Raw genomic sequence first — 69,796 nt, 5'->3', positions numbered from 1 at the left:
TAAGAGAAGACTTAGACGTTGCACGCTCCGGTGTCGCCCCTGCTCTTGTGGCGGTTCCTTGATGCCGGCTTGATTTTATAGCAGCGGCCACCTGAAGCGCGACCGCACTGTTCCGGAATGTTGGTATGCGCAGGTGCAGAGCCCGCATGTGCAACTAGCTATGATACGGCTTGCAGCTGAGGGTAGCTGGCGATAGTAGAAGGAGTGGTTGACTGCGTAAGAGGGAATCTGCACACAAATAAGAGAAGGCTTAGACGTTGCACGTTTCGCTGTCGCTGCAGCTCTTGGGGCGGTCCCTTGATGCCGGCTTGATTTTATAGCAGCGGCCTCCGGAACGGCGACCGCACTGTCCCGGAAGGTTGGTATGCGCAGGTGCAGAACCCGCTCGTGTAACTGGCGATGATGCGGCTTGCAGGTGAAGGTAGCAGGCGAGGGTGGAATGAGTGGTTGGCTGGGTAAGCGGTAATCTGCACAAATAAGAGAAGACTTAGACGTTGCACGTTTCGGTGTCGCTCCTGCTCTTGTGGCGGGCCCTTGATGCCGGCTTGATTTTATAGCACCGGCCACCCGAAGGGCGACCGCACTGTTCCGGAAGGTTGGTATGCACAGGTGCAGAGCCCGCACGTGTAACTGGCGATGATGCGGCTTGCAGGTGAGGGTGGAATGAGTGGTTGGCTGGGAAAGCGGGAATCTGCACACAAATAAGAGAAGACTTAGACGTTGCACGTTCCGGTGTCGCCCCTGCTCTTGTGGCGGTCCCTTGATGCCGGCTTGATTTTATAGCAGCGGCCACCGGAAGGGTGACCGCACTGTGGTGGAAGGTTGGTATGCGCAAGTGCAGAGCCCGCGCATGAAACTGGCGATGATGCGGCTTGCAGGTGAGGGTAGCTGGCGAAGGTGGAAAGATTGGTTGGCTGGGAAAGCGGGAATCTGCACACAAATAAGAGAAAACTTAGACGTTGCACGTTTCGGTGTCGCTGCTGCTCTTGTGGCGGTCCCTTGATGCCGGCTTGATTTTATAGCAGCGACCACCGGAAGAGCGACCGCACTGTTCCGGAAGGTTGGTATGTGCAGGTGCAGAGCCCGCACGTGTAACTAGCGATGATGCGGCTTGCAAGTGAGGGCAGCAACCGAGGGTGGAAGGAGTGGTTGGCTGGGAAAGCGGGAATCTGCACACAAATAAGAGAAGACTTAGACGTTGCATGTTTCGCTGTCGCTGCAGTTCTTGTGGCGGTCCCTTGATGCCGGCTTGATTTTATAGCAGCCCCACCAGAAGGGCGACTGCACTGTTCCGGAAGGTTGGTATGCGCAGGTGCAGAGCCCGCACGTGCAACTGGCAATGATTGGGCTTGCAGGTGAGGGTAGCAGCCGAGGGTGGAATGAGTGGTTGGCTGGGTAAGCGGGAATCGGCACACAAATAAGAGAAGACTTAGACGTTGCACGTTTCGCTGTCGCTGCAGCCCTTGTGGCGGTCCCTTGATGCCGGCTTCATTTTATAGCAGAGGCCATCGGAAGGGCAGCCGCACTGTTCCGGAAGGTTGGTATGCGCAGGTGCAGAGCCCGCACATGTAACAGGCGATAATGCGGCTTGCAGGTGAGGGTAGCAGTCGAGGGTGGAAGGAGTAGTTGGCTCGATAAGCGGGAATCTGCACACAAATAAGAGAAGACTTAGACGTTGCACGTTTCGCTGTCGCATCAGTTCAAGTGGCGGTTCCTTGATGCCGGCTTGATTTTATAGCAGCGGCCACCGGAAGGGCGACCACACTGTTCCGGAAGGTTGGTATGCGCAGGTGCAGAGCCCGCACGTGCAACTGGCGATGATTCGGCTTGTAGGTGAAGGTAGCTGGCGAGGGTGGAAGGAGTGGTTGGCTGCGTAAGCGGGAATCTGCACACAAATAAGAGAAGACTTAGACGTTGCACGTTCCGGTGTCGCTGCAGCTCTTGTGGCGGTCCCTTGATGCCGGCTTGATTTTATAGCAGCGGCCCCCGGAACGGCGACCGCACTGTTCCGGAAGGTTGGTATGCGCAGGTGCAGAGCCCGCACGTGTAACTTGCGATGACGCGGCTTGCAGGTGAGGGTAGCAGGCGAAGGTGGAATGAGTGGTTGGCTGGGTAAGCGGTAATCTGCATAAATAAGAGAAGACTTAGACGTTGCACGTTTCGGTGTCGCTCCTGCTCTTGTGGCGGTCCCTAGATGCCAGCTTGATTTTATAGCAGCGGCCACCCGAAGGGCGACCGCACTGTTCCGGGAGGTTGGTATGCGCAGGTGCAGAGCCCGCACGTGTAACAGGCGATGATGCGGCTTGCAGGTGAGGGTAACAGGTGAGGGTGGAATGAATGGTTGCCTGGGTAAGCGGGAATCTGCACACAAATAAGAGAAGGCTTAAACGTTGCACGTTTCGCTGTCGCTGCAGCTCTTGTGGCGGTCCCTTGATGCCGGCTTGAATTCATAGCAGCGGCCAAAGGAAGGGCAACCGCACTGTTCAGGAAGGTTGGTATGATCAGGTGCAGAGCCCGCACGTGTAACTGGCGTTGATGCGGCTTGCAGGTTAGGGTAGCAGGCGAGGGTGGAATGAGTGGTTGGCTGGGTAAGCGGGAATCTGCACACAAATAAGAGAAGACTTAGACGCTGCACGTTTGGGTGTCGCTGCTGCTCTTGTGGCGGTCCCTTGATGCCGGCTTGATTTTATAGCAGCGGCCACCGGAAGAGCGACCGCACTGTTCCGGAAGGTTGGTATGCGCAGGTGAAGAGCCCGCACGTGTAACTGGCGATGATGCAGCTTTCAAATGAGGGTAGCAACCGAAGATGGAAGGAGTGGTTGGCTGGGAAAGCGGGAATCTGCACACAAATAAGAGAGGACTTAGACGTTGCACGTTCCGGTCTCGCCCCTGCTCTTGTGGCGGCCCCTTGATGCCGGCTTGAATTTATAGCAGCGGCCAAAGGAAGGGCAACCGCACTGTTCAGGAAGGTTGGTATGATCAGGTGCAGAGCCCGCACGTGTAACTGGCGTTGATGCGGCTTGCAGGTTAGGGTAGCAGGCGAGGGTGGAATGAGTGGTTGGCTGGGTAAGCGGGAATCTGCACACAAATAAGAGAAGACTTAGACGTTGCATGTTTCGCGGTCGCTGCAGCTCTCATGGCGGTCCCTTGATGCCGGCTTGATTTTATAGCAGCGGCCACCGGAAGGGCGACCGCACTGTTCCGGAAGGTTGGTATGCGCAGGTGCAGAGCCCGCACGTGCAACTGGCGATGATTCGGCTTGCAGTGGAGGGTAGCAGGCGAGGGTGGAATGAGTGGTTGGCTGGGTAAGCGGGAATCTGCACACAAATAAGAGAAGACAGACGTTGCACGTTTCGCTGTCGCTGCAGCTCTTGTGGCGATCCCTTGATGCCGGCTTGAATTTATAGCAGCGGCCACCGGAAGGGCCACCGCACTGTTCCGGAAGGTTGGTACGCTCAGGTGCAGAGCCCGCACGTGTAACTGGCGTTGATGCGGCTTGCAGGTTAGGGTAGCAGGCGAGGGTGGAATGAGTGGTTGGCTGGGTAAGCGGAAATCTGCACACAAATAAGAGAAGATTTAGACGTTGTTTGTTTCGCTGTCTCTGCAGTTCTTGTGGCTGTCCCTTGATGCCGGCTTGATTTTATAGCAGCCCCACCGGAAGGGCGACCGCACTGTTCCGGAAGGTTGGTATGCGCAGGTGCAGAGCCCGCACGTGCAACTGGCGATGATTCGGCTTGCAGGTCAGGGTAGCAGCCGAGGGTGGAATGAGTGGTTGGCTGGGTAAGCGGGAATCTGCACACAAATAAGAGAAGACTTAGACGTTGCGTTTCGCTGTCGCAGCAGTTCTAGTGGCGGTCCCTTGATGCCGGCTAGATTTTATAGCAGCGGCCACCGGAAGGGCGACGGCACTGTTCCGGAAGGTTGGTATGCGCAGGTGCAGAGCTCGCACGTGCAACTGGCGATGATTCGGCTTGTAGGTGAAAGTAGCTGGCGAGGGTGGAAGGAGTGGTTGGCTGCGGAAGCGGGAATCTGCACACAAATAAGAGAAGACTTAGACGTTGCACGTTCCGGTGTCGCCCCTGCTCTTGTGGCGGTCCCTTGATGCCGGCTTGATTTTATAGCAGCGACCGCACTGTTCCGGAATGTTGGTATGCGCAGGTGCAGATCCCGCACGTGCAACTGGCGATGATTCGGCTTGCAGGTGAGGGTAGCAGGCGAGGGTGGAATAAGTGGTTGGCTGGGTAAGCGGGAATCTGCACACAAATAAGAGAAGACTTATACGTTGCACATTTCGCTGTCGCAGCAGTTCTAGTGGCGGTCCCTTGATGCCGGCTTGATTTTATAGCAGCGGCCCCCGGAACGGCGACCGCACTGTTCCGGACGGTTGGTATGCGCAGGTGCAGAGCCCGCACGTGTAACTGGCGATGATGCGGCTTGCAGGTGAGGGTAGCAGGCGAGAGTGGAATGAGTGGTTGGCTGGGTAAGCGGTAATCTGCACAAATAAGAGAAGACTTAGACGCTGCACGTTTCGGTGTCGCTCCTGCTCTTGTGGCGGTCCCTTGATGCCGGCTTGAGTTTATAGCAGCGGCCACCCGAAGGGCGACTTCACTGTTCCAGAAGGTTGGTATGCGCACGTGCAGAGCCCGCACGTGTAACTGGCGATGATGCGGCTTGCAGGTGAGGGTAGCAGGTGAGGGTGGAATGAGTGGTTGGCTGGGTAAGCGGGAATCTGCACACAAATAAAAGAAAAATTAGACGTTGCACTATTCGGTGTCGCTGCTGCTCTTGTGGCGGTCCCTTGATGCCGGATTGATTTTATAGCAGCGGCCACCGGAACAGCGACCGCACTGTTCCGGAAGGTTGGTATGCGCAGGTGCAGAGCCCGCACGTGTAACTGGCGATGATGCAGCTTTCAACTGAGGGTAGCAACCGAAGATGGAAGGAGTGGTTGGCTGGGAAAGCCGGAATCTGCACACAAATAAGAGAAGACTTAGACGTTGCACGTTCCGGTGTCGCCCCTGCTCTTGTGGCGGCCCCTTGATGCCGGCTTGAATTTATAGCAGCGGCCACCGGAAGGGCAACCGCACTGTTCAGGAAGGTTGGTATGATCAGGTGCAGAGCCCGCACGTGTAACTGGCGTTGATGCGGCTTGCAGGATAGGGTAGCAGGCGAGAGTGGAATGAGTGGTTGACGGCGTAAGAAGGAATCTGCACACAAATAAGAGAAGACTTAGACGTTGCACGTTTCGCTGTCGCTGCAGCTCTTGTGGCGGTCCCTTGATGCCAGCTTGATTTTATAGCAGCGGCCTCCGGAACGGCGACCGCACAGTTCCGGAAGGTTGGTATGCGCAGGTCCAGAGCCCGCACGTGTAACTGGCGATGATGCGGCTTGCGGGTGAGGGTAGCAGGTGAGGGTGGAATGAGCGGTTGGCTGGGTAAGCGCGAATCTGCACACAAATAAGAGAAGACTTAGACGTTGCACGTTCCGGTGTCGCCCCTGCTCTTGTGGCGGTTCCTTGATGCCGGCTTGATTTTATAGCAGCGGCCACCGGAAGGGCGACCGCACTGTTCCGGAATGTTGGTATGCGCAGGTGCAGAGCCCGCATGTGCAACTAGCTATGATACGGCTTGCAGGTGAGGGTAGCTGGCGATAGTAGAGGGAGTGGTTGACTGTGTAAGAGGGAATCTGCACACAAATAAGAGAAGACTTAGACGTTGCACGTTTCGCTGTCGCTGCAGCCCTTATGGCGGTCCCTTGATGCCGGCTTCATTTTATAGCAGAGGCCATCGGAAGGGCAGCCGCACTGTTCCGGAAGGTGGTATGCGCAGGTGCAGAGCCCGCACATGTAATAGGCGATAATGCGGCTTGCAGGTGAGGGTAGCAGTCGAGGGTGGAAGGAGTGGTTGGCTCGATAAGCGGGAATCTGCACACAAATAAGAGAAGACTTAGACGTTGCACGTTTCGCTGTCGCATCAGTTCAAGTGGCGGTTCCTTGATGCCGGCTTGATTTTATAGCAGCGGCCACCGGAAGGGCAACCACACTGTTCCGGAGGGTTGGTATGCGCAGGTGCAGAGCCCGCACGTGCAACTGGCGATGATTCGGCTTGTAGGTGAAGGTAGCTGGCGAGGGTGGAAGGAGTGGTCGGCTGCGTAAGCGGGAATCTGCACACAAATAAGAGAAGACATAGACATTGCACGTTTCGGTGTCGCTCCTGCTCTTGTGGCGGCCCCTTGATGCCGGCTTGATTTTATAGCAGCGGCCACCGGAAGAGCGACCGCACTGTTCCGGAAGGTTGGTATGCGCAGGTGCAGAGCCCGCACGTGTAACTGGCGATGATGCGGCTTGCAGGTGAGGGTAGCAGTCGAGGGTGGAAGGAGTGGTTGGCTCGATAAGCGGGAATCTGCACACAAATAAGAGAAGACTTATACGTTGCACATTTCGCTGTCGCAGCAGTTCTAGTGGCGGTCCCTTGATGCCGGCTTGATTTTATAGCAGCGGCCCCCGGAACGGCGACCGCACTGTTCCGGACGGTTGGTATGCGCAGGTGCAGAGCCCGCACGTGTAACTGGCGATGATGCGGCTTGCAGGTGAGGGTAGCAGGCGAGAGTGGAATGAGTGGTTGGCTGGGTAAGCGGTAATCTGCACAAATAAGAGAAGACTTAGACGCTGCACGTTTCGGTGTCGCTCCTGCTCTTGTGGCGGTCCCTTGATGCCGGCTTGAGTTTATAGCAGCGGCCACCCGAAGGGCGACTTCACTGTTCCAGAAGGTTGGTATGCGCACGTGCAGAGCCCGCACGTGTAACTGGCGATGATGCGGCTTGCAGGTGAGGGTAGCAGGTGAGGGTGGAATGAGTGGTTGGCTGGGTAAGCGGGAATCTGCACACAAATAAAAGAAAAATTAGACGTTGCACTATTCGGTGTCGCTGCTGCTCTTGTGGCGGTCCCTTGATGCCGGATTGATTTTATAGCAGCGGCCACCGGAACAGCGACCGCACTGTTCCGGAAGGTTGGTATGCGCAGGTGCAGAGCCCGCACGTGTAACTGGCGATGATGCAGCTTTCAACTGAGGGTAGCAACCGAAGATGGAAGGAGTGGTTGGCTGGGAAAGCCGGAATCTGCACACAAATAAGAGAAGACTTAGACGTTGCACGTTCCGGTGTCGCCCCTGCTCTTGTGGCGGCCCCTTGATGCCGGCTTGAATTTATAGCAGCGGCCACCGGAAGGGCAACCGCACTGTTCAGGAAGGTTGGTATGATCAGGTGCAGAGCCCGCACGTGTAACTGGCGTTGATGCGGCTTGCAGGATAGGGTAGCAGGCGAGAGTGGAATGAGTGGTTGACGGCGTAAGAAGGAATCTGCACACAAATAAGAGAAGACTTAGACGTTGCACGTTTCGCTGTCGCTGCAGCTCTTGTGGCGGTCCCTTGATGCCAGCTTGATTTTATAGCAGCGGCCTCCGGAACGGCGACCGCACAGTTCCGGAAGGTTGGTATGCGCAGGTCCAGAGCCCGCACGTGTAACTGGCGATGATGCGGCTTGCGGGTGAGGGTAGCAGGTGAGGGTGGAATGAGCGGTTGGCTGGGTAAGCGCGAATCTGCACACAAATAAGAGAAGACTTAGACGTTGCACGTTCCGGTGTCGCCCCTGCTCTTTGTGGCGGTTCCTTGATGCCGGCTTGATTTTATAGCAGCGGCCACCGGAAGGGCGACCGCACTGTTCCGGAATGTTGGTATGCGCAGGTGCAGAGCCCGCATGTGCAACTAGCTATGATACGGCTTGCAGGTGAGGGTAGCTGGCGATAGTAGAGGGAGTGGTTGACTGTGTAAGAGGGAATCTGCACACAAATAAGAGAAGACTTAGACGTTGCACGTTTCGCTGTCGCTGCAGCCCTTATGGCGGTCCCTTGATGCCGGCTTCATTTTATAGCAGAGGCCATCGGAAGGGCAGCCGCACTGTTCCGGAAGGTTGGTATGCGCAGGTGCAGAGCCCGCACATGTAATAGGCGATAATGCGGCTTGCAGGTGAGGGTAGCAGTCGAGGCTGGAAGGAGTGGTTGGCTCGATAAGCGGGAATCTGCACACAAATAAGAGAAGACTTAGACGTTGCACGTTTCGCTGTCGCATCAGTTCAAGTGGCGGTTCCTTGATGCCGGCTTGATTTTATAGCAGCGGCCACGGAAGGGCAACCACACTGTTCCGGAGGGTTGGTATGCGCAGGTGCAGAGCCCGCACGTGCAACTGGCGATGATTCGGCTTGTAGGTGAAGGTAGCTGGCGAGGGGTGGAAGGAGTGGTCGGCTGCGTAAGCGGGAATCTGCACACAAATAAGAGAAGACATAGACATTGCACGTTTCGGTGTCGCTCCCTGCTCTTGTGGCGGCCCCCTTGATGCCGGCTTGATTTTATAGCAGCGGGCCACCGGAAGAGCGACCGCACTGTTCCGGAAGGTTGGTATGCGCAGGTGCAGAGCCCGCACGTGTAACTGGCGATGATGCGGCTTGCAGGTGAGGGTAGCAGTCGAGGGTGGAAGGAGTGGTTGGCTCGATAAGCGGGAATCTGCACACAAATAAGAGAAGACTTAGACGTTGCACGCTCCGGTGTCGCCCCTGCTCTTGTGGCGGTTCCTTGATGCCGGCTTGATTTTATAGCAGCGGCCACCTGAAGCGCGACCGCACTGTTCCGGAATGTTGGTATGCGCAGGTGCAGAGCCGCATGTGCAACTAGCTATGATACGGCTTGCAGCTGAGGGTAGCTGGCGATAGTAGAAGGAGTGGTTGACTGCGTAAGAGGGAATCTGCACACAAATAAGAGAAGGCTTAGACGTTGCACGTTTCGCTGTCGCTGCAGCTCTTGGGGCGGTCCCTTGATGCCGGCTTGATTTTATAGCAGCGGCCTCCGGAACGGCGACCGCACTGTCCCGGAAGGTTGGTATGCGCAGGTGCAGAACCCGCTCGTGTAACTGGCGATGATGCGGCTTGCAGGTGAAGGTAGCAGGCGAGGGTGGAATGAGTGGTTGGCTGGGTAAGCGGTAATCTGCACAAATAAGAGAAGACTTAGACGTTGCACGTTTCGGTGTCGCTCCTGCTCTTGTGGCGGGCCCTTGATGCCGGCTTGATTTTATAGCACCGGCCACCCGAAGGGCGACCGCACTGTTCCGGAAGGTTGGTATGCACAGGTGCAGAGCCCGCACGTGTAACTGGCGATGATGCGGCTTGCAGGTGAGGGTTGGAATGAGTGGTTGCTGGGAAAGCGGGAATCTGCACACAAATAAGAGAAGACTTAGACGTTGCACGTTCCGGTGTCGCCCCTGCTCTTGTGGCGGTCCCTTGATGCCGGCTTGATTTTATAGCAGCGGCCACCGGAAGGGTGACCGCACTGTGGTGGAAGGTTGGTATGCGCAAGTGCAGAGCCCGCGCATGAAACTGGCGATGATGCGGCTTGCAGGTGAGGGTAGCTGGCGAAGGTGGAAAGATTGGTTGGCTGGGAAAGCGGGAATCTGCACACAAATAAGAGAAAACTTAGACGTTGCACGTTTTCGGTGTCGCTGCTGCTCTTGTGGCGGTCCCTTGATGCCGGCTTGATTTTATAGCAGCGACCACCGGAAGAGCGACCGCACTGTTCCGGAAGGTTGGTATGTGCAGTGCAGAGCCCGCACGTGTAACTAGCGATGATTGCGGCTTGCAAGTGAGGGCAGCAACCGAGGGTGGAAGGAGTGGTTGGCTGGGAAAGCGGGAATCTGCACACAAATAAGAGAAGACTTAGACGTTGCATGTTTCGCTGTCGCTGCAGTTCTTGTGGCGGTCCCTTGATGCCGGCTTGATTTTATAGCAGCCCCCACCAGAAGGGCGACTGCACTGTTCCGGAAGGTTGGTATGCGCAGGTGCAGAGCCCGCACGTGCAACTGGCAATGATTGGGCTTGCAGGTGAGGGTAGCAGCCGAGGGTGGAATGAGTGGTTGGCTGGGTAAGCGGGAATCGGCACACAAATAAGAGAAGACTTAGACGTTGCACGTTTCGCTGTCGCTGCAGCCCTTGTGGCGGTTCCCTTGATGCCGGCTTCATTTTATAGCAGAGGCCATCGGAAGGGCAGCCGCACTGTTCCGGAAGGTTGGTATGCGCAGGTGCAGAGCCCGCACATGTAACAGGCGATAATGCGGCTTGCAGGTGAGGGTAGCAGTCGAGGGTGGAAGGAGTAGTTGGCTCGATAAGCGGGAATCTGCACACAAATAAGAGAAGACTTAGACGTTGCACGTTTCGCTGTCGCATCAGTTCAAGTGGCGGTTCCTTGATGCCGGCTTGATTTTATAGCAGCGGCCACCGGAAGGGCGACCACACTGTTCCGGAAGGTTGGTATGCGCAGGTGCAGAGCCCGCACGTGCAACTGGCGATGATTCGGCTTGTAGGTGAAGGTAGCTGGCGAGGGTGGAAGGAGTGGTTGGCTGCGTAAGCGGGAATCTGCACACAAATAAGAGAAGACATAGACATTGCACGTTTCGGTGTCGCTCCTGCTCTTGTGGCGGCCCCTTGATGCCGGCTTGATTTTATAGCAGCGGCCACCGGAAGAGCGACCGCACTGTTCCGGAAGGTTGGTATGCGCAAGTGCAGAGCCCGCACGTGTAACTGGCGAAGATGCGGCTTGCAGGTGAGGGTAGCAGTCGAGGGTGGAAGGAGTGGTTGGCTCGATAAGCGGGAATCTGCACACAAATAAGAGAAGACTTAGACGTTGCACGCTCCGGTGTCGCCCCTGCTCTTGTGGCGGTTCCTTGATGCCGGCTTGATTTTATAGCAGCGGCCACCTGAAGGGCGACCGCACTGTTCCGGAAGGTTGGTATGCACAGGTGCAGAGCCCGCACGTGTACCTGGCGATGATGCGGCTTGCAGGTGAGGGTGGAATGAGTGGTTGGCTGGGAAAGCGGGAATCTGCACACAAATAAGAGAAGACTTAGACGTTGCACGTTCCGGTGTCGCCCCTGCTCTTGTGGCGGTCCCTTGATGCCGGCTTGATTTTATAGCAGCGGCCACCGGAAGGGTGACCGCACTGTGGTGGAAGGTTGGTATGCGCAAGTGCAGAGCCCGCGCATGAAACTGGCGATGATGCGGCTTGCAGGTGAGGGTAGCTGGCGAAGGTGGAAAGATTGGTTGGCTGGGAAAGCGGGAATCTGCACACAAATAAGAGAAAACTTAGACGTTGCACGTTTCGGTGTCGCTGCTGCTCTTGTGGCGGTCCCTTGATGCCGGCTTGATTTTATAGCAGCGACCACCGGAAGAGCGACCGCACTGTTCCGGAAGGTTGGTATGTGCAGGTGCAGAGCCCGCACGTGTAACTAGCGATGATGCGGCTTGCATGTGAGGGCAGCAACCGAGGGTGGAAGGAGTGGTTGGCTGGGGAAAGCGGGAATCTGCACACAAATAAGAGAAGACTTAGACGTTGCATGTTTCGCTGTCGCTGCAGTTCTTGTGGCGGTCCCTTGATGCCGGCTTGATTTTATAGCAGCCCCACCAGAAGGGCGACCGCACTGTTCCGGAAGGTTGGTATGCGCAGGTGCAGAGCCCGCACGTGCAACTGGCGATGATTGGGCTTGCAGGTGAGGGTAGCAGCCGAGGGTGGAATGAGTGGTTGGCTGGGTAAGCGGGAATCGGCACACAAATAAGAGAAGACTTAGACGTTGCACGTTTCGCTGTCGCTGCAGCCCTTGTGGCGGTCCCTTGATGCCGGCTTCATTTTATAGCAGAGGCCATCGGAAGGGCAGCCGCACTGTTCCGGAAGGTTGGTATGCGCAGGTGCAGAGCCCGCACATGTAACAGGCGATAATGCGGCTTGCAGGTGAGGGTAGCAGTCGAGGGTGGAAGGAGTGGTTGGCTCGATAAGCGGGAATCTGCACACAAATAAGAGAAGACTTAGACGTTGCACGTTTCGCTGTCGCATCAGTTCAAGTGGCGGTTCCTTGATGCCGGCTTGATTTTATAGCAGCGGCCACCGGAAGGGCGACCACACTGTTCCGGAAGGTTGGTATGCGCAGGTGCAGAGCCCGCACGTGCAACTGGCGATGATTCGGCTTGTAGGTGAAGGTAGCTGGCGAGGGTGGAAGGAGTGGTTGGCTGCGTAAGCGGGAATCTGCACACAAATAAGAGAAGACATAGACATTGCACGTTTCGGTGTCGCTCCTGCTCTTGTGGCGGTTCCTTGATGCCGGCTTGATTTTATAGCAGCGGCCACCGGAAGGGCGACCACACTGTTCCGGAAGGTTGGTATGCGCAGGTGCAGAGCCCGCACGTGCAACTGGCGATGATTCGGCTTGTAGGTGAAGGTAGCTGGCGAGGGTGGAAGGAGTGGTTGGCTGCGTAAGCGGGAATCTGCACACAAATAAGAGAAGACATAGACATTGCACGCTCCGGTGTCGCCCCTGCTCTTGTGGCGGTTCCTTGATGCCGGCTTGATTTTATAGCAGCGGCCACCTGAAGGGCGACCGCACTGTTCCGGAATGTTGGTATGCGCAGGTGCAGAGCCCGCATGTGCAACTAGCTATGATACGGCTTGCAGCTGAGGGTAGCTGGCGATAGTAGAAGGAGTGTTTGACTGCGTAAGAGGGAATCTGCACACAAATAAGAGAAGACTTAGACGTTGCACGTTCCGGTGTCGCCCTGCTCTTGTGGCGGTCCCTTGATGCCGGCTTGATTTTATAGCAGCGGCCACCGGAAGGGTGACCGCACTGTGGTGGAAGGTTGGTATGCGCAAGTGCAGAGCCCGCGCATGAAACTGGCGATGATGCGGCTTGCAGGTGAGGGTAGCTGGCGAAGGTGGAAAGATTGGTTGGCTGGGAAAGCGGGAATCTGCACACAAATAAGAGAAGACTTAGACGTTGCACGTTCCGGTGTCGCTCCTGCTCTTGTGGCGGTTCCTTGATGCCGGCTTGAATTTATAGCAGCGGCCACCGGAAGGGCGACCGCACTGTTCCGGAAGGTTGGTATGCGCAGGTGCAGAGCCCGCACGTGCTACTGGCGATGATACGGCTTGCAGGTGAGGGTAGCTGGCGATAGTAGAAGGAGTGGTTGACTGCGTAAGAGGGAATCTGCACACAAATAAGAGAAGACTTAGACGTTGCACGTTTCGCTGTCACATCAGTTCTAGTGGCGGTTCCTTGATGCCGGCTTGATTTTATAGCAGCGGCCACCGGAAGGGCGACCGCACTGTTCCGGAACGTTGGTATGCGCAGGTGCAGAGCCCGCATGTGCAACTAGCTATGATACGGCTTGCAGGTGAGGGTACCTGGCGATAGTAGAAGGAGTGGTTGACGGCGTAAGAGGTAATCTGCACACAAATAAGAGAAGACTTAGGCGTTGCACGTTTCACTGTCGCTGCAGCTCTTGTGGCGGTCCCTTGATGCCGGCTTGATTTTATAGCAGCGGCGTCCGGAACGGCGACCGCACTGTTCCGGAATGTTGGTATGCGCAGGTGCAGAGCCCGCATGTGCAACGAGCTATGATACGGCTTGCAGGTGAGGGTAGTCGGCGATAGTAGAAGGAGTGGTTGACTGCGTAAGAGGGAATCTGCACACAAATAAGAGAAGACTTAGACGTTGCACGTTTCGGTGTCGCTCCTGCTCTTGTGGCGGGCCCTTGATGCCGGCTTGATTTTATAGCAGCGGCCACCCGAAGGGCGACCGCACTGTTCCGGAAGGTTGGTATGCACAGGTGCAGAGCCCGCACGTGTAACTGGCGATGATGCGGCTTGCAGGTGAGGGTGGAATGAGTGGTTGGCTGGCAAAGCGGGAATCTGCACACAAATAAGAGAAGACTTAGACGTTGCACGTTCCGGTGTCGCCCCTGCTCTTGTGGCGGTCCCTTGATGCCGGCTTGATTTTATAGCAGCGGCCACCGGAAGGGTGACCGCACTGTGGTGGAAGGTTGGTATGCGCAAGTGCAGAGCCCGCGCATGAAACTGGCGATGATGCGGCTTGCAGGTGAGGGTAGCTGGCGAAGGTGGAAAGATTGGTTGGCTGGGAAAGCGGGAATCTGCACACAAATAAGAGAAGACTTAGACGTTGCACGTTCCGGTTGTCGCTCCTGCTCTTGTGGCGGTTCCTTGATGCCGGCTTGAATTTATAGCAGCGGCCACCGGAAGGGCTACCGCACTGTTCCGGAAGGTTGGTATGCGCAGGTGCAGAGCCCGCACGTGCTACTGGCGATGATACGGCTTTCAGGTGAGGGTAGCTGGCGATAGTAGAAGGAGTGGTTGACTGCGTAAGAGGGAATCTGCACACAAATAAGAGAAGACTTAGACGTTGCACGTTTCACTGTCACATCAGTTCTAGTGGCGGTTCCTTGAAGCCGGCTTGATTTTATAGCAGCGGCCACCGGAAGGGCGACCGCACTGTTCCGGAACGTTGGTATGCGCAGGTGCAGAGGCCCGCATGTGCAACTAGCTATGATACGGCTTGCAGGTGAGGGTACCTGGCGATAGTAGAAGGAGTGGTTGACGGCGTAAGAGGGAATCTGCACACAAATAAGAGAAGACTTAGGCGTTGCACGTTTCACTGTCGCTGCAGCTCTTGTGGCGGTCCCTTGATGCCGGCTTGATTTTATAGCAGCGGCCTCCGGAACGGCGACCGCACTGTTCCGGAATGTTGGTATGCGCAGGTGCAGAGCCCGCATGTGCAACGAGCTATGATACGGCTTGCAGGTGAGGGTAGTCGGCGATAGTAGAAGGAGTGGTTGACTGCGTAAGAGGGAATCTGCACACAAATAAGAGAAGACTTAGACGTTGCACGTTTCGGTGTCGCTCCTGCTCTTGTGGCGGGCCCTTGATGCTGGCTTGATTTATAGCAGCGGCCACCCGAAGGGCGACCGCACTGTTCGGGAAGGTTGGTATGCACAGGTGCAGAGCCCGCACGTGTAACTGGCGATGATGCTGCTTGTAGGTGAGGGTGGAATGAGTGGTTGGCTGGGAAAGCGGGAATCTGCACACAAATAAGAGAAGACTTAGACGTTGCACGTTCCGGTGTCGCCCCTGCTCTTGTGGCGGTCCCTTGATGCCGGCTTGATTTTATAGCAGCGGCCACCGGAAGGGCGACCGCACTGTTCCGGAAGGTTGGTATGCGCAGGTGCAGAGCCCGCACGTGTAAATGGAGATGATGCGGCTTGCAGGTGAGGGTGGAATGAGTGGTTGGCTGGGTAAGCGGGAATCTGCACACAAATAAGAGAAGACTTAGACGTTGAACGTTCCGGTGTCGCCCCTGGTCTTGTGGCGGTCCCTTGATGCCGGCTTGAATTTATAGCAGCGGCCACCGGAAGGGCGACCGCACTGTTCAGGAAGGTTGGTATGCTCAGGTGCAGAGCCCGCACGTGTAACTGGCGTTCATGCGGCTTGCAGGTTAGGGTAGCAGGCGAGGGTGGAATGAGTGGTTGGCTGGGTAAGCGGGAATCTGCACACAAATAAGAGAAGACTTAGACGTTGCACGTTTCGCTGTCGCTGCAGCTCTTGTGGCGGTCCCTTGATGCCGGCTTGAATTTTATAGCAGCGGCCACCGGAAGGGCCACCGCACTGTTCCGGAAGGTTGGTATGCTCAGGTGCAGAGCCCGCACGTGTAACTGGCGTTGATGCGGCTTGCAGGTTAGGGTAGCAGGCGAGGGTGGAATGAGTGGTTGGCTGGGAAAGCGGGAATCTGCACACAAATAAGAGAAGACTTAGACGTTGCACGTTCCGGTGTCGCTCCTGCTCTTGTGGCGGTTCCTTGATGCCGGCTTGAATTTAAAGCAGCGGCCATCGGAAGGGCGACCGCACTGTTCCGGAAGGTTGGTATGCGCAGGTGCAGAGCCCGCACGTGCTACTGGCGATGATGCGGCTTGCAGGCGAGGGTAGCTGGCGATAGTAGAAGGAGTGGTTGACTGCGTCAGAGGGAATCTGCACACAAATAAGAGAAGACTTAGACGTTGCACGTTTCGCTGTCGCATCAGTTCTAGTGGCGGTTCCTTGATGCCGGCTTGATTTTATAGAAGCGGCCACCGGAAGGGTGACCGCACTGTTCCGGAACGTTGGTATGCGCAGGTGCAGAGCCCGCACGTGCAACTAGCTATGATACGGCTTGCAGGTGAGGGTAGCTGGCGATAGTAGGAGTGGTTGACGGCGTAAGAGGGAATCTGCACACAAATAAGAGAAGACTTAGATGTTGCACGTTTCGCTGTCGCTGCAGCTCTTGTGGCGGTCCCTTGATGCCGGCTTGATTTTATAGCAGCGGCCTCCGGAACGGCGACCGCACTGTTCCGGAAGGTTGGTATGCGCAGGTGCAGAGCCCGCACGTGTAACTGGCGATGATGCGGCTTGCGGGTGAGGGTAGCAGGCGAGGGTGGAATGAGTGGTTGGGTGGGTAAGCGGTAATCTGTACAAATAAGAGAAGACTTAGACGTTGCACGTTTCGGTGTTGCTCCTGCTCTTGTAGTGGGCCCTTGATGCTGGCTTGATTTTATAGCAGCGGCCACCCGAAGGGCGACCGCACTGTTCCGGAAGGTTGGTATGCACAGGTGCAGAGCCCGCACGTGTAACTGGCGATGATGCGGCTTGTAGGTGAGGGTGGAATGAGTGGTTGGCTGGGAAAGCGGGAATCTGCACACAAATAAGAGAAGACTTAGACGTTGCACGTTCCGGTGTCGCCCCTGCTCTTGTGACGGTCCCTTGATGCCGGCTTGATTTTATAGCAGCGGCCACCGGAAGGGCGACCGCACTGTTCCGGAAGGTTGTATGCGCAGGTGCAGGGCCCGCACGTGTAACTGGCGATGATGCGGCTTGCAGGTGAGGGTAGCAGGTGAGGGTGGAATGAGTGGTTGGCTGGGCAAGCGGGAATCTGCACACAAATAAGAGACGACCTAGACGTTGAACGTTCCGGTGTCGCCCCTGCTCTTGTGGCGGTCCCTTGATGCCGGCTTCATTTTATAGCAGAGGCCATCGGAAGGGCAGCCGCACTGTTCCGGAAGATTGGTATGCGCAGGTGCAGAGCCCGCACGTGTAACTCGCGATAATGCGGCTTGCAGGTGAGGGTAGCAGTCGAGGGCGGAAGGAGTGGTTGGCTCGATAAGCGGGAATCTGCAAACAAATAAGAGAAGACTTAGACGTGCACGTTTCGCTGTCGCATCAGTTCTAGTGGTGGTTCCTTGATGCCGGCTTGATTCTACAGCAGCGGCCACCGGAAGGGCGACCACACTGTTCCGAAGGTTGGTATGCGCAGGTGCAGAGCCCGCACGTGTAACTGGCGAAGATGCGGCTTGCAGGTGAGGGTAGCAGTCGAGGGTGGAAGGAGTGGTTGGCTCGATAAGCGGGAATCTGCACACAAATAAGAGAAGACTTAGACGTTGCACGCTCCGGTGTCGCCCCTGCTCTTGTGGCGGTTCCTTGATGCCGGCTTGATTTTATAGCAGCGGCCACCTGAAGGGCGACCGCACTGTTCCGGAAGGTTGGTATGCACAGGTGCAGAGCCCGCACGTGTAACTGGCGATGATGCGGCTTGCAGGTGAGGGTGGAATGAGTGGTTGGCTGGGAAAGCGGGAATCTGCACACAAATAAGAGAAGACTTAGACGTTGCACGTTCCGGTGTCGCCCCTGCTCTTGTGGCGGTCCCTTGATGCCGGCTTGATTTTATAGCAGCGGCCACCGGAAGGGTGACCGCACTGTGGTGGAAGGTTGGTATGCGCAAGTGCAGAGCCCGCGCATGAAACTGGCGATGATGCGGCTTGCAGGTGAGGGTAGCTGGCGAAGGTGGAAAGATTGGTTGGCTGGGAAAGCGGGAATCTGCACACAAATAAGAGAAAACTTAGACGTTGCACGTTTCGGTGTCGCTGCTGCTCTTGTGGCGGTCCCTTGATGCCGGCTTGATTTTATAGCAGCGACCACCGGAAGAGCGACCGCACTGTTCCGGAAGGTTGGTATGTGCAGGTGCAGAGCCCGCACGTGTAACTAGCGATGATGCGGCTTGCATGTGAGGGCAGCAACCGAGGGTGGAAGGAGTGGTTGGCTGGGAAAGCGGGAATCTGCACACAAATAAGAGAAGACTTAGACGTTGCATGTTTCGCTGTCGCTGCAGTTCTTGTGGCGGTCCCTTGATGCCGGCTTGATTTTATAGCAGCCCCACCAGAAGGGCGACCGCACTGTTCCGGAAGGTTGGTATGCGCAGGTGCAGAGCCCGCACGTGCAACTGGCGATGATTGGGCTTGCAGGTGAGGGTAGCAGCCGAGGGTGGAATGAGTGGTTGGCTGGGTAAGCGGGAATCGGCACACAAATAAGAGAAGACTTAGACGTTGCACGTTTCGCTGTCGCTGCAGCCCTTGTGGCGGTCCCTTGATGCCGGCTTCATTTTATAGCAGAGGCCATCGGAAGGGCAGCCGCACTGTTCCGGAAGGTTGGTATGCGCAGGTGCAGAGCCCGCACATGTAACAGGCGATAATGCGGCTTGCAGGTGAGGGTAGCAGTCGAGGGTGGAAGGAGTGGTTGGCTCGATAAGCGGGAATCTGCACACAAATAAGAGAAGACTTAGACGTTGCACGTTTCGCTGTCGCATCAGTTCAAGTGGCGGTTCCTTGATGCCGGCTTGATTTTATAGCAGCGGCCACCGGAAGGGCGACCACACTGTTCCGGAAGGTTGGTATGCGCAGGTGCAGAGCCCGCACGTGCAACTGGCGATGATTCGGCTTGTAGGTGAAGGTAGCTGGCGAGGGTGGAAGGAGTGGTTGGCTGCGTAAGCGGGAATCTGCACACAAATAAGAGAAGACATAGACATTGCACGTTTCGGTGTCGCTCCTGCTCTTGTGGCGGCCCCTTGATGCCGGCTTGATTTTATAGCAGCGGCCACCGGAAGAGCGACCGCACTGTTCCGGAAGGTTGGTATGCGCAGGTGCAGAGCCCGCACGTGTAACTGGCGATGATGCGGCTTGCAGGTGAGGGTAGCAGTCGAGGGTGGAAGGAGTGGTTGGCTCGATAAGCGGGAATCTGCACACAAATAAGAGAAGACTTAGACGTTGCACGCTCCGGTGTCGCCCCTGCTCTTGTGGCGGTTCCTTGATGCCGGCTTGATTTTATAGCAGCGGCCACCTGAAGGGCGACCGCACTGTTCCGGAATGTTGGTATGCGCAGGTGCAGAGCCCGCATGTGCAACTAGCTATGATACGGCTTGCAGCTGAGGGTAGCTGGCGATAGTAGAAGGAGTGTTTGACTGCGTAAGAGGGAATCTGCACACAAATAAGAGAAGACTTAGACGTTGCACGTTTCGCTGTCACATCAGTTCTAGTGGCGGTTCCTTGATGCCGGCTTGATTTTATAGCAGCGGCCACCGGAAGGGCGACCGCACTGTTCCGGAACGTTGGTATGCGCAGGTGCAGAGCCCGCATGTGCAACTAGCTATGATACGGCTTGCAGGTGAGGGTACCTGGCGATAGTAGAAGGAGTGGTTGACGGCGTAAGAGGTAATCTGCACACAAATAAGAGAAGACTTAGGCGTTGCACGTTTCACTGTCGCTGCAGCTCTTGTGGCGGTCCCTTGATGCCGGCTTGATTTTATAGCAGCGGCGTCCGGAACGGCGACCGCACTGTTCCGGAATGTTGGTATGCGGGTGCAGAGCCCGCATGTGCAACGAGCTATGATACGGCTTGCAGGTGAGGGTAGTCGGCGATAGTAGAAGGAGTGGTTGACTGCGTAAGAGGGAATCTGCACACAAATAAGAGAAGACTTAGACGTTGCACGTTTCGGTGTCGCTCCTGCTCTTGTGGCGGGCCCTTGATGCCGGCTTGATTTTATAGCAGCGGCCACCCGAAGGGCGACCGCACTGTTCCGGAAGGTTGGTATGCACAGGTGCAGAGCCCGCACGTGTAACTGGCGATGATGCGGCTTGCAGGTGAGGGTGGAATGAGTGGTTGGCTGGCAAAGCGGGAATCTGCACACAAATAAGAGAAGACTTAGACGTTGCACGTTCCGGTGTCGCCCCTGCTCTTGTGGCGGTCCCTTGATGCCGGCTTGATTTTATAGCAGCGGCCACCGGAAGGGTGACCGCACTGTGGTGGAAGGTTGGTATGCGCAAGTGCAGAGCCCGCGCATGAAACTGGCGATGATGCGGCTTGCAGGTGAGGGTAGCTGGCGAAGGTGGAAAGATTGGTTGGCTGGGAAAGCGGGAATCTGCACACAAATAAGAGAAGACTTAGACGTTGCACGTTCCGGTGTCGCTCCTGCTCTTGTGGCGGTTCCTTGATGCCGGCTTGAATTTATAGCAGCGGCCACCGGAAGGGCTACCGCACTGTTCCGGAAGGTTGGTATGCGCAGGTGCAGAGCCCGCACGTGCTACTGGCGATGATACGGCTTTCAGGTGAGGGTAGCTGGCGATAGTAGAAGGAGTGGTTGACTGCGTAAGAGGGAATCTGCACACAAATAAGAGAAGACTTAGACGTTGCACGTTTCACTGTCACATCAGTTCTAGTGGCGGTTCCTTGAAGCCGGCTTGATTTTATAGCAGCGGCCACCGGAAGGGCGACCGCACTGTTCCGGAACGTTGGTATGCGCAGGTGCAGAGCCCGCATGTGCAACTAGCTATGATACGGCTTGCAGGTGAGGGTACCTGGCGATAGTAGAAGGAGTGGTTGACGGCGTAAGAGGGAACCTGCACACAAATAAGAGAAGACTTAGGCGTTGCACGTTTCACTGTCGCTGCAGCTCTTGTGGCGGTCCCTTGATGCCGGCTTGATTTTATAGCAGCGGCCTCCGGAACGGCGACCGCACTGTTCCGGAATGTTGGTATGCGCAGGTGCAGAGCCCGCATGTGCAACGAGCTATGATACGGCTTGCAGGTGAGGGTAGTCGGCGATAGTAGAAGGAGTGGTTGACTGCGTAAGAGGGAATCTGCACACAAATAAGAGAAGACTTAGACGTTGCACGTTTCGGTGTCGCTCCTGCTCTTGTGGCGGGCCCTTGATGCTGGCTTGATTTTATAGCAGCGGCCACCCGAAGGGCGACCGCACTGTTCGGGAAGGTTGGTATGCACAGGTGCAGAGCCCGCACGTGTAACTGGCGATGATGCTGCTTGTAGGTGAGGGTGGAATGAGTGGTTGGCTGGGAAAGCGGGAATCTGCACACAAATAAGAGAAGACTTAGACGTTGCACGTTCCGGTGTCGCCCCTGCTCTTGTGGCGGTCCCTTGATGCCGGCTTGATTTTATAGCAGCGGCCACCGGAAGGGCGACCGCACTGTTCCGGAAGGTTGGTATGCGCAGGTGCAGAGCCCGCACGTGTAAATGGAGATGATGCGGCTTGCAGGTGAGGGTGGAATGAGTGGTTGGCTGGGTAAGCGGGAATCTGCACACAAATAAGAGAAAACTTAGACGTTGCACGTTTCGGTGTCGCTGCTGCTCTTGTGGCGGTCCCTTGATGCCGGCTTGATTTTATAGCAGCGGCCACCGGAAGAGCGACCGCACTGTTCCGGAAGGTTGGTATGCGCAGGTGCAGAGCCCGCACGTGTAAGTGGCGATGATGCGGCTTGCAAGTGAGGGCAGCAACCGAGGGTGGAAGGAGTGGTTGGCTGGGAAAGCGGGAATCTGCACACAAATAAGAGAAGACTTAGACGTTGAACGTTCCGGTGTCGCCCCTGGTCTTGTGGCGGTACCTTGATGCCGGCTTGAATTTATAGCAGCGGCCACCGGAAGGGCGACCGCACTGTTCAGGAAGGTTGGTATGCTCAGGTGCAGAGCCCGCACGTGTAACTGGCGTTCATGCGGCTTGCAGGTTAGGGTAGCAGGCGAGTGTGGAATGAGTGGTTGGCTGGGTAAGCGGGAATCTGCACACAAATAAGAGAAGACTTAGACGTTGCACGTTTCGCTGTCGCTGCAGCTCTTGTGGCGGTCCCTTGATGCCGGCTTGAATTTATAGCAGCGGCCACCGGAAGGGCCACCGCACTGTTCCGGAAGGTTGGTATGCTCAGGTGCAGAGCCCGCACGTGTAACTGGCGTTGATGCGGCTTGCAGGTTAGGGTAGCAGGCGAGGGTGGAATGAGTGGTTGGCTGGGAAAGCGGGAATCTGCACACAAATAAGAGAAGACTTAGACGTTGCACGTTCCGGTGTCGCTCCTGCTCTTGTGGCGGTTCCTTGATGCCGGCTTGAATTTAAAGCAGCGGCCATCGGAAGGGCGACCGCACTGTTCCGGAAGGTTGGTATGCGCAGGTGCAGAGCCCGCACGTGCTACTGGCGATGATGCGGCTTGCAGGCGAGGGTAGCTGGCGATAGTAGGAGTGGTTGACTGCGTCAGAGGGAATCTGCACACAAATAAGAGAAGACTTAGACGTTGCACGTTTCGCTGTCGCATCAGTTCTAGTGGCGGTTCCTTGATGCCGGCTTGATTTTATAGAAGCGGCCACCGGAAGGGTGACCGCACTGTTCCGGAACGTTGGTATGCGCAGGTGCAGAGCCCGCACGTGCAACTAGCTATGATACGGCTTGCAGGTGAGGGTAGCTGGCGATAGTAGGAGTGGTTGACGGCGTAAGAGGGAATCTGCACACAAATAAGAGAAGACTTAGATGTTGCACGTTTCGCTGTCGCTGCAGCTCTTGTGGCGGTCCCTTGATGCCGGCTTGATTTTATAGCAGCGGCCTCCGGAACGGCGACCGCACTGTTCCGGAAGGTTGGTATGCGCAGGTGCAGAGCCCGCACGTGTAACTGGCGATGATGCGGCTTGCGGGTGAGGGTAGCAGGCGAGGGTGGAATGAGTGGTTGGGTGGGTAAGCGGTAATCTGTACAAATAAGAGAAGACTTAGACGTGGCACGTTTCGGTGTTGCTCCTGCTCTTGTAGTGGGCCCTTGATGCTGGCTTGATTTTATAGCAGCGGCCACCCGAAGGGCGACCGCACTGTTCCGGAAGGTTGGTATGCACAGGTGCAGAGCCCGCACGTGTAACTGGCGATGATGCGGCTTGTAGGTGAGGGTGGAATGAGTGGTTGGCTGGGAAAGCGGGAATCTGCACACAAATAAGAGAAGACTTAGACGTTGCACGTTCCGGTGTCGCCCCTGCTCTTGTGGCGGTCCCTTTTTGCCGGCTTGATTTTATAGCAGCGGCCACCGGAAGGGCGACCGCACTGTTCCGGAAGGTTGTATGCGCAGGTGCAGGGCCCGCACGTGTAACTGGCGATGATGCGGCTTGCAGGTGAGGGTAGCAGGTGAGGGTGGAATGAGTGGTTGGCTGGGCAAGCGGGAATCTGCACACAAATAAGAGACGACCTAGACGTTGAACGTTCCGGTGTCGCCCCTGCTCTTGTGGCGGTCCCTTGATGCCGGCTTCATTTTATAGCAGAGGCCATCGGAAGGGCAGCCGCACTGTTCCGGAAGATTGGTATGCGCAGGTGCAGAGCCCGCACGTGTAACTCGCTATAATGCGGCTTGCAGGTGAGGGTAGCAGTCGAGGGCGGAAGGAGTGGTTGGCTCGATAAGCGGGAATCTGCAAACAAATAAGAGAAGACTTAGACGTGCACGTTTCGCTGTCGCGTCAGTTCTAGTGGTGGTTCCTTGATGCCGGCTTGATTCTACAGCAGCGGCCACCGGAAGGGCGACCACACTGTTCCGAAGGTTGGTATGCGCAGGTGCAGAGCCCGCACGTGCAACTGGCGATGATTCGGCTTGTAGGTGAAGGTAGCTGGCGAGGGTGGAATGAGTGGTTGGCTGGGTAAGCGGTAATCTGCACAAATAAGAGAAGACTTAGACGTTGCACGTTCCGGTGTCGCCCCTGCTCTTGTGGCGGTTCCTTGATGCTGGCTTGTTTTTATAGCAGCGGCCACCAGAAGGGCGACCGCACTGTTCCGGAATGTTGGTATGCGCAGGGGCAGAGCCCGCATGTGCAACTAGCTATGATACGGCTTGCAGGTGAGGGTAGCTGGCGATAGTAGGAGTGGTTGACTGTGTAAGAGGGAATCTGCACACAAATAAGAGAAGACTTAGACGTTGCACGTTTCGCTGTCGCTGCAGCTCTTGTGGCGGTCCCTTGATGCCGGCTTGATTTTATAGCAGCGGCCTCCGGAACGGCGACCGCACTGTTCCGGAAGGTTGGAATGCGCAGGTGCAGAGCCCGCTCGTGTAACTGGCGATGATGCGGCTTGCAGGTGAAGGTAGCAGGCGAGGGTGGAATGAGTGGTTGGCTGGGTAAGCGGTAATCTGCACAAATAAGAGAAGACTTAGACGTTGCACGTTTCGGTGTCGCTCCTGCTCTTGTGGCGGGCCCTTGATGCCGGCTTGATTTTATAGCAGCGGCCACCGGAAGTGCGACCGCACTGTGGTGGAAGGTTGGTATGCGCAAGTGCAGAGCCCGCGCATGCAACTGGCGATGATGCGGCTTGCAGGTGAGGGTAGCTGGCGAGGGTGGAATGAGTGGTTGGCTGGGTAAGCGGTAATCTGCACAAATAAGAGAAGACTTAGACGTTGCACGTTCCGGTGTCGCATCAGTTCTAGTGGTGGTTCCTTGATGCCGGCTTGATTTTATAGCAGCGGCCACCGGAAGTGCGACCGCACTGTGGTGGAAGGTTGGTATGCGCAAGTGCAGAGCCCGCGCATGCAACTGGCGATGATGCGGCTTGCAGATGAGGGTAGCTGGCGAGGGTGGAAGGATTGGTTGGCTGGGAAAGCGGGAATCTGCACACAAATAAGAGCAGCTTAGACGTTGCACGTTCCGGTGTCGCTCCTGCTCTTGTGGCGGTTCCTTGATGCCGGCTTGAATTTATAGCAGCGGCCACCGGAAGGGCGACCGCACTCTTCCGGAAGGTTGGTATGCGCAGGTGCAGAGCCCGCACGTGCTACTGGCGATGATCCGGCTTGCAGGTGAGGGTAGCTGGCGAGGGTGGAAGGAGTGGTTGGCTGGGAAAGCGGGAATCTGCACACAAATAAAAGAAGACTTAGACGTTGCACGTTTCGGTGTCGCTGCAGCTCTTGTGGCGGTCCCTTGATGCCGGCTTGATTTTATAGCAGCGGCCCCCTGAACGGCGACCGCACTGTTCCGGAAGGTTGGTATGCGCAGGTGCAGAGCCCGCACGTGTAACTGGCGATGATGCGGCTTGCAGGTGAGGGTAGCAGGCGAGGGTGGAATGAGTGGTTGGCTGGGTAAGCGGTAATTTGCACTAATAAGAGAAGACTTAGACGTTGCACGTTTCTGTGTCGCTCCTGCTCTCTTGGCGGTCCCTTGATGCCGGCTTGATTTTATAGCAGCGGCCAACCGAAGGGTGACTGCACTGTTCCAGAAGGTTGGTATGCGCAGGTGCAGAGCCCGCATGTGTAACTGGCGATGATGCGGCTTGCAGGTGAGGGTAGCAGGCGAGGTTGGAATGAGTGGTTGGCTGGGTAAGCGGGAATCTGCACACAAATAAGAGAAGACTTAGATGTTGCATGTTTCGCTGTCGCTGCAGCTCTCGTGGCGGTCCCTTGATGCCGGCTTGATTTTATAGCAGCGGCCACCGGAAGGGCGACCGCACTGTTCCGGAATGTTGGTATGCGCAGGTGCAGAGCCCGCACGTGCAACTGGCGATGGTTCGGCTTGCAGTGGAGGGTAGCAGGCGAGGGTGGATTGAGTGGTTGGCTGGGAAAGCGGGAATCTGCACACAAATAAGAGAAGACTAAGACGTTGCACGTTCCGGTGTCGCTCCTGCTCTTGTGGCGGTTCCTTGATGCCGGCTTGAATTTATAGCAGCGGCCACCGGAAGGGCGACCGCACTGTGGTGGAAGGTTGGTATGCGCAAGTGCAGAGCCCGCGCATGCAACTGGCGATGATGCGGCTTGCAGGTGAGGGTAGCTGGCGAGGGTGGAAGGATTGGTTGGCTGGGAAAGCGGGAATCTGCACACAAATAAGAGAAGACTTAGACGTTGCACGTTCCGGTGTCGCTCCTGCTCTTGTGGCGGTTCCTTGATGCCGGCTTGATTTTATAGCAGCGGCCCCCGGAACGGCGACCGCACTGTTCCGGAAGGTTGGTATGCGCAGGTGCAGAGCCCGCACGTGTAACTGGCGATGATGCGGCTTGCAGGTGAGGGTAGCAGGCGAGGGTGGAATGAGTGGTTGGCTGGGTAAGCGGTAATCTGCACAAATAAGAGAAGACTTAGACGTTGCACGTTTCGGTGTCGCTCCTGCTCTTGTGGCGGTCCCTTGATGCCGGCTTGATTTTATAGCAGCGGCCACCGAAGGGCGACTGCACTGTTCCAGAATGTTGGTATTCGCAGGTGCAGAGCCCGCACGTGTAACTGGCGATGATGCGGCTTGCAGGTGAGGGTGGAATGAGTGGTTGGCTGGGAAAGCGGGAATCTGCACACAAATAAGAGAAGACTTAGACGTTGCACGTTCTGGTGTCGCCCCTGTTCTTGTGGCGGTCCCTTGATGCCGGCTTGATTTTATAGCAGCGGCCACCGGAAGGGCGACCGCACTGTGGTGGAAGGTTGGTATGCGCAAGTGCAGAGCCCGCGCATGCAACTGGCGATGATGCGGCTTGCAGGTGAGGGAAGCTGGCGAGGGTGGAAGGATTGGTTGGCTGGGAAAGCGGGAATCTGCACAAAAATAAGAGAAGACTTAGACGTTGCACGTTTCGCTGTCGCATCAGTTTTTTTTTTAAGAAGAAGAATAAGAAGAAAGATTTATTTCAGCAGAGCAGTTACAGCATCTGCTGCAGGGGCAGAGGCTAAAGGCTGTGGCGCCTGACGAGGCCTCTGTCCCTCTGCAGTCGACGGAAGTGCAATACAAATTTGAGCATAACAAGAAGGTAAGTCACATAATTAAAACAAATGTGGATAAATTATGCTATTATAACCACAACATTAACACAATATGATAAGTTATAATATGATAATGCAAGGATATTATACAGAGATTTTGTTCAGTAGACAATACATTGAAGGACACTTATTACAAAAATAAAGTGAAAAACCATAGTACAAAAGAAGGATACATCCTGAGTATGCATGTCATATGTACTCGTCACTCCCCGTACAAAACACCTGATATTATTAGGACATCTTTAATGTGCTTTTTGAATGTGCTAATATTAGATGCGAAATTCAAGTTACCTTCAAGTTTATTAAGAATCGAAGCCATTTGATAAGGAACTGTTTGTTTACAGTAATTGGTTCTAGTTTTTGGTATGCGTCTTTTATTGTGTCGGAAAGGATAAATGGAGTTTTCTTCCCTGTCACAAATGTGCAGCTTCCGGAGTTGTACGAACTGAAGTATTTTATAGTAATATAGCTGGTCAGTCCTCAGCATTTTATATTTTAAGAACAAAGGAGAAGTTTGTAGGAGCTGGTAACGTCCATATTAATTTTCATAACAACGTAATATCTTTTTCTGCAGTATTATGAGCTTATTGTAATTGCCCTTTGTTGTGGTTCCCCACACCATCATCCCATATATTAGTTTTGAATAGAACAGGGAGTTGTACAACAATTGTTTTAGCCATAGAGGAATTATGTGCCCTACTTTGTATAAACATCCTACGGTTCGTGCTAGTTCATTTGTTAGATGATTCACATGTGGCGTCCATGACAATTCTTCCTGGAACCATATGCCAAGGAATTTTTGTTCTTTAACCAAGGAAAGACATTGGTCATCAAACTGAAGTGTTATTCTTTTGTGCAGTGGTTTGTTAACTGGGCGAAATACGATAAATGTTGTCTTTTTTTAATTCAGTTCTAGCATATTTTCCTTCAGCCAGCTGGACAAGTGCACTAGATAGTTATTTACTTTTGTTTCGAGTGCTGTTATCTCATGCGATGTGAAAAAAATATTAGTGTCATCTGCATACATAATGATCTCTGGTGATTCAGGTATTTTCACAATATCATTAATATACACGAGGAAGAGCAACGGTCCCAATATCGCTCCCTGTGGGACACCCTGAGTTAGTTTTAACTGTGATGAACTTGAGCCATTAATGTGTACTATTTGATATTGATCATAAAGATAAGAAGATAGAAGCTGCAGGGCAACACCACGTACACCGTACATAGATAATTTGTGTAGTAAGATGTTGTATTGTATAGAATCGAACGCCTTTTTAATATCGAGAAAAAGTCCTACAGTGTATTTTCGATCCTCAATGTTAGAAATTATTTTATCCTTAATGTATAACAAAGCCTGCTCCGTTGATTTCCTTTTTAGAAAACCATATTGACTTTCTGTAATAACGTTATGTTTATCAAAAAATGACACTAATCGGTTATGAATGACACCTTCAAAAATTTTTGAAAGCGTTGGCAGGACGGATATAGGGCGGTAATTTGCTAAGTTTTCAGGGCCCGCGCCTTTATACATAGGGGTGACTCTTGCTACCTTTAACTTTTGTGGAAAGACTCCTGTGGACAACGTAAGATTTATAATAAAGGCCAAACTAACGGATATCACTGCGGATATATACTTCAACTCAATCGGGCCGATGACATCGATTCCAGCAGCACCATTATTTTTAAGCTTGTTTATTAACATTTCTACTTCGTGAGGAGTTGTTTGGCGCATATAAATTGACTCGCATAGCGGTGCTATGGTCGATACTGACTGATCAGTGCAATTCTTCGTTGTACAGGCATTAGAGCCTACTTTAATAAAATGTATGTTCATAGCATTGGCGAGAGCATCACCGCGCACAATCTTGCCATCAATGGTGATTTCAGTAATATTTAAACACTTTTTAGTTCTTCCAGTGACTGTATTTACTGCATCCCACACCTTTCTAGGATTTTCTCTTATGCTATCGAATTTACTATGGAAGTATTCTGCCTTAGCTTTCTTCAGATCGGATGTTAGTGAGTTCCGGTACTTTTTAAATTTCAAAAATAAACCTGGGTCTCTTTTGTGCAAAAATTCGTGGTACATTTTGTCCTTTGTTTTTATGCGGCTGTAAAGAAGTGAATTCATCCATGGTTTTCGGAATTTTTTGTTTCTACGATAAATGACTTTTTCTTCTGGAAATGCCACATCATACGAGGAACGTAACAAGGTGAAGAATATATCGAAGGCTTTGTTAGCGTCTTTTTGTTTATAGATTTCACTTCAGTCAACTCTTTCTATCAGACGAGCAAAGCGCTGCAGAGTTTCATCAGTGATTTTTCGACGCGTATGAAGCAGCGCATCCGGGTCTTTCCTGGTTTTCTTTTGGGATACCGCAATAAAAAATAATGGCAAGTGGTCGCTCAAGTCAGATGAGAGCACTCCAGAATAGAATTGATGAGGTTCTAAATTTGTTACGCATACATCTAACAGTGTTGCACTCTGTGTGGTTAGTTTTGTTGGCATGCGTATGCTGTTGTCGGAATTGTATGTAGAAAGAAGAGTCTTTAGTTCGCTGGCGTGCAAGTCATTGGAAGAAAGGTCTATGTTTATATCTCCCAGAATAACGCATGAATATTGTTTTGCACCAACGAAGGAAAAAAACGTGTCAAGAAATTGCAAGAGGTTTCTTTTGTGCCCCATTGGAGGACGATACACAACTAAGATCACAAACTTCCCAACTCTTGCTCCTAGGCATTCAATATCTGGTGATATAAATGAGAAATCTTGTAATATTTCATACGTGAGTGTTTCCTTAAAATATACAGAGATTCCTCCGCCTCTCTTGTGTTCGCGATATACATGCCGAGGAATGTAGCCGGAGAAAAGTGGTGCATCATCAGAGTTGTAATCCATGTCTCGGAAAAGGCCAGGATGTCATAATTTATTTTGAACGGTTCGAGAAACGTATTTATATCGTCACTCTTTTTTTTAATACTTCGAATGTTCACATGCATTGCGGAAAAAGTACTATCTCTGTTGCTGTACTGGTTATTGAATTCCTGGGTGCTATAGTAGCTATACATGCTTAACCTGTGGTGTGCTGGTGTGTTTGCTGGTGTTTCGCTTGCTACTCTTATGCAGTAATCAGGGCCAGGTCCGCGTGACTAGCGATTTGAATAGCCGACCCATGTTCTTCTTTACGGGCAAGTATTTTTCCTCCTGCAGCCCAAACGAACTTCCAGCCGTTTTCCTTCTTTTTCTTGATTGCAGCAGAAAGCAGTACCTTGTTTGCCTGAGATAGGTGTTCATTGACAAAAATTGGTTTTCCCGTTTCATCACCCAGCACAGTGGTATCAACTCTTTTTTTTCTGCATTTGTTCAGAATGTCATTTCGCATGCTTCTGCGCACAAACCACACGATGATGTTTTGCACATCTGAATTCTGCGTACGAACCCAGTGGCATGCATCGATATCGGCAGTATCAACTTTTTCACCAACATGGTCACCTATCTTTTGAACCACAGTGAGGGGATCAAATCCGGAGGAAACACCTTTGATTTCTAGGTTGTTCAATCGTTGATATTGCTCAAAGTCTTCACATTTGCGCGCTAAGCGTTCGTTTTCTGCCTTCAGTTCCTGGTTCTGTCTGAACATTTCTTGCATTTCTTGCCTGAGCTGCTTTATTTCATCAGCTGTGTTCTTTACTTCGGTGCAAACATCAGTGCAGAATGAAACGCTGCCTTTTAGCTCGCGCATTTCAGCCCTGAAATCACGCTTAAAATTTTCAAATGCGGTTACCAACTCTTGCAGCTCCTTCATATCTGTGGTTTCTTTTTCACACTCTTTTCCAGCGTTTTTCACGTTCCCCTTCCCCATTCTAACACATCATGCAGCAAGGGCAGTATTCGGCAGCAGTGCACCACAATAACAGACAAAATACATAAGGTAGAAACAGTTGCACACTAGAATTCTCACCTGCAAAAGCAGAGAGCAGAGAACGTTCCTTAGACAGGTGTGGTTAGCGCACTGCCGCCGAACTGCGTGGTGTGCTCGTTGCGGATGCCTTTTTATGCCGTGAATGGCCCCGGAAGCGCTGATAGCCTCTTCCCCTGTAGATTTCTGTGACGTAGGTATGGCGTTGCAAACGATGATCTTGCTTCCAGAATGCTATCTGCCTGGGACACGGCGAACGGGTTTTCGTTGCGAGGTAGCGCAGGATGCGGCGTGCAGAAAATCTGCAAAAGCAGAGAGCAGAGAACGTTCCTTAGACAGGTGTGGTTAGCGCACTGCCGCCGAACTGCGGCAGTTCGGCGTTCTAGTTCGGCAGTTCTAGTGGTGGTACCTTGATGCCGGCTTGATTTTATAGCAGCGGCCACCGGAAGGGCGACCGCACTGTTCCGGAACGTTGGTATGCGCAGGTGCAGAGCCCGCATGTGCAAATAGCTATGATACGGCTTGCAGGTGAGGGTAGCTGGCGATAGTAGAAGGAGTGGTTGACGGCGTAAGAGGGAATCTGCACACAAATAAGAGAAGACTTAGACGTTGCACGTTTCGCTGTCGCTGCAGCTCTTGTGGCGGTCCCTTGATGCCGGCTTCATTTTATAGCAGCGGCCTCCGGAACGGCGGCCGCACTGTTCCGGAAGGTTGGTATGCGCAGGTGCAGAGTCCGCACGTGTAACTGGCGATGACGCGGCTTGCAGGTGAGGGTAGCAGACGAGGGTGGAATGAGTGGTTGGCTGGGTAAAAGGTAATCCGCACAAATAAGAGAAGACTTAGAAGTTGCACGTTTCGGTGTCGCTCCTGCTCTTGTGGCGGGCCCTTGATGCTGGCTTGATTTTATAGCAGCGGCCACCCGAAGGGCGACCGCACTGTTCCGGAAGGTTGGTATGCACAGGTGCAGAGCCCGCACGTGTAACTGGCGATGATGCGGCTTGTAGGTGAGGGTGGAATGAGTGGTTGGCTGGGAAAGCGGGAATCTGCACACAAATAAGAGAAGACTTAGACGTTGCACGTTCCGGTGTCGCCCCTGTTCTTGTGGCGGTCCCTTGATGCCGGCTTGATTTTATAGCAGCGGCCACCGGAAGGGCGACCGCACTGTTCCGGAAGGTTGGTATGCGCAGGTGCAGATCCCGCACGTGCAACTGGCGATGATTCGGCTTGCAGGTGAGGGTAGCAGGCCAGGGTGGAATGAGTGGTTGGCTGGGTAAGCGGGAATCTGCACACAAATAAGAGAAGACTTAGACGTTGCACATTTCGCTGTCGCAGCAGTTCTAGTGGCGGTCCCTTGATGCCGGCTTGAATTTATAGCAGCGGCCACCGGAAGGGCGACCGCACTGTGGTGGAAGGTTGGTATGCGCAAGTGCAGAGCCCGCGCATGCAACTGGCGATGATGCGGCTTGCAGGTGAGGGTAGCTGGCGAGGGTGGAAGGATTGGTTGGCTGGGAAAGCGGGAATCTGCACACAAATAGGAGAAGACTTAGACGTTGCACGTTCCAGTGTAGCTCCTGCTCTTGTGGCGGTTCCTTGATGCCGGCTTGAATTTATAGCAGCGGCCACCGGAAGGGCGACCGCACTGTTCTGGAAGGTTGGTATGCGCAGGTGCAGAGCCCGCACGTGCTACTGGCGATGATCCGGCTTGCAGGTGAGGGTAGCTGGCGAGGGTGGAAGGAGTGGTTGGCTCGGTAAGCGGGAATCTGCACACAAATAAGAGAAGACTTAGACGTTGCACGTTTCGGTGTCGCTCCTGCTCTTGTGGCGGTCCCTTGATGCCGGCTTGATTTTATAGCAGCGGCCACCCGAAGGGCGACTGCACTGTTCCAGAAGGTTGGTATGCGCAGGTGCAGAGCCCGCACGTGTAAATGGAGATGATGCGGCTTGCAGGTGAGGGTGGAATGAGTGGTTGGCTGGGTAAGCGGGAATCTGCACACAAATAAGAGAAAACTTAGACGTTGCACGTTTCGGTGTCGCTGCTGCTCTTGTGGCGGTCGCTTGATGCCGGCTTGATTTTATAGCAGCGGCCACCGGAAGAGCGACCGCACTGTTCCGGAAGGTTGGTATGCGCAGGTGCAGAGCCCGCACGTGTAAGTGGCGATGATGCGGCTTGCAAGTGAGGGCAGCAACCGAGGGTGGAAGGAGTGGTTGGCTGGGAAAGCGGGAATCTGCACACAAATAAGAGAAGACTTAGACGTTGAACGTTCCGGTGTCGCCCTTGGTCTTGTGGCGGTCCCTTGATGCCGGCTTGAATTTATAGCAGCGGCCACCGGAAGGGCGACCGCACTGTTCAGGAAGGTTGGTATGCTCAGGTGCAGAGCCCGCACGTGTAACTGGCGTTCATGCGGCTTGCAGGTTAGGGTAGCAGGCTAGGGTGGAATGAGTGGTTGGCTGGGTAAGCGGGAATCTGCACACAAATAAGAGAAGACTTAGACGTTGCACGTTTCGCTGTCGCTGCAGCTCTTGTGGCGGTCCCTTGATGCCGGCTTGAATTTATAGTAGCGGCCACCGGAAGGGCCACCGCACTGTTCCGGAAGGTTGGTATGCTCAGGTGCAGAGCCCGCACGTGTAACTGGCGTTGATGCGGCTTGCAGGTTAGGGTAGCAGGCGAGGGTGGAATGAGTGGTTGGCTGGGAAAGCGGGAATCTGCACACAAATAAGAGAAGACTTAGACGTAGCACGTTCCGGTGTCGCTCCTGCTCTTGTGGCGGTTCCCTGATGCCGGCTTGAATTTAAAGCAGCGGCCATCGGAAGGGCGACCGCACTGTTCCGGAAGGTTGGTATGCGCAGGTGCAGAGCCCACACGTGCTACTGGCGATGATGCGGCTTGCAGGTGAGGGTAGCTGGCGATAGTAGAAGGAGTGGTTGACTGCGTCAGAGGGAATCTGCACACAAATAAGAGAAGACTTAGACGTTGCACGTTTCGCTGTCGCATCAGTTCTAGTGGCGGTTCCTTGATGCCGGCTTGATTTTATAGCAGCGGCCACCGGAAGGGTGACCGCACTGTTCCGGAACGTTGGTATGCGCAGGTGCAGAGCCCGCACGTGCAACTTGCTATGATACGGCTTGCAGGTGAGGGTAGCTGGCGATAGTAGAAGGAGTGGTTGACGGCGTAAGAGGGAATCTGCACACAAATAAGAGAAGACTTAGATGTTGCACGTTTCGCTGTCGCTGCAGCTCTTGTGGCGGTCCCTTGATGCCGGCTTGATTTTATAGCAGCGGCCTCCGGAACGGCGACCGCACTGTTCCGGAAGGTTGGTATGCGCAGGTGCAGAGGCCGCACGTGCAACTGGCGATGATGCGGCTTGCGGGTGAGGGTAGCAGGCGAGGGTGGAATGAGTGGTTGGCTGGGTAAGCGGTAATCTGTACAAATAAGAGAATACTTAGACGTTGCACGTTTCGGTGTCGCTCCTGCCCTTGTAGTGGGCCCTTGGTGCTGGCTTGATTTTATAGCAGCGGCCACCCGAAGGGCGACCGCACTGTTCCGGAAGGTTGGTATGCACAGGTGCAGAGCCCGCACGTGTAACTGGCGATGATGCGGCTTGTAGGTGAGGGTGGAATGAGTGGTTGGCTGGGAAAGCAGGAATCTGCACACAAATAAGAGAAGACTTAGACGTTGCACGTTCCGGTGTCGCCCCTGCTCTTGTGGCGGTCCCTTGATGCCGGCTTGATTTTATAGCAGCGGCCCCCGGAGCGGCGACCGCACTGTTCCGGAAGGTTGGTATGCGCAGGTGCAGAGCCCGCACGTGTAACTGGCGATGATGCGGCTTGCAGGTGAGGGTAGCAGGCGAGGGTGGAATGAGTGGTTGGCTGGGTAAGCGGTAATCTGCACAAATAAGAGAAGACTTAGACGTTGCATAGAAAAGGAACCAGCGAAAATAGACGCAAGACAAGAACAAAGGAGGCACACACCACAACGCTGGACTTACAACTGGTGTATTGCGATGAAAATCGCTCATTTTAAAGGAATTTCCTGCCTGCGCACCCACCCTACAGACAATACACTTCGCGCACCACATGATGACATGCCTACTATAACGATAAAAACTTGTACTCCTTTTCAGTGATAATCACAGACGGCTCGCTGACGCATTTCTGCTTATTCTTTCTGATCATGAATGCCTCCAATAGCTCACGCTCACGTTTAGATTTCCCCCGCCCGATAATGCTGGCAATGTGAAAACTAGGAGAACATTTGCAGTCCTTTACATGTACGGCTAGATTGCTGCCTGTGCCTGTGCCCAAAGTTGTGCGATGTTGCCTCAGGCGCTCATTTAAGCATGCTCCAGTTTGGCCTATGTAGATTTTCCCGCATGACAATGGGATTGAATACACCACGCCCACTGCGCATGTGGTGAACATAGTCTGGTGTTTCGTGTTGCAAACACCAGTTCTGCGCATGTCTGCAAAGGTTTGGGCGCACAAACCGGACAGTTTGCAAGGAGCAGAAAATGCCATAGTGACACCAAACTTCTGAGCCACTTTTTTCAGACCATGTGAAGTCTTGTGGAAGTAAGGCATGACTTCCAACTTTCTTGTTGGCACTTCTACTGGCCTGGCATCCTTTGAAGATAACTTCAGTTTTTTCCCCAAAGATTCCGCCACCGCCAGCAAAACCGAGGGAGGAAACCCAGAACATTGTAGCCGTTCAACCTGCTCCGCCAGACTTTGCTGCATCACATGAGGGCAACTCTTCTTTAAGGCATTCAAAAAACATAAGTTTGCAATGCTGCGCTTCACTAACTTTGAATGGGCCGAATCATACGGCAACAGTGCCTTCTTAGACCTGGGCGCATATTTCCAGCACACGTGTTGATTGGGTAAAAAAGTCAATTCAAAATCCAGGAACCTAATGGTCTTGTCAGAAGGAATCTCATGCGTAAAAACCAAGTTCTTAGAACAAGTGCTAAAAATATTTAAAATCTGGTCTGCCACAAGGGTGAACTGGTCAGTTTCGGTTAAGTTCAAAATTACTAAAAAATCGTCAACATATCTAAAAACCCTTACAACACGTGTGTCGTTTAGAGATCTTTGTAGCATCGAGTCAAACTTTGCTAAAAATATGTTGCACAGCACCGGCGCAACACAGGAGCCGATACAGATTCCATGCTTTTGCACGACATACTCATCTTCATGCTGTGCTATCGTAGAATTCAAGTACACTTTTAAAAGTTCGAGAAAGGACTCTAAAGTGATGCCACACTTATTCTGGAAGGAAATTGTCCCAGATCTTTCAATGAATTCGCGCACAGCAACAAAAAGTTCGTCATGGGGCACAGAATAAAACAAGTCCACAATGTCCACCGAGAAGGCTGCATTAGCGTCGGGGAAACCGCGATTGAGGCACTCCACCAGGCTCATCGAACCCTGCACAACAAAAGGATCCGCAGGCACCAGGCCCTCGAAGGAACACTTTAGGTAGTTTGAAATCACTTTTTGCCATGAACCTTCTTCCGTGACGATCGCCCTGAAAGGGTTGTCAGGCTTATGTGTCTTTGCTGTGAAGAACACACGCAGGGAGTCTTGCTGGCATTTACGAACTTGCTTCTCAATGCTGCCCAAATTCAACCTATTGAGAAGCCTTAAGGCCAACGCCTTGGCCTTGCGCGGTTTTACTTCTGCCTTTTTGAAGTTCTTTTCTATAGCTTCGGCCGCTTTCGTCTTAAAAAGGGAAGAGGGAAGCACCGCGAACCCACCTTCCTTGTCAGCTTGAAGGAGACTGAGGCCTTCTTGTTGGAAGTGGGCGACCAAAGGGCGCAGATCCCTGCTTGGTTGACGTCGGCCCGTCCAGGTTCTCATGAGACAGTCAACACCCTCTGAGACACAACGAGCTTTCTCCTCAAAAGGGGCCTTGTCAGCCACTCTGTGAACCACTGCCAGAAGCTCGTGCTTGCGGGACCTTGGTTCAAGGGAGAACTTAGGTCCGCGCTTCAGGATGTCGTATTTTATCGCAATACACCAGTTGTAAGTCCAGCGTTGTGGTGTGTGCCTCCTTTGTTCTTGTCTTGCGTCTATTTTCGCTGGTTCCTTTTCTATGCAATATGAACCAACTAGCCCAGCAGTTTGCACTACTGAACTACTATTCTTCTACACCGGGCTCTTTTATGTGTCTTCGTACATCTACTGATGGTTTATCTTCCTGCGTCAACGCTATTGTTCTCACTACTTGCAAGGCACGAGCGCTGTCACATGGACTGAAGTGCGGAATCCCACCATTAGAAGTCTGCCAGCTTTTCGGACCTCTGCAACCTTCTACAGGACACTGGAAGCGTGTTTGCAAAATCTTGAAATCGGAGCTCTACCGACAGGTCCGACACTTGAGGGAATGGATGCGACTTATGTGCCTTCAAGCCGGAAAACCTTGGGCGGCTGCAAGTAGGCTTCGGGAGCATCTTCGTCTCGCTTCACTACTCACTGAAGCCTACTGGAATGACTTTCGGCGATTTCTGCCCAGGAAAAGGGTACAAAAAGCAACTGATACAGCTGTCACGTACCTGGGCGAAGCCACTCTTCCCTCAGTTTTCGACGACATCCTGAAGCGCGGACCTAAGTTCTCCCTTGAACCAAGGTCCCGCAAGCACGAGCTTCTGGCAGTGGTTCACAGAGTGGCTGACAAGGCCCCTTTTGAGGAGAAAGCTCGTTGTGTCTCAGAGGGTGTTGACTGTCTCATGAGAACCTGGACGGGCCGACGTCAACCAAGCAGGGATCTGCGCCCTTTGGTCGCCCACTTCCAACAAGAAGGCCTCAGTCTCCTTCAAGCTGACAAGGAAGGTGGGTTCGCGGTGCTTCCCTCTTCCCTTTTTAAGACGAAAGCGGCCGAAGCTATAGAAAAGAACTTCAAAAAGGCAGAAGTAAAACCGCGCAAGGCCAAGGCGTTGGCCTTAAGGCTTCTCAATAGGTTGAATTTGGGCAGCATTGAGAAGCAAGTTCGTAAATGCCAGCAAGACTCCCTGCGTGTGTTCTTCACAGCAAAGACACATAAGCCTGACAACCCTTTCAGGGCGATCGTCACGGAAGAAGGTTCATGGCAAAAAGTGATTTCAAACTACCTAAAGTGTTCCTTCGAGGGCCTGGTGCCTGCGGATCCTTTTGTTGTGCAGGGTTCGATGAGCCTGGTGGAGTGCCTCAATCGCGGTTTCCCCGACGCTAATGCAGCCTTCTCGGTGGACATTGTGGACTTGTTTTATTCTGTGCCCCATGACGAACTTTTTGTTGCTGTGCGCGAATTCATTGAAAGATCTGGGACAATTTCCTTCCAGAATAAGTGTGGCATCACTTTAGAGTCCTTTCTCGAACTTTTGAAAGTGTACTTGAATTCTACGATAGCACAGCATGAAGATGAGTATGTCGTGCAAAAGCATGGAATCTGTATCGGCTCCTGTGTTGCGCCGGTGCTGTGCAACATATTTTTAGCAAAGTTTGACTCGATGCTACAAAGATCTCTAAACGACACACGTGTTGTAAGGGTTTTTAGATATGTTGACGATTTTTTAGTAATTTTGAACTTAACCGAAACTGACCAGTTCACCCTTGTGGCAGACCAGATTTTAAATATTTTTAGCACTTGTTCTAAGAACTTGGTTTTTACGCATGAGATTCCTTCTGACAAGACCATTAGGTTCCTGGATTTAGAATTGACTTTTTTACCCAATCAACACGTGTGCTGGAAATATGCGCCCAGGTCTAAGAAGGCACTGTTGCCGTATGATTCGGCCCATTCAAAGTTAGTGAAGCGCAGCATTGCAAACTTATGTTTTTTGAATGCCTTAAAGAAGAGTTGCCCTCATGTGATGCAGCAAAGTCTGGCGGAGCAGGTTGAACGGCTACAATGTTCTGGGTTTCCTCCCTCGGTTTTGCTGGCGGTGGCGGAATCTTTGGGGAAAAAACTGAAGTTATCTTCAAAGGATGCCAGGCCAGTAGAAGTGCCAACAAGAAAGTTGGAAGTCATGCCTTACTTCCACAAGACTTCACATGGTCTGAAAAAAGTGGCTCAGAAGTTTGGTGTCACTATGGCATTTTCTGCTCCTTGCAAACTGTCCGGTTTGTGCGCCCAAACCTTTGCAGACATGCGCAGAACTGGTGTTTGCAACACGAAACACCAGACTATGTTCACCACATGCGCAGTGGGCGTGGTGTATTCAATCCCATTGTCATGCGGGAAAATCTACATAGGCCAAACTGGAGCATGCTTAAATGAGCGCCTGAGGCAACATCGCACAACTTTGGGCACAGGCACAGGCAGCAATCTAGCCGTACATGTAAAGGACTGCAAATGTTCTCCTAGTTTTCACATTGCCAGCATTATCGGGCGGGGGAAATCTAAACGTGAGCGTGAGCTATTGGAGGCATTCATGATCAGAAAGAATAAGCAGAAATGCGTCAGCGAGCCGTCTGTGATTATCACTGAAAAGGAGTACAAGTTTTTATCGTTATAGTAGGCATGTCATCATGTGGTGCGCGAAGTGTATTGTCTGTAGGGTGGGTGCGCAGGCAGGAAATTCCTTTAAAATGAGCGATTTTCATCGCAATACACCAGTTGTAAGTCCAGCGTTGTGGTGTGTGCCTCCTTTGTTCTTGTCTTGCGTCTATTTTCGCTGGTTCCTTTTCTATGCAATATGAACCAACTAGCCCAGCAGTTTGCACTACTGAACTTAGACGTTGCACGTTTCGGTGTCGCTCCTGCTCTTGCGGCGGTCCCTTGATGCCGGCTTGATTTTATAGCAGCGGCCACCCGAAGGGCGACTGCACTGTTCCAGAAGGTTGGTATGCGCAGGTGCAGAGCCCGCACGTGTAAATGGAGATTATGCGGCTTGCAGGTGAGGGTGGAATGAGTGGTTGGCTGGGTAAGCGGGAATCTGCACACAAATAAGAGAAAACTTAGACGTTGCACGTTTCGGTGTCGCTGCTGCTCTTGTGGCGGTCCCTTGATGCCGGCTTGATTTTATAGCAGCGGCCACCGGAAGAGCGACCGCACTGTTCAGGAAGGTTTGTATGCTCAGGTGCAGAGCCCGCACGTGTAACTGGCGTTCATGCGGCTTGCAGGTTAGGGTAGCAGGCTAGGGTGGAATGAGTGGTTGGCTGGGTAAGCGGGAATCTGCACACAAATAAGAGAAGACTTAGACGTTGCACGTTTCGCTGTCGCTGCAGCTCTTGTGGCGGTCCCTTGATGCCGGCTTGAATTTATAGCAGCGGCCACCGGAAGGGCCACCGCACTGTTCCGGAAGTTTGGTATGCTCAGGTGCAGAGCCCGCACGTGTAACTGGCGTTGATGCGGCTTGCAGGTTAGGGTAGCAGGCGAGGGTGGAATGAGTGGTTGGCTGGGAAAGCGGGAATCTGCACACAAATAAGAGAAGACTTAGACGTAGCACGTTCCGGTGTCGCTCCTGCTCTTGTGGCGGTTCCTTGATGCCGGCTTGAATTTAAAGCAGCGGCCATCGGAAGGGCGACCGCACTGTTCCGGAAGGTTGGTATGCGCAGGTGCAGAGCCCGCACGTGCTACTGGCGATGATGCGGCTTGCAGGTGAGGGTAGCTGGCGATAGTAGAAGGAGTGGTTGACTGCGTCAGAGGGAATCTGCACACAAATAAGAGAAGACTTAGACGTTGCACGTTTCGCTGTCGCATCAGTTCTAGTGGCGGTTCCTTGATGCCGGCTTGATTTTATAGCAGCGGCCACCGGAAGGGTGACCGCACTGTTCCGGAACGTTGGTATGCGCAGGTGCAGAGCCCGCACGTGCAACTAGCTATGATACGGCTTGCAGGTGAGGGTAGCTGGCGATAGTAAAAGGAGTGGTTGACGGCGTAAGAGGGAATCTGCACACAAATAAGAGAAGACTTAGATGTTGCACGTTTCGCTGTCGCTGCAGCTCTTGTGGCGGTCCCTTGATGCCGGCTTGATTTTATAGCAGTGGCCTCCGGAACGGCGACCGCACTGTTCCGGAAGGTTGGTATGCGCAGGTGCAGAGCCCGCACGTGTAACTGGCGATGATGCGGCTTGCGGGTGAGGGTAGCAGGCGAGGGTGGAATGAGTGGTTGGCTGGGTAAGCGGTAATCTGTACAAATAAGAGAAGACTTAGACGTTGCACGTTTCGGTGTCGCTCCTGCTCTTGTAGTGGGCCCTTGATGCTGGCTTGATTTTATAGCAGCGGCCACCCGAAGGGCGACCGCACTGTCAACTGATGTGCCACTATTTGTGCAGGTACTTACCGGATTCTTTTCCATCGCCTTGGGCCGTGCAGTAAGCGCAGACAGCGGATTCAATCGTCACCCAGCTTCTGCCGATGCCTTTCGACTGCCGTGCGCGGAAGGCGTACATTTTTCACATTGCGAGCTGCTGTCGTGGCACGTGGATACTACCTTCTGCGCACCCTCTTCGAGCACAGCGACGTCATCCACACTTCCAGCCCGGATTTTGCCTATAAAAGGAACGCCTGCGCCTTCCATCAGCAGTGGACACGGCAACCCCGTGGTGACAATGTCAACTGATGTGCCACTATTTGTGCAGGTACTTACCGGATTCTTTTCCATCGCCTTGGGCCGTGCAGTAAGCGCAGACAGCGGATTCAATCGTCACCCAGCTTCTGCCGATGCCTTTCGACTGCCGTGCGCGGGGGGCGTACATTTTTCACATTGCGAGCTGCTGTCGTGGCACGTGGATACTACCTTCTGCGCACCCTCTTCGAGCACAGCGACGTCATCCACACTTCCAGCCCGGATTTTGCCTATAAAAGGAACGCCTGCGCCTTCCATCAGCAGTGGACACGGCAACCCCGTGGTGACAATGTCAACTGATGTGCCACTATCTGTGCAGGTTGGTGGACGAAAATATTGCTGCCGTAGCAACTGCCTTTTTTTGATCGTGTTGCCGTGTCCACGCACATTGCTGGTTTGCTTTAGTGATTGTATCTCAATTGTAGGCCTGTTGCTGAAGTTATCCGGTGATGTTGAGGAAAATCCTGGCCCGGATACAATGGAAATGATTCAACAAGTAATTGCTTCTCAAACTGAAATCCTCAGCAAATTAAGCGAAATGCAGGAAAACCAAACATCGTCTGAAGCAAGAATTCTGGATATGCAATCCAGGCTGTCTGCTATAGAACAAAAACTACAAACCTTTGACGAGTCTCGTGATAGGCTTTCGAAACTAGAAACTTTTGCTGAAAGATGTGAAATAGAAATGACTACAGTTTCGAGAAAACTTGATGAGTTGGAAAACCGCTCGCGGCGCAATAACTTGATTGTACGCGGAGTCAAGGAGGAGGAATCAGAGAGTGAAGAGGACCTACTACAGAAAGTAAACAATGACATCTTTGATAAAATTCTGAAACAAAGGGTGGACACTATTGAAAGGATTCACCGACTTGGAAAGAGGGAACCAGGTAGAGACCGTCCGATTATTATTAAACTTACTGACTTTAGGGATAAGATGAAAATAATGAGTAACTGTTTCAACCTAAAAGGCACTCAATTTAGTGTAAATGAAGATTTTTCTAAAAGGGTTGTGGAAATACGAAAAAATCTTTGGAACTCCTGTGCCGATGAACGAAAGAACGGCGTGAAAGCTAAGTTAATTTTTGATAAGTTAAAAATCAAGAATACCTTATACGCATGGAACGAGGAGACCAAGCAGCGGTTCAAATGCCAGGTTGCCACTAGCACTAGCAATGAGTGACTAAACAATCATAAGACGGTCTGCTTTAAAATTATAAATGTGAACGCTAGGAGCATGCTTAACAAGGTTGACGCCATAGAAAGTATATGCCTTGAACATGAACCCGATATTATGGTAATCACAGAGACATGGCTACATAAAGATATTAGAGACTGTGAAGTTGCTCCCCCAAACTACTCCATAGTACGAAAAGACCGTGAAAGGAGGGGTGGCGGTGTTGCAATACTGGTTAAGAGTAATATAGTATTCTCAGTTATAGAAGGGTTTGATGATTTAGAAACTGCATGGATTAAAACCAGACTGAATGGTCGTACTGTCTTAGTGGGTGCTTTCTACAGAGCTCCCAATTCAACCATAGACGTGCTTGATAACCTAAAAAGGTTACTGGACCTAAATGTACACTTTGGTGACAATATTATGCTGACAGGTGATTTTAATTTGCCAGGAATTGATTGGATGTCGCTTTCTCCCGGCAGAGTTGATACAGCTAGCAGTGAACATCTGATCGAACTCGCCTATTGCTATGGTTTGACTCAGATTGTTGAAAAGAGTACGAGAGTATGTACGACAACATCCTCGATACTAGACCTTGTCTTTTTGTCATCTGGTCTACTAGAGTTTTTGCTGAGTTGTGATGTTGAAGAAGGATTGTCTGACCATAAAATGGTGATTATGTCGCTCAATATGACTCACGAAATATGTCACAAATCTTGCAGAAAGACTGTTTTGAATTTTGCGGCTGCCGATGATGTCGGATTACTGGACTACCTTGAAATCTCGTTTGATGAATTCATGTGTTTATATCAAGACGGACTTGGCACAGATAAGTTGTGGGATTTTTTTGCAAACATGACAGCGAAAGCAATTGAGATGTTCATTCCTAAAACCACGAGAATAACAAAAAGGAAGCATCATTGGATTAATAGAGACATTATTCACAAAAAACGACAGCTCAAAAGGAAACGAAAAAGATGCTCACAATACCCAAGCCCTGAATTAAAAACCTCCATATGTCGTATGAGCCAAGAGTTAAAGCGACTCATCAAAGAAAGTAAAAATACCTTTTACAGTCAGACTCTCACCAGATTTCTTACTGAAGCGCCCAGTAAGTTCTGGCGATATATAAATGGCGGCGGTAAAACTCACCATTCTAATGAAGAAGAGAGCCCCCAGAGGGCTGAAAGTTTTAATTCATTTTTTGCATCTGTTTTCACTGAAGATGACGGCGAATCACCGTTTTTTGAGCCTCCAGGTTGCCCTCCTATACCCGATTTAGAAATAAGTGAAGAAGGAGTTCTGAAACTCCTTTTGAATATCAACACTAAAAAGAACTCAGGACCGGACGGTATCCCGAATGAATTCTTATATAGATATGCAGAGTGGAATTCTAAATTTCTTACCAAAATCTTTCAATCGTCTATCGACAGTAGTTGTGTTCCCATTGCCTGGAAATGTGCGAAAATAGTGCCTGTGCATAAAAATGGTCCCACTTATAACGTTGAAAATTATAGACCCATTTCCCTCATTAGCACGTGTTCCAAGTTACTCGAACATAATATGTACGCTCACTTATCAACTTTTCTTGAGAGTAACAATCACCTATTTGTAAACCAGCATGGCTTCCGCAAGGGGCTTTCTACCATCACACAACTCACGGAAACTGTACATGATCTTTCTCAGTCAATTAATTCCCGCATGCAAACAGACATCATAATTTTGGACTTTGCAAAGGCGTTTGATAAGGTTTCGCACCCTAAGCTATTACTAAAAATCAGTGCCATATTTAAAAATGAAACTATAACTAAGTGGTTCAGGTCATATCTTTCGTCTAGAGTACAGTATGTTCAGGTTCAAGAGTATAAATCCAACATCATGCCAGTCGATTCCGGTGTTCCCCAGGGCAACGTTCTGGGCCCTCTATTGTTTTTGATCTTCATCAACGACTTGCCTGTTGGTTTGAGCGTTCCAGTTAGACTGTATGCAGATGACTGCATCGTTTATAAACAAATTAATACTCCAGAAGATCAGGCAGAACTCAATCAAAACTTGCAGAAAATACATGAATGGTGTAAGGTGTGGCAGATGGTATTAAATTCAAACAAAACAGTTTTTATGACCATTACAAGAAAGAAAACTGTCCTTGATTACAGTTACAGCATTAATGGTAGATTACTAACTAGAGTAAGTAATTTTAAATACCTTGGAGTAACACTCACATCTGACTTACGCTGGAATTCACACATAGATAATGTATGTACTAAGGCTTCCAAGGCACTCTGGAGCTTGAGACGCAATATGTGCAGTGCAACTCCTGAAATAAAAAGTCTGGTTTTCAAAAGCCTAGTTAGGCCTATCCTCGAATATGCAAAAGTTGTCTGGGACCCGTACACTGCTTCCAACTGTTCTAAGCTGGAAAGAATCCAGCGTCTCGGAGCAAGGTTTATATTTAATAGGTATCGTTATTCTGATTCTCCAACTTCTTTGTGTAAATCTGCTGATTTGCAAACACTTGACATTAGAACCAAATGCGACAGACTCAAGTTTCTTTTCCAGATCGCTAACCACTACTTGAAAATCGATCAAACAAAATACTTTGAAATTAAAACAGGGGAAACATCACGCCATCGTCACAGTTTGTACATCCCAATGCCGCCTGTCAGAAATGATTGCTTTAAATTTAGTTTTTTCCCGAGAGCCATTAAGGAATGGAATATGTTACCAAACTCCGTTGTCACGTCACAATCACTAAGCGAATTTTTAGATAAACTGCACAATATTTTATGTTCTGCTTGATTTCTATGACAATGTTTTCGTTTTGTTCAAGTGGCAAACACAATTATGTATGAAATTTAGTGTTGATCTCAGTGTTTGTTTAATGTGTTCTTTTTCTGTTTCAAGTTTGATTTCCACTCCTGTAATAGCCCGCCCAGGGCTGACAGTATGAATAAATGAAATGAAATGAAATGAAATGTTCCGGAAGGTTGGTATGCACAGGTGCAGAGCCCGCACGTGTAACTGGCGATGGTGCGGCTTGTAGGTGAGGGTGGAATGAGTGGTTGGCTGGGAAAGCGGGAATCTGCACACAAATAAGAGAAGACTTAGACGTTGCACGTTCCGGTGTCGCCCCTGCTCTTGTGGCGGTCCCTTGATGCCGGCTTGATTTTATAGAAGCGGCCACCGGAAGGGCGACCGCACTGTTCCGGAAGGTTGGTATGCGCAGGTGCAGAGCCCGTACGTGCAACTGGCGATGATTCGGCTTGTAGGTGAAGGTAGCTGGCGAGGGTGGAATGAGTGGTTCGCTGGGTAAGCGGTAATCTGCACAAATAAGAGAAGACTTAGACGTTGCACGTTCCGGTGTCGCCCCTGCTCTTGTGGCGGTTCCTTGATGCTGGCTTGTTTTTATAGCAGCGGCCACCGGAAGGGCGACCGCACTGTTCCGGAATGTTGGTATGCGCAGGTGCAGAGCCCGCATGTGCAACTAGCTATGATCCGGCTTGCAGGTGAGGGTAGCTGGCGATAGTAGGAGTGGTTGACTGTGAAAGAGGGAATCTGCACACAAATAAGAGAAGACTTAGACGTTGCACATTTCGCTGTCGCTGCAGCTCTTGTGGCGGTCCCTTGATTCCGGCTTGATTTTATAGCAGCAGCCTCCGGAACGGCGACCGCCCTGTTCCGGAAGGTTGGAATGCGCAGGTGCAGAGCCCGCTCGTGTAACTGGCGATGATGCGGCTTGCAGGTGAAGGTAGCAGGCGAGGGTGGAATGAGTGGTTGGCTGGGTAAGCGGTAATCTGCACAAATAAGAGAAGACTTAGACGTTGCACGTTTCGGTGTCGCTCCTGCTCTTGTGGCGGGCCCTTGATGCCGGCTTGATTTTATAGCAGCGGCCACCCGATGGGCGACCGCACTGTTCCGGAAGGTTGGTATGCACAGGTGCAGAGCCCGCACGTGTAACTGGCGATGATGCGGCTTGCAGGTGAGGGTGGAATGAGTGGTTGGCTGGGAAAGCGGGAATCTGCGCACAAATAAGAGAAGACTAACCCCCGAATGCTGAAATGTAACTTGGCTCGAACTTAACTTCCATCGGTCTCAAGTGAGCTCCATCGTGTTTCATAAACCGAACTCGGCTTGAAGTGCGACTTGCAACCGGCTTGGCTCGATCCTAGTTCGGTCCAACTTCAAGTCGGCTGAGGAGCTTGCTTGAAGCCGACTTCGTTGTATTTTCCAACATGGCCACCTACCGGTCGGACGTCGCGCGGAGGGTAGCTGCGTTCGAGTTCGCTTGCCATGCCATGGACGTAGTATTTTCTGAGGCCCATTCGTTGCCGAAGATCCCACGGCCAGCGTTACAAGATCGGGGGAACCCGATGGAGCTCTACGACGACGAGCAGTTTCTCGCCCGCTATCGGTTCTCCAAGAACGCCGTGCGGGAGCTGCTCACCGTGTTGCCCCTGCGTGAAAGCCCCGACAACAGGGGACCGCCTGTTCCTCCGATGCTGCAGCTACTCCTGGCTTTGAGGTTTGATGGGGCCGGTACTTTCCAAACCGTCACCGGGGATCTGGTGCGGATTTCGCAGCCCGCGGTGTGCCGCGCAGTTGGCAAGGTCACCTTGCTGATTGCCAAGCACCTGCGCCCGATGCTGGTGCAGTTTCCAGCCGTCTCGCAGTTTGGAAAGCTGATGCGGGACTGTTATGAGATCGGTGAATTCCCTGGTGTGACCGGCTGCATAGATTGCACGCATGTCCGCATCAACAGCCCGGGTGGCGCAGATGCGGAAGTCTACCGAAACCGCAAAGGCTATTTCTCCATCAATGTGCAGGTGAGCAATGAAAATTGAAATTCTCTGAACAGTTACCACTGTTCAGCTCATTCGTATTCGTTCGCGTCGTGTACGTGTTGTCATTTTATTTATTTCCCCGCGGTGCTACGAACGTACAGTCACAAGATTACTTGCCCGAAAGAGGCGGGTTCGATCCCGGCCGCGGCGTTCACATTTCGATGGAGGCGAAATGCTGGAGCCCTGTGTACTGTGCGACTTCGCTGCACGCTGAAGAACGCCAGGTGGTAGAAATTTCCGGAGCCTTTCACTACGGCGTCCCACATAGCGAAATGTGTCTCTTCGGAATATGCGATCAAGGCCCAGCATTTTGTTTTAGTACTGCTTTATAATGTAGCTTTGTACTCCATGAAGAGTGTAGCTTCGTTCTCCATGCTCCATGAAGAGTAGCACTACATTCTAGGCGCTATATTACCACGCAATCACTGTGCAAATTCACCGCAAGGAAGGTTAGTTAATGTTTCCAACGACAGTGCATGACAAAGTTGACAAAGCTTGACCACACTTTCGAGCTGTGGCATTAAATCAACGCAATATTCCTTTATACGTGCAGGTACCAAAAAGCCCACATAAAGACACGGAATGTGGTCGAAAGGAAATTCGGTGTCTGGAAGCGCCGCTTCCCTTGTCTGGATATGGGGCTCCAGCACAAGCCGAAACAAGCTGCAGTGATCATCACAGCGTGTGCAGCCCTGCATAACTTTGCATGTTTGATGAAGGAGCCACAGCCTCCTATTGAAAGCGCTCCCATCCAGGACGCTCCACCGGCTCGCACCAGCACGACAGCAGCGAGGCGGCCAGAGCACCTGCCACCTGTTGATGCTGTCAGCCACAGCTTGTCGGGAATGCAGGCACGACGGGTGCTCATCCAGAAGAGCTTCACATAGGTAAGAAATGCACAGTCCTCAACACTGTCCCATGCATTTTGTATAAAGCATGTTTATAATGCGCACTTGCTCATGCTACCCGTATCCCAACTTTTGTGCAGGAACTAAAGAAATGTTAGAGCAATGGGAACGACTAGCAGCAGTTCAAGCGGCGGGACGAAGAGGTCGACGAAGTGCAGCTGGGGATCCTGAGTGACTCCTGAGAGTGTGCTCATCATGACGCTCTCTGATCTACGACCGCAGACCTTCACTGCGAATACACCCCTTTACACTAGAATTTTTTCTCAGCTTCGGAAGCTTTTAAGTTGCGAGCTTGTTGCATTAACAAACTGCTACTCTTCCACTTCTAGGTTCTGCATTTCTTGCTATAGTGTTCTATTTCAAATGCTATTTTTCAAGAACGCTGTATTGATCTTGCAGGAGGGGAATACAAGAAAAGCTCTTGTTGACCCTGCTGCTGAGGGTCTTAATGGCGCTCAGTTCATTTGTTTAAGAGCTGCTGCCTTGGCGGCTTTGCTTACACGCATGTGAAAAATTACCAGATTTGGTAAAGTACAACAGTTAGGCCTTAGGTGGAGCAGTCGCAGGGCTTGTGCACCTTTCCACAGAGCAAACATTTGTGTGGCTGCTTTGGTAGCGGCATGGAATTCAGGTTTCTCACAGCAAGTAGTTCTGCTACTTCGTCTTTTCTACTTTCATCCGGCTTGCACTTCAAGCTTGGGCTCTTGCATGTCTTCCATGTGTTGAGTATAAATTTGTTTTTAAGTCACAATTGTAATGACAAAGAAGTGCCCATGTGGCAGCTGGACTGCTCTCGGCGAGCGCGTGCTTCGGGTTGGTGCTGCTGGAACCGTTGACTGTCTGTGAACGCTGTTCTGCGCTTTGTACTTTCTGCCCGGAAAACCCATTGCACAATCATTAATTTCAAATATCCCTTTTACAACAAAACGAGACGTTCCCGATTGCCTACAATGATGAAATTCCAGATCACTGCGAAGTTTAGTTTTCTGGCTTGCCAACAGAGGTGTGTTATGAATCAGTTATTAAATTTCTCACTTTTTTTTTTGGCTGTATTGAGGTAAAAAAAACATGAGTGTATTCTTTTCATTTGGTTTGCTTTCAAGATGGTGTAGAACGGTCGAACCTTCAGCTCTCACACTGGAGCCTTCTTTTCAAGGAACGATGCTCGAGTGGTTTGTTGTGCATTGTCGCTCTCTCTCGTCTCTGTCCAAACTTGGGAGTTGGTTGTTGTCATAGTATAGTGCAAAAGGTCGATTCTTTAGGTCTGAAATGGGCTTCCTGACATGATCCACATGCCTCGTCCAGCTTAATCTCTTACAACAAAGTTGCATAACGGGCAGTAACTGGCACAGAGAAAGAAGCGAAGTTCACTGCAGCATATGTGCGGAGAGGATTCCAGGCATTGTTGTGTCATGGTGAAACATACCAACCTACAGTGTGAGACTTGTGAGCATTTTTATTTTCCAAGTGTAAAGGTCATGGTCGTACATAGAACTCATGTAACTGTTGCTAAGGCTACACAATCTGTCTGCGAGCAGTTGCACTCAATATTCATTGTTCTCGAGCCAAATGCACCTGGTGTTTGTTAGGTGCCTTGCTTTGCATGGCTGAATACAAACCCTAGATCATAAAGTGAGTCGTCATGAGCCAACACCAACAGTTAGCCGGGATCATTGTGTGCGGGCACTTCTGATGTTAGGGAACGCCTTGCTGCCGCAGTCATGGTGGACCACTGAAAGATAATTTATGACCCCAGTAGTGTTTGCAACATTTTGTTTTGTGGGTTCAATGAATGGTTTGTGATATGACTAAGTAGCTACTTCTAGCTCGCAAGTGTTGTAGCGAAATCTTTTACATGCAAACACTTGGACTAGCGGTTCTTTTGATTTGTACATGCAGTTACTGGTTGGCTGTCACAGCTTAAATCTGGCTTTGCATTTGAGCCGGCCTTCTTGGAACTGTACTGATTCCACTCATCGAGAACTGGCATGTTTTGAAATTGTTACATGGTTTGGCGGGGTTCGAAATAGCAGAACGTGGGTGCCATCAGCAAGTGTTTTTTTTTGATGAATGCTTCTTTATAGTCTTTTTTTGTCATGCCTAGTGCGGCTTGTCACAGGAATGTGGTGGCCATATTTTTGAAGCAGTAGATTACTTCAGCAAAGCGGGAGTCGGTGGCATTGTATTGACTCAAGCTATGGGCCCACCTTGTAGACGGCATAGGAGGAATCGCATTCTTTAAGGGTTTCGGTTCTTGAGTAGGAGGCACTAGCTGCGAGGGTTTAGGTTAGATGAGACAGCAAAGATAATGGAAGGAGTAGAGAGCGGTGTTGGCCTTTGAGCATTTATGTGGTGTTGACTTGCGTGAGCCAATATTGTCGACTTTTTATACATGGAAACTTTAACAATGTGGCCTGCAATTTTCCCTACTGGTTGGTTTTGCAAGCAATGCCAGGGGAGGTTTTTCCTTCCTAGAGCAGCCATATTTGTAGCATACAGCAATGCGTATTTCTATGAATAAATTGCTGTTTGCATCCAAAGATCTATATAGCCATAGCAGCAGAAGTACCACGCAACCATCCTACCTGCCTCCTGCTATGCGATAGCTTGTCAGACTTGCATGCAAGGTGGTGACGGGGCTGTATGTCTGTTCCCACCGAGTCATGTGCTTAAAACGGTACATGTGCAAATGAAGTGTGGTTATGTGGATTTGCCACATAATATTTGTGCAAGCATTCACACAGCATTCCAGTTTCATTCAGTCATAGGCACCGTTTATTCTGGTGCCTCTCGCAGCCTACGAAGCTCTTCAAGTTTGATTTGTTTTTCAATTTCTAAGATTTCCAATTCCAATTTTTTTTTCTGGATATCAAGGAGTTTTTTCTCCTGCCGCTCTTGCATAATACTGTTGTGGTCCTCTCGCATCAGCTGCAGACACAGTCCATGCTCTTCGCGCAGTAAGGCCGCTCTATAGTCGTTCTCATCTGCCAGAGACCTTTCGAAAAGGGCCATCCGCCCTCTTGGAGCCCTGCCAGCGTCACCGGTGGCCACTGCTTCAGCTGTAGTGGGACCAGCGGCAGCTCCAGAAGCAACTGTAGCACTGCTGCAGCCTGCTGCAGCTGTGCTGGAAGCATCAGCAGGTTGCACAGCAGGAGAAAAGAGATTGCTCTCCTGCTCAACTGCTTCTGGAGTTGTCCCACCCTTACCAAAAGCAGCCGCTGGTGACTGCGGCTCATCCACGAGCGGAGGTTCCCAGTCGTCTTCTGTAATAAAGAAAAGGTAAAAATTAGTTGGACAAATCTAAGCTTACAACACATTAGCTGTCTGCCTCAATAGCACAGATTGTTGGGTCAATTGGTGAAGAGAAATTATAACGAAAGCTTTATAATGTTCTTATATAAGGCACCACTTGCCCTTCTCGGCGCCAAATAGCTGCCGTTGTTTCTGGGGGCCCCAGTTTAGTCGTTCTGTTTTGTTATGCCATATTCCTCACCTTTCACTCTCAATTATGCCTGATGACCTCACTTTATTTTTTTCTGCTGATACAATAGTGATAGCCACCCAGGCCCCGAGTTTTACACATGTGGTTATCCTCTAACTCTGCACCTGCAGCTTTTTTTGCTCTTTCAATGGGTTTCTTTTTAATTTTAGTATATTTGCTAGTTTGTACTCATGCGTGTCCTCTGGCCCAGGGAGCCAGTTATACGCCCTTCCTTTCTTCAAAATCATCAGCGTCTAGAACTTTGTCAATGCCAATGAACGCCGACAGCTTTCACTTTGTATATCCTGGAGTAGCTGAGCTAACCCACTTTCATTTTTTTTGCAAAGGTTTCCTTGTAATGCCTGCCTGCTTGCTTCGCCGCATATATGCGACACCAATGCCAAGGTGAGGCATACAAGAAAGGTGACAAATACTGCAGCCTGAGCCTGAGGGCCACAGAAAACATGTGCTTCGAGTGAAACCTCTGCATTGCAAAACTAACAATTTCCTTGAAACTAGCAACCAAATTCGAAAAGGCTTCGAGCATTACACATAGGCAAGCTGCACCATTATTCACAACAAGAATGTTGTTACCTTATCCCTGGAGCACCATCATGTACAAGTACACAGAAATATGAAAATTTATGTGAAGGAGTGCATGCATAATGAAACTGCATTAAAGTTGGCATTCGTTTAAAGTGAGGCAGGAATGGCAAACAAGACTCAAAAACATCATCAGGAGAGAATGTCGTAATGAATGCAGTTCAGGTTGCAGCACTGAATGCTTGCTCTCTCGGTGTCCGACGGTTAACCAACTCCTCGCCTTCCGCTACAGGAACACAGCATACCATTCACATGAATGTAAGCCGTCAAGACAAAATGCCTTCAGAGTGCTGTCCAACAACATGCAGCTTGGAGCAGGTCATCCCTTCGCACTGTCAACCAATGCAGCCTTTATCTGCACAAACATTCAGCCAACCACATGTAGAGCAGCTTTCCACAGTGTTGTATTAAATGAGATTTTTATAATTTGTTGTAGATGAACTGTACAGTCCTCATAGCAGGTTCAAGGCAATGAAAAACATTGAAACAGCGTCAATTGACAGTACACGCTGCAGTTGTCATCAAAGGAATATAAAGAGAGGAGTGCTGTTTTTCTACAACATGCAAAGTGCTTTCTTTACCTGCGTAATGGAATTCTTCATTGCCTGCTCCATCCACCATTGGCTGCAACAATCTTATAACAGGCAAACTTGCCACTGGTGGCAGGTTAATGCCTCCATCAGAGTCAGTCCGGTTGCCTACCCTGGTCATTATGTGGCTGGCAACAGCAATGACTTGCTCACTTTGAGCGCTCACAGTGCATTGAGCTGACCCTCCTCCTGAAAAGAAAAAAGACACCGCACACAGTGAAGCTACTCTTAATTTATAGACAATGCGCCATTAAAATATTTTATTCATGAAGTGCCACACAGAAGCAACCAAAGGCACACCAATGCATGCAACTGTGTGTTGTTTTCGCTACGTTTTTGTGCCACCCGTCCCAGCAGTGCCAGGAATGAGTAAAGGTAGGTAGTTGTATGTACAGCCTTCCGGATATTCAATAGTACCAAGCAACTGTCAATAGCGCGGCAAGTTTCCTCATGAACATGAAGGTCGCCAGTGTAGACACCGTCTGATCTACGGTGCACCCAATTTGGCTTCGCGGCGCGATAGTATGCGAATGGTACCAACTCCGAGCAAAATCGTCCGTTGTCAGTTCGCTGCTGGCCTGGCGCGAGCCCTCCGTCCCACTGCACTGCCCGCTCATCATAGTCTTCTATGCAGCAGAAATCGCATGCCTTCGTACTGACTTGAATGTAGCAAACATTCTCTGTAGTTTTTAAAAATTACGGAGGCTGTACAGGATACTGCTTGGGCATTATTTACACGATTAACGCAGGCTGCATTCATCTGCGTTTGTAAATAAAGCAGAGTACACTGCACCGAAACGTTATTACGTGCCCATTTACGTGTTATCACACTGTTCCTAAAAAACTATGCATTCCAGTCCACGCTGCTTACGCCGACCGAAGTAGAATAATCATGCCCTTATCCATGGCATACAAAGCATGCAGGAACAAACATTTGTAAACGGCCTGCAAGCCGCGCTCACCTGTCTTGTGGCGATCTCTCTTTTTCCTCGCGTCCTCTTCCTTCGACTTTTGTTTAGGTTGGCCCAGCATTTCTTGAGCTGATTGGGGTCACGTCGGGTCACCCCGTGATTGCTGTCAAACAGCCCGGCAATTTCCTTCCAAGTGGCGTTTTTTTTTTTTTGCCAGCGACGACACATCGTTTTTTTTTGCACTCTAATATATGCCGACGTGCGTTAACCAAACACAATAACAATTCCTTTTCCTCGAAAGTGAACTGAGGCGCTGGTCTCCGCTGGGAGCAGGAAAAGCATGGGAAAAACTGGCTATGGCTCAACTAGGATTGGCTCAATGTGGAGCACGTTGCCAGCCAAAAACGTCAATCAAGTGGAAGCAGCGGGTAGCACTGAAATGTAGTTTTTATTGTTAGCAATTTTATGCAGGTCACTCACACCTAGTGCCTGTTTATGACTGCTGAACGAGATGCGTTGTTTTATAGGAGCAAAATGGGCATTATTATAATAGATTGTTCAATACTCTCATCCCCAGACGAGCAATGCGCCCTCGCTTTCAAGCACGCGCTTAACTTGACGAAGCAAGTCAGGTTGAGCATCTATGAAACACGAAACCCAACTTGGCCGTTCTGAAGCCGCCTTGGCGCTTCGACTCGACTTGCCGAAGTTGAGTCGAAGCACGAGCCAAGTTACATTTCTGCATTCGGGGGTAAGACGTTGCACGTTCCGGTGTCGCTCCTGCTCTTGTGGCGGTCCCTTGGTGCCGGCTTGATTTTATAGCAGCGGCCACCGGAAGTGCGACCGCACTGTGGTGGAAGGTTGGTATGCGCAAGTGCAGAGCCCGCGCATGCAACTGGCGATGATGCGGCTTGCAGGTGAGGGTAGCTGGCGAGGGTGGAAGGATTGGTTGGCTGGGAAAGCGGGAATCTGCACACAAATAAGAGCAGCTTAGACGTTGCACGTTCCGGTGTCGCTCCTGCTCTTGTGGCGGTTCCTTGATGCCGGCTTGAATTTATAGCAGCGGCCACCGGAAGGGCGACCGCACTGTTCCGGAAGGTTGGTATGCGCAGGTTCAGAGCCCGCACGTGCTACTGGCGATGATGCGGCTTGCAGGTGAGGGTAGCTGGCGAGGGTGGAAGGAGTGGTTGGCTGGGAAAGCGGGAATCTGCACACAAATAAGAGAAGACTTAGACGTTGCACGTTTCGGTGTCGCTGCAGCTCTTGTGGCGGTCCCTTGATGCCGGCTTGATTTTATAGCAGCGGCCCCCTGAACGGCGACCGCACTGTTCCGGAAGGTTGGTATGCGCAGGTGCAGATCCCGCACGTGTAACTGGCGATGATGCGGCTTGCAGGTGAGGGTAGCAGGCGAGGGTGGAATGAGTGGTTGGCTGGGTAAGCGGTAATCTGCACTAATAAGAGAAGACTTAGACGTTGCACGTTTCTGTGTCGCTCCTGCTCTTGTGGCGGTCCCTTGATGCCGGCTTGATTTTATAGCAGCGGCCAACCGAAGGGCGACTGCACTGTTCCAGAAGGTTGGTATGCGCAGGTGCAGAGCCCGCACGTGTAACTGGCGATGATGCGGCTTGCTGGTGAGGGTAGCAGGTGAGGGTGGAATGAGTGGTTGGCTGGGTAAGCGGGAATCTTCACACAAATAAGAGAAAACTTAGACGTTGCACGTTTCGGTGTCGCTGCTGCTCTTTTGGCGGTCCCTTGATGGCGGCTTGATTTTATAGCAGCGGCCACCGGAAGAGCGACCGCACTATTCCGGAAGGTTGGTATGCGCAGGTGCAGAGCCCGCACGTGTAACTGGCGATGATACGGCTTGCAAGTGAGGGCAGCAACCGAGGGTGGAAGGAGTGGTTGGCTGGGAAAGCGGGAATCTGCACACAAATAAGAGAAGACAGACGTTGAACGTTCCGGTGTCGCCCCTGCTCTTGTGGCGGTCCCTTGATGCCGGATTGAATTTATAGCACCAGCCACCGGAAGGGCGACCGCACTGTTCAGGAAGGTTGGTATGCTCAGGTGCAGAGCCCGCACGTGTAACTGGCGTTGATGCGGATTGCAGGTTAGGGTAGCAGGCGAGGGTGGAATGAGTGGTTGGCTGGGTAAGCGGGAATCTGCACACAAATAAGAGAAGACTTAGATGTTGCATGTTTCGCTGTCGCTGCAGCTCTCGTGGCGGTCCCTTGATGCCGGCTTGATTTTATAGCAGCGGCCACCGGAAGGGCGACCGCAATGTTCCGGAAGGTTGGTATGCGCAGGTGCAGAGCCCGCACGTGCAACTGGCGATGATTCGGCTTGCAGTGGAGGGTAGCAGGCGAGGGTGGATTGAGTGGTTGGCTGGGAAAGCGGGAATCTGCACACAAATAAGAGAAGACTAAGACGTTGCACGTTCCGGTGTCGCTCCTGCTCTTGTGGCGGTTCCTTGATGCCGGCTTGAATTTAGAGCAGCCACCACCGGAAGGGCGACCGCACTGTTCCGGAAGGTTGGTATGCGCAGGTGCAGAGCCCGCACGTGCTACTGGCGATGATGCGGCTTGCAGGTGAGGGTAGCTGGCGATAGTAGAAGGAGTGGTTGACTGCGTAAGAGGGAATCTGCACACAAATAAGAGAAGACTTAGACGTTGCACGTTTCGCTGTCGCATCAGTTCTAGTGGCGGTTCCTTGATGCCGGCTTGATTTTATAGCAGCGGCCACCGGAAGGGCGACCGCACTGTTCCGGAACGTTGGTATGCGCAGGTGCAGAGCCCGCACGTGCAACTAGCTATGATACGGCTTGCAGGTGAGGGTAGCTGGCGATAGTAGAAGGAGTGGTTGACGGCGTAAGAAGGAATCTGCACACAAATAAGAGAAGACTTAGACGTTGCACGTTTCGCTGTCGCTGCAGCTCTTGTGGCGGTCCCTTGATGCCGGCTTGATTTTATAGCAGCGGCCTCCGGAACGGCGACCGCACTGTTCCGGAAGGTTGGTATGCGCAGGTCCAGAGCCCGCACGTGTAACTGGAGATGATGCGGCTTGCGGGTGAGGGTAGCAGGCGAGGGTGAAATGAGTGGTTGGCTGGGTAAGCGGTAATCTGCAAAAATAAGAGAAGACTTAGACGTTGCACGTTTCGGTGTCGCTCCTGCTCTTGTGGCGGGCCCTTGATGCTGGCTTGATTTTATAGCAGCGGCCACCCGAAGGGCGACCGCACTGTTCCGGAAGGTTGGTATGCACAGGTGCAGATCCAGCACGTGCAACTGGCGATGATTCGGCTTGCAGGTGAGGGTAGCAGGCGAGGGTGGAATGAGTGGTTGGCTGGGTAAGCGGTAATCTGCACAAATAAGAGAAGACTTAGACGTTGCACGTTTCGGTGTCGCTCCTGCTCTTGTGGCGGGCCCTTGATGCCCTCTTGATTTTATAGCAGCGGCCACCCGATGGGCGACCGCACTGTTCCGGAAGGTTGGTATGCACAGGTGCAGAGCCCGCACGTGTAACTGGCGATGATGCGGCTTGCAGGTGAGGGTGGAATGATTGGTTGGCTGGGAAAGCGGGAATCTGCGCATAAATAAGAGAAGACTAAGACGTTGCACGTTCCGGTGTCGCTCCTGCTCTTGTGGCGGTCCCTTGATGCCGGCTTGATTTTATAGCAGCGGCCACCGGAAGTGCGACCGCACTGTGGTGGAAGGTTGGAATGCGCAAGTGCAGAGCCTGCGCATGCAACTGGCGATGATGCGGCTTGCAGGTGAGGGTAGCTGGCGAGGGTGGAAGGATTGGTTGGCTGTGAAAGCGGGAATCTGCACACAAATAAGAGCAGCTTAGACGTTGCACGTTCCGGTGTCGCTCCTGCTCTTGTGGCGGTTCCTTGATGCCGGCTTGAATTTAGAGCAGCGGCCACCGGAAGGGCGACCGCACTGTTCCGGAAGGTTGGTATGCGCAGGTGCAGAGCCCGCACGTGCTACTGGCGATGATGCGGCTTGCAGGTGAGGGTAGCTGGCGAGGGTGGAATGAGTGGTTGGCTGGGTAAGCGGGAATCTGCACACAAATAAGAGAAAACTTAGACGTTGCACGTTTCGGTGTCGCTGCTGCTCTTGTGGCGGTCCCTTGATGCCGGCTTGATTTTATAGCAGCGGCCACCGGAAGAGCGACCGCACTGTTCCGGAAGGTTGGTATGCGCAGGTGCATAGCCCGCACGTGTAAGTGGCGATGATGCGGCTTGCAAGTGAGGGCAGCAACCGAGGGTGGAAGGAGTGGTTGGCTGGGAAAGCGGGAATCTGCACACAAATAAGAGAAGACTTAGACGTTGCACGTTTCGCTGTCGCTGCAGCTCTTGTGGCGGTCCCTTGATGCCGGCTTGATTTTATAGCAGCGGCCAACCGAAGGGCGACTGCACTGTTCCAGAAGGTTGGTATGCGCAGGTGCAGAGCCCGCACGTGTAACTGGCGATGATGCGGCTTGCTGGTGAGGGTAGCAGGTGAGGGTGGAATGAGTGGTTGGCTGGGTAAGCGGGAATCTTCACACAAATAAGAGAAAACTTAGACGTTGCACGTTTCGGTGTCGCTGCTGCTCTTTTGGCGGTCCCTTGATGCCGGCTTGATTTTATAGCAGCGGCCACCGGAAGAGCGACCGCACTATTCCGGAAGGTTGGTATGCGCAGGTGCAGAGCCCGCACGTGTAACTGGCGATGATGCGGCTTGCAAGTGAGGGCAGCAACCGAGGGTGGAAGGAGTGGTTGGGTGGGAAAGCGGGAATCTGCACACAAATAAGAGAAGACAGACGTTGAACGTTCCGGTGTCGCCCCTGCTCTTGTGGCGGTCCCTTGATGCCGGCTTGAATTTATAGCACCAGCCACCGGAAGGGCGACCGCACTGTTCAGGAAGGTTGGTATGCTCAGGTGCAGAGCCCGCACGTGTAACTGGCGTTGATGCGGATTGCAGGTTAGGGTAGCAGGCGAGGGTGGAATGAGTGGTTGGCTGGGTAAGCGGGAATCTGCACACAAATAAGAGAAGACTTAGATGTTGCATGTTTCGCTGTCGCTGCAGCTCTCGTGGCGGTCCCTTGATGCCGGCTTGATTTTATAGCAGCGGCCACCGGAAGGGCGACCGCAATGTTCCGGAAGGTTGGTATGCGCAGGTGCAGAGCCCGCACGTGCAACTGGCGATGATTCGGCTTGCAGTGGAGGGTAGCAGGCGAGGGTGGATTGAGTGGTTGGCTGGGAAAGCGGGAATCTGCACACAAATAAGAGAAGACTAAGACGTTGCACGTTCCGGTGTCGCTCCTGCTCTTGTGGCGGTTCCTTGATGCCGGCTTGAATTTATAGCAGCGGCCACCGGAAGGGCGACCGCACTGTTCCGGAAGGTTGGTATGCGCAGGTGCAGAGCCCGCACGTGCTACTGGCGATGATGCGGCTTGCAGGTGAGGGTAGCTGGCGATAGTAGAAGGAGTGGTTGACTGCGTAAGAGGGAATCTGCACACAAATAAGAGAAGACTTAGACGTTGCACGTTTCGCTGTCGCATCAGTTCTAGTGGCGGTTCCTTGATGCCGGCTTGATTTTATAGCAGCGGCCACCGGAAGGGCGACCGCACTGTTCCGGAACGTTGGTATGCGCAGGTGCAGAGCCCGCACGTGCAACTAGCTATGATACGGCTTGCAGGTGAGGGTAGCTGGCGATAGTAGAAGGAGTGGTTAATGGCGTAAGAAGGAATCTGCACACAAATAAGAGAAGACTTAGACGTTGCACGTTTCGCTGTCGCTGCAGCTCTTGTGGCGGTCCCTTGATGCCGGCTTGATTTTATAGCAGCGGCCTCCGGAACGGCGACCGCACTGTTCCGGAAGGTTGGTATGCGCAGGTCCAGAGCCCGCACGTGTAACTGGCGATGATGCGGCTTGCGGGTGAGGGTAGCAGGCGAGGGTGAAATGAGTGGTTGGCTGGGTAAGCGGTAATCTGCAAAAATAAGAGAAGACTTAGACGTTGCACGTTTCGGTGTCGCTCCTGCTCTTGTGGCGGGCCCTTGATGCTGGCTTGATTTTATAGCAGCGGCCACCCGAAGGGCGACCGCACTGTTCCGGAAGGTTGGTATGCACAGGTGCAGATCCAGCACGTGCAACTGGCGATGATTCGGCTTGCAGGTGAGGGTAGCAGGCGAGGGTGGAATGAGTGGTTGGCTGGGTAAGCGGTAATCTGCACAAATAAGAGAAGACTTAGACGTTGCACGTTTCGGTGTCGCTCCTGCTCTTGTGGCGGTCCCTTGATGCCGGCTTGATTTTATAGCAGCGGCCACCCGAAGGGCGACTGCACTGTTCCAGAAGGTTGGTATGCGCAGGTGCAGAGCCCGCACGTGTAAATGGAGATGATGCGGCTTGCAGGTGAGGGTGGAATGAGTGGTTGGCTGGGTAAGCGGGAATCTGCACGCAAATAAGAGAAAACTTAGACGTTGCACGTTTCGGTGTCGCTGCTGCTCTTGTGGCGGTCCCTTGATTCCGGCTTGATTTTATAGCAGCGGCCACCGGAAGAGCGACCGCACTGTTCCGGAAGGTTGGTATGCGCAGGTGGAGAGCCAGCACGTGCTACTGGCGATGATGCGGCTTGCAGGTGAGGGTAGCTGGCGAGGGTGGAAGGAGTGTTTGGCTCGGTAAGCGGGAATCTGCACACAAATAAGAGAAGACTTAGACGTTGCACGTTTCGGTGTCGCTGCAGCTCTTGTGGCGGTCCCTTGATGCCGGCTTGATTTTATAGCAGCGGCCCCCGGAGCGGCGACCGCACTGTTCCGGAAGGTTGGTATGCGCAGGTGCAGAGCCCGCACGTGTAACTGGCGATGATGCGGCTTGCAGGTGAGGGTAGCAGGCGAGGGTGGAATGAGTGGTTGGCTGGGTAAGCGGTAATCTGCACAAATAAGAGAAGACAGACGTTGCACGTTTCGGTGTTGCTCCTGCTCTTGTGGCGGTCCCTTGATGCCGGCTTGATTTTATAGCAGCGGCCACCCGAAGGGCGACTGCACTGTTCCAGAAGGTTGGTATGCGCAGGTGCAGAGCCCGCACGTGTAAATGGAGATGATGCGGCTTGCAGGTGAGGGTGGAATGAGTGGTTGGCTGGGTAAGCGGGAATCTGCACACAAATAAGAGAAAACTTAGACGTTGCACGTTTCGGTGTCGCTGCTGCTCTTGTGGCGGTCCCTTGATGCCGGCTTGATTTTATAGCAGCGGCCACCGGAAGAGCGACCGCACTGTTCCGGAAGGTTGGTATGCGCAGGTGCATAGCCCGCACGTGTAAGTGGCGATGATGCGGCTTGCAAGTGAGGGCAGCAACCGAGGGTGGAAGGAGTGGTTGGCTGGGAAAGCGGGAATCTGCACACAAATAAGAGAAGACTTAGACGTTGCACGTTTCGCTGTCGCTGCAGCTCTTGTGGTGGTCCCTTGATGCCGGCTTGATTTTATAGCAGCGGCCTCCGGAACGGCGACCGCACTGTTCCGGAAGGTTGGTATGCGCAGGTGCAGAGCCCGCACATGTAACTGGCGATGATGCGGCTTGCGGGTGAGGGTAGCAGGCGAGGGTGGAATGAGTGGTTGGCTGGGTAAGCGGGAATCTGCACACAAATAAGAGAAGACTTAGACGTTGCACGTTTCGCTGTCGCTGCAGCTCTTGTGGCGGTCCCTTGATGCCGGCTTGAATTTATAGCAGCGGCCACCGGAAGGGCCACCGCACTGTTCCGGAAGGTTGGTATGCTCAGGTGCAGAGCCCGCACGTGTAACTGGCGTTGATGCGGCTTGCAGGTTAGGGTACCAGGCGAGGGTGGAATGAGTGGTTGGCTGGGAAAGCGGGAATCTGCACACAAATAAGAGAAGACTTAGACGTTGCACGTTCCGGTGTCGCTCCTGCTCTTGTGGCGGTTCCTTGATGCCGGCTTGAATTTAAAGCAGCGGCCATCGGAAGGGCGACCGCACTGTTCCGGAAGGTTGGTATGCGCAGGTGCAGAGCCCGCACGTGCTACTGGCGATGATGCGGCTTGCAGGTGAGGGTAGCTGGCGATAGTAGAAGGAGTGGTTGACTGCGTCAGAGGGAATCTGCACACAAATAAGAGAAGACTTAGACGTTGCACGTTTCGCTGTCGCATCAGTTCTAGTGGCCGTTCCTTGATGCCGGCTTGATTTTATAGCAGCGGCCACCGGAAGGGTGACCGCACTGTTCCGGAACGTTGCTATGCGCAGGTGCAGAGCCCGCACGTGCAACTAGCTATGATACGGCTTGCAGGTGAGGGTAGCTGGCGATAGTAGAAGGAGTGGTTGACGGCGTAAGAGGGAATCTGCACACAAATAAGAGAAGACTTAGATGTTGCACGTTTCGCTGTCGCTGCAGCTCTTGTGGCGGTCCCTTGATGCCGGCTTGATTTTATAGCAGCGGCCTCCGGAACGGCGACCGCACTGTTCCGGAAGGTTGGTATGCGCAGGTGCAGAGCCCGCACGTGTAACTGGCGATGATGCGGCTTGCGGGTGAGGGTAGCAGGCGAGGGTGGAATGAGTGGTTGGCTGGGTAAGCGGTAATCTGCACTAATAAGAGAAGACTTAGACGTTGCACGTTTCTGTGTCGCTCCTGCTCTTGTGGCGGTCCCTTGATGCCGGCTTGATTTTATAGCAGCGGCCAACCGAAGGGCGACTGCACTGTTCCAGAAGGTTGGTATGCGCAGGTGCAGAGCCCGCACGTGTAACTGGCGATGATGCAGCTTGCTGGTGAGGGTAGCAGGTGAGGGTGGAATGAGTGGTTGGCTGGGTAAGCGGGAATCTTCACACAAATAAGAGAAAACTTAGACGTTGCACGTTTCGGTGTCGCTGCTGCTCTTTTGGCGGTCCCTTGATGGCGGCTTGATTTTATAGCAGCGGCCACCGGAAGAGCGACCGCACTATTCCGGAAGGTTGGTATGCGCAGGTGCAGAGCCCGCACGTGTAACTGGCGATGATGCGGCTTGCAAGTGAGGGCAGCAACCGAGGGTGGAAGGAGTGGTTGGCTGGGAAAGCGGGAATCTGCACACAAATAAGAGAAGACAGACGTTGAACGTTCCGGTGTCGCCCCTGCTCTTGTGGCGGTCCCTTGATGCCGGATTGAATTTATAGCACCAGCCACCGGAAGGGCGACCGCACTGTTCAGGAAGGTTGGTATGCTCAGGTGCAGAGCCCGCACGTGTAACTGGCGTTGATGCGGATTGCAGGTTAGGGTAGCAGGCGAGGGTGGAATGAGTGGTTGGCTGGGTAAGCGGGAATCTGCACACAAATAAGAGAAGACTTAGATGTTGCATGTTTCGCTGTCGCTGCAGCTCTCGTGGCGGTCCCTTGATGCCGGCTTGATTTTATAGCAGCGGCCACCGGAAGGGCGACCGCAATGTTCCGGAAGGTTGGTATGCGCAGGTGCAGAGCCCGCACGTGCAACTGGCGATGATTCGGCTTGCAGTGGAGGGTAGCAGGCGAGGGTGGATTGAGTGGTTGGCTGGGAAAGCGGGAATCTGCACACAAATAAGAGAAGACTAAGACGTTGCACGTTCCGGTGTCGCTCCTGCTCTTGTGGCGGTTCCTTGATGCCGGCTTGAATTTAGAGCAGCCACCACCGGAAGGGCGACCGCACTGTTCCGGAAGGTTGGTATGCGCAGGTGCAGAGCCCGCACGTGCTACTGGCGATGATGCGGCTTGCAGGTGAGGGTAGCTGGCGATAGTAGAAGGAGTGGTTGACTGCGTAAGAGGGAATCTGCACACAAATAAGAGAAGACTTAGACGTTGCACGTTTCGCTGTCGCATCAGTTCTAGTGGCGGTTCCTTGATGCCGGCTTGATTTTATAGCAGCGGCCACCGGAAGGGCGACCGCACTGTTCCGGAACGTTGGTATGCGCAGGTGCAGAGCCCGCACGTGCAACTAGCTATGATACGGCTTGCAGGTGAGGGTAGCTGGCGATAGTAGAAGGAGTGGTTGACGGCGTAAGAAGGAATCTGCACACAAATAAGAGAAGACTTAGACGTTGCACGTTTCGCTGTCGCTGCAGCTCTTGTGGCGGTCCCTTGATGCCGGCTTGATTTTATAGCAGCGGCCTCCGGAACGGCGACCGCACTGTTCCGGAAGGTTGGTATGCGCAGGTCCAGAGCCCGCACGTGTAACTGGCGATGATGCGGCTTGCGGGTGAGGGTAGCAGGCGAGGGTGAAATGAGTGGTTGGCTGGGTAAGCGGTAATCTGCAAAAATAAGAGAAGACTTAGACGTTGCACGTTTCGGTGTCGCTCCTGCTCTTGTGGCGGGCCCTTGATGCTGGCTTGATTTTATAGCAGCGGCCACCCGAAGGGCGACCGCACTGTTCCGGAAGGTTGGTATGCACAGGTGCAGATCCAGCACGTGCAACTGGCGATGATTCGGCTTGCAGGTGAGGGTAGCAGGCGAGGGTGGAATGAGTGGTTGGCTGGGTAAGCGGTAATCTGCACAAATAAGAGAAGACTTAGACGTTGCACGTTTCGGTGTCGCTCCTGCTCTTGTGGCTGGCCCTTGATGCCGGCTTGATTTTATAGCAGCGGCCACCCGATGGGCGACCGCACTGTTCCGGAAGGTTGGTATGCACAGGTGCAGAGCCCGCACGTGTAACTGGCGATGATGCGGCTTGCAGGTGAGGGTGGAATGAGTGGTTGGCTGGGAAAGCGGGAATCTGCGCATAAATAAGAGAAGACTAAGACGTTGCACGTTCCGGTGTCGCTCCTGCTCTTGTGGCGGTCCCTTGATGCCGGCTTGATTTTATAGCAGCGGCCACCGGAAGTGCGACCGCACTGTGGTGGAAGGTTGGAATGCGCAAGTGCAGAGCCTGCGCATGCAACTGGCGATGATGCGGCTTGCAGGTGAGGGTAGCTGGCGAGGGTGGAAGGATTGGTTGGCTGTGAAAGCGGGAATCTGCACACAAATAAGAGCAGCTTAGACGTTGCACGTTCCGGTGTCGCTCCTGCTCTTGTGGCGGTTCCTTGATGCCGGCTTGAATTTATAGCAGCGGCCACCGGAAGGGCGACCGCACTGTTCCGGAAGGTTGGTATGCGCAGGTGCAGAGCCCGCACGTGCTACTGGCGATGATGCGGCTTGCAGGTGAGGGTAGCTGGCGAGGGTGGAAGGAGTGGTTGGCTGGGAAAGCGGGAATCTGCACACAAATAAGAGAAGACTTAGACGTTGCACGTTTCGGTGTCGCTGCAGCTCTTGTGGCGGTCCCTTGATGCCGGCTTGATTTTATAGCAGCGGCCCCCTGAACGGCGACCGCACTGTTCCGGAAGGTTGGTATGCGCAGGTGCAGATCCCGCACGTGTAACTGGCGATGATGCGGCTTGCAGGTGAGGGTAGCAGGCGAGGGTGGAATGAGTGGTTGGCTGGGTAAGCGGTAATCTGCACTAATAAGAGAAGACTTAGACGTTGCACGTTTCTGTGTCGCTCCTGCTCTTGTGGCGGTCCCTTGATGCCGGCTTGATTTTATAGCAGCGGCCAACCGAAGGGCGACTGCACTGTTCCAGAAGGTTGGTATGCGCAGGTGCAGAGCCCGCACGTGTAACTGGCGATGATGCGGCTTGCTGGTGAGGGTAGCAGGTGAGGGTGGAATGAGTGGTTGGCTGGGTAAGCGGGAATCTTCACACAAATAAGAGAAAACTTAGACGTTGCACGTTTCGGTGTCGCTGCTGCTCTTTTGGCGGTCCCTTGATGCCGGCTTGATTTTATAGCAGCGGCCACCGGAAGAGCGACCGCACTATTCCGGAAGGTTGGTATGCGCAGGTGCAGAGCCCGCACGTGTAACTGGCGATGATGCGGCTTGCAAGTGAGGGCAGCAACCGAGGGTGGAAGGAGTGGTTGGGTGGGAAAGCGGGAATCTGCACACAAATAAGAGAAGACAGACGTTGAACGTTCCGGTGTCGCCCCTGCTCTTGTGGCGGTCCCTTGATGCCGGCTTGAATTTATAGCACCAGCCACCGGAAGGGCGACCGCACTGTTCAGGAAGGTTGGTATGCTCAGGTGCAGAGCCCGCACGTGTAACTGGCGTTGATGCGGATTGCAGGTTAGGGTAGCAGGCGAGGGTGGAATGAGTGGTTGGCTGGGTAAGCGGGAATCTGCACACAAATAAGAGAAGACTTAGATGTTGCATGTTTCGCTGTCGCTGCAGCTCTCGTGGCGGTCCCTTGATGCCGGCTTGATTTCATAGCAGCGGCCACCGGAAGGGCGACCGCAATGTTCCGGAAGGTTGGTATGCGCAGGTGCAGAGCCCGCACGTGCAACTGGCGATGATTCGGCTTGCAGTGGAGGGTAGCAGGCGAGGGTGGATTGAGTGGTTGGCTGGGAAAGCGGGAATCTGCACACAAATAAGAGAAGACTAAGACGTTGCACGTTCCGGTGTCGCTCCTGCTCTTGTGGCGGTTCCTTGATGCCGGCTTGAATTTATAGCAGCGGCCACCGGAAGGGCGACCGCACTGTTCCGGAAGGTTGGTATGCGCAGGTGCAGAGCCCGCACGTGCTACTGGCGATGATGCGGCTTGCAGGTGAGGGTAGCTGGCGATAGTAGAAGGAGTGGTTGACTGCGTAAGAGGGAATCTGCACACAAATAAGAGAAGACTTAGACGTTGCACGTTTCGCTGTCGCATCAGTTCTAGTGGCGGTTCCTTGATGCCGGCTTGATTTTATAGCAGCGGCCACCGGAAGGGCGACCGCACTGTTCCGGAACGTTGGTATGCGCAGGTGCAGAGCCCGCACGTGCAACTAGCTATGATACGGCTTGCAGGTGAGGGTAGCTGGCGATAGTAGAAGGAGTGGTTGATGGCGTAAGAAGGAATCTGCACACAAATAAGAGAAGACTTAGACGTTGCACGTTTCGCTGTCGCTGCAGCTCTTGTGGCGGTCCCTTGATGCCGGCTTGATTTTATAGCAGCGGCCTCCGGAACGGCGACCGCACTGTTCCGGAAGGTTGGTATGCGCAGGTCCAGAGCCCGCACGTGTAACTGGCGATGATGCGGCTTGCGGGTGAGGGTAGCAGGCGAGGGTGAAATGAGTGGTTGGCTGGGTAAGCGGTAATCTGCAAAAATAAGAGAAGACTTAGACGTTGCACGTTTCGGTGTCGCTCCTGCTCTTGTGGCGGGCCCTTGATGCTGGCTTGATTTTATAGCAGCGGCCACCCGAAGGGCGACCGCACTGTTCCGGAAGGTTGGTATGCACAGGTGCAGATCCAGCACGTGCAACTGGCGATGATTCGGCTTGCAGGTGAGGGTAGCAGGCGAGGGTGGAATGAGTGGTTGGCTGGGTAAGCGGTAATCTGCACAAATAAGAGAAGACTTAGACGTTGCACGTATCGGTGTCGCTCCTGCTCTTGTGGCGGTCCCTTGATGCCGGCTTGATTTTATAGCAGCGGCCACCCGAAGGGCGACTGCACTGTTCCAGAAGGTTGGTATGCGCAGGTGCAGAGCCCGCACGTGTAAATGGAGATGATGCGGCTTGCAGGTGAGGGTGGAATGAGTGGTTGGCTGGGTAAGCGGGAATCTGCACACAAATAAGAGAAAACTTAGACGTTGCACGTTTCGGTGTCGCTGCTGCTCTTGTGGCGGTCCCTTGATGCCGGCTTGATTTTATAGCAGCGGCCACCGGAAGAGCGACCGCACTGTTCCGGAAGGTTGGTATGCGCAGGTGGAGAGCCAGCACGTGCTACTGGCGATGATGCGGCTTGCAGGTGAGGGTAGCTGGCGAGGGTGGAAGGAGTGTTTGGCTCGGTAAGCGGGAATCTGCACACAAATAAGAGAAGACTTAGACGTTGCACGTTTCGGTGTCGCTGCAGCTCTTGTGGCGGTCCCTTGATGCCGGCTTGATTTTATAGCAGCGGCCCCCGGAGCGGCGACCGCACTGTTCCGGAAGGTTGGTATGCGCAGGTGCAGAGCCCGCACGTGTAACTGGCGATGATGCGGCTTGCAGGTGAGGGTAGCAGGCGAGGGTGGAATGAGTGGTTGGCTGGGTAAGCGGTAATCTGCACAAATAAGAGAAGACAGACGTTGCACGTTTCGGTGTTGCTCCTGCTCTTGTGGCGGTCCCTTGATGCCGGCTTGATTTTATAGCAGCGGCCACCCGAAGGGCGACTGCACTGTTCCAGAAGGTTGGTATGCGCAGGTGCAGAGCCCGCACGTGTAAATGGAGATGATGCGGCTTGCAGGTGAGGGTGGAATGAGTGGTTGGCTGGGTAAGCGGGAATCTGCACACAAATAAGAGAAAACTTAGACGTTGCACGTTTCGGTGTCGCTGCTGCTCTTGTGGCGGTCCCTTGATGCCGGCTTGATTTTATAGCAGCGGCCACCGGAAGAACGACCGCACTGTTCCGGAAGGTTGGTATGCGCAGGTGCATAGCCCGCACGTGTAAGTGGCGATGATGCGGCTTGCAAGTGAGGGCAGCAACCGAGGGTGGAAGGAGTGGTTGGCTGGGAAAGCGGGAATCTGCACACAAATAAGAGAAGACTTAGACGTTGCACGTTTCGCTGTCGCTGCAGCTCTTGTGGTGGTCCCTTGATGCCGGCTTGATTTTATAGCAGCGGCCTCCGGAACGGCGACCGCACTGTTCCGGAAGGTTGGTATGCGCAGGTGCAGAGCCCGCACATGTAACTGGCGATGATGCGGCTTGCGGGTGAGGGTAGCAGGCGAGGGTGGAATGAGTGGTTGGCTGGGTAAGCGGGAATCTGCACACAAATAAGAGAAGACTTAGACGTTGCACGTTTCGCTGTCGCTGCAGCTCTTGTGGCGGTCCCTTGATGCCGGCTTGAATTTATAGCAGCGGCCACCGGAAGGGCCACCGCACTGTTCCGGAAGGTTGGTATGCTCAGGTGCAGAGCCCGCACGTGTAACTGGCGTTGATGCGGCTTGCAGGTTAGGGTACCAGGCGAGGGTGGAATGAGTGGTTGGCTGGGAAAGCGGGAATCTGCACACAAATAAGAGAAGACTTAGACGTTGCACGTTCCGGTGTCGCTCCTGCTCTTGTGGCGGTTCCTTGATGCCGGCTTGAATTTAAAGCAGCGGCCATCGGAAGGGCGACCGCACTGTTCCGGAAGGTTGGTATGCGCAGGTGCAGAGCCCGCACGTGCTACTGGCGATGATGCGGCTTGCAGGTGAGGGTAGCTGGCGATAGTAGAAGGAGTGGTTGACTGCGTCAGAGGGAATCTGCACACAAATAAGAGAAGACTTAGACGTTGCACGTTTCGCTGTCGCATCAGTTCTAGTGGCCGTTCCTTGATGCCGGCTTGATTTTATAGCAGCGGCCACCGGAAGGGTGACCGCACTGTTCCGGAACGTTGCTATGCGCAGGTGCAGAGCCCGCACGTGCAACTAGCTATGATACGGCTTGCAGGTGAGGGTAGCTGGCGATAGTAGAAGGAGTGGTTGACGGCGTAAGAGGGAATCTGCACACAAATAGGAGAAGACTTAGATGTTGCACGTTTCGCTGTCGCTGCAGCTCTTGTGGCGGTCCCTTGATGCCGGCTTGATTTTATAGCAGCGGCCTCCGGAACGGCGACCGCACTGTTCCGGAAGGTTGGTATGCGCAGGTGCAGAGCCCGCACGTGTAACTGGCGATGATGCGGCTTGCGGGTGAGGGTAGCAGGCGAGGGTGGAATGAGTGGTTGGCTGGGTAAGCGGTAATCTGTACAAATAAGAGAAGACTTAGACGTTGCACGTTTCGGTGTCGCTCATGCTCTTGTAGTGGGCCCTTGATGCTGGCTTGATTTTATAGCAGCGGCCACCCGAAGGGCGACCGCACTGTTCCGGAAGGTTGGTATGCACAGGTGCAGATCCCGCACGTGTAACTGGCGATGATGCGGCTTGTAGGTGAGGGTAGCTGGCGAGGCTGGAATGAGTGGTTGGCTGGGTAAGCGGTAATCTGCACAAATAAGAGAAGCCTTAGACGTTGCACGTTCCGGTGTCGCCCCTGCTCTTGTGGCGGTTCCTTGATGCTGGCTTGTTTTTATAGCAGCGGCCACCGGAAGGGCGACCGCACTGCTCCGGAAGGTTGGTATGTGCAGGTGCAGAGCCCGCACGTGTAAC

The 69,796-nt window shown here is 52.8% G+C and overlaps 2 protein-coding genes across 3 annotated transcripts; one reads left to right on the top strand and one right to left on the bottom strand.

The window, feature by feature from the left end:
* Positions 1-37,055: 37,055 nt before the first annotated feature.
* Positions 37,056-43,283, top strand: LOC144111926 (uncharacterized). Its single transcript, XM_077645013.1, has 3 exons — positions 37,056-37,105; positions 37,185-37,501; positions 41,306-43,283. Exons 1-3 carry the CDS (start codon positions 37,056-37,058, stop codon positions 42,397-42,399), a joined length of 1,461 nt encoding a protein of 486 aa, XP_077501139.1. The 3' UTR covers positions 42,400-43,283.
* Positions 43,284-50,710: 7,427 nt separating this feature from the next.
* LOC144111923 (uncharacterized) lies at positions 50,711-54,410 on the bottom strand. 2 transcript variants are annotated; one of them, XM_077645009.1, is made up of 3 exons: positions 53,779-54,410; positions 52,808-53,005; positions 50,711-51,405 (listed from the first exon to the last, which is right to left on the bottom strand). In XM_077645009.1, the coding sequence occupies exons 1-3, from the start codon at positions 53,846-53,848 to the stop codon at positions 50,918-50,920; spliced, it is 756 nt and encodes a 251-aa protein (XP_077501135.1). In that variant the 5' UTR covers positions 53,849-54,410; the 3' UTR covers positions 50,711-50,917. The 2 variants fall into 2 exon arrangements, with proteins under 2 accessions (XP_077501135.1, XP_077501137.1); XM_077645011.1 differs by having other exon boundaries at positions 52,929-53,005.
* Between the last annotated feature and the right edge of the window lie 15,386 nt (positions 54,411-69,796).

The sequence above is a fragment of the Amblyomma americanum genome, unplaced genomic scaffold (genome assembly GCF_052857255.1).
Source record: "Amblyomma americanum isolate KBUSLIRL-KWMA unplaced genomic scaffold, ASM5285725v1 scaffold_15, whole genome shotgun sequence".
In the NCBI taxonomy this organism is placed as follows: Eukaryota; Metazoa; Arthropoda; class Arachnida; order Ixodida; family Ixodidae; genus Amblyomma; species Amblyomma americanum.
The sequence above is the reverse complement of the archived record's forward strand: the minus strand, read 5'-3'. Positions and strand labels throughout refer to the sequence as shown.

Coding starts and splice junctions, on each gene's coding strand:
- LOC144111923 (XM_077645009.1), bottom strand. CDS start 53,848: ATGCTGGGCCAACCTAAACAAAAGTCGAAGGAAGAGGACGCGAGGAAA. Junction 53,006..53,778: donor GAGAGATCGCCACAAGACAG/GTGAGCGCGGCT, acceptor TTTTCTTTTCAG/GAGGAGGGTCAGCTCAATGC. Junction 51,406..52,807: donor TGAAGAATTCCATTACGCAG/GTAAAGAAAGCA, acceptor TCTTTATTACAG/AAGACGACTGGGAACCTCCG.
- LOC144111926 (XM_077645013.1), top strand. CDS start 37,056: ATGGATGCGACTTATGTGCCTTCAAGCCGGAAAACCTTGGGCGGCTGC. Junction 37,106..37,184: donor AAAACCTTGGGCGGCTGCAA/GTAGGCTTCGGG, acceptor ATTTCTGCCCAG/GAAAAGGGTACAAAAAGCAA. Junction 37,502..41,305: donor CCTTCAAGCTGACAAGGAAG/GTGGGTTCGCGG, acceptor ATCGTCACCCAG/CTTCTGCCGATGCCTTTCGA.